At 44.6% G+C, this 72089-nt stretch overlaps 1 long non-coding RNA gene and 1 pseudogene across 1 annotated transcript; both read right to left on the reverse strand.

Moving 5' to 3' along the window:
* Window positions 1–45561: 45561 nt before the first annotated feature.
* Window positions 45562–46662, reverse strand: LOC123185470 (probable F-box protein At2g36090; annotated as a pseudogene).
* An 812-nt stretch (window positions 46663–47474) lies between these two features.
* Window positions 47475–49228, reverse strand: LOC123185471 (uncharacterized). The gene is made up of 2 exons (XR_006493406.1): window positions 48756–49228; window positions 47475–47789 (listed from the first exon to the last, which is right to left on the reverse strand). It is a non-coding gene; the product is annotated as an uncharacterized lncRNA (long non-coding RNA).
* Between the last annotated feature and the right edge of the window lie 22861 nt (window positions 49229–72089).

Raw genomic sequence — 72089 nt, forward strand, 5'->3', positions numbered from 1 at the left:
AGTAAAATCCCGATTTCACCCGGAACACTTCCGATATCCAAACATAGGCTTCCAATATATCAATCTTTATGTCTCGACCATTTCGAGACTCCTCGTCATGTCCGTGATCACATCCGGGACTCCGAACAACCTTCGGTACATCAAAACATATAAACTCATAATATAACTGTCATCGAAACCTTAAGCGTGCGGACCCTACGGGTTCGAGAACAATGTAGACATGACCGAGACACGTCTCCGGTCAATAACCAATAGCGGGACCTGGATGCCCATATTGGCTCCTACATATTCTACGAAGATCTTTATCGGTCAGACCGCATAACAACATACGTTGTTCCCTTTGTCATCGGTATGTTACTTGCCCGAGATTCGATCGTCGGTATCCAATACCTAGTTCAATCTCGTTACCGGCAAGTCTCTTTACTCGTTCCGTAATACATCATCCCGCAACTAACTCATTAGTTGCAATGCTTGCAAGGCTTAAGTGATGTGCATTACTGAGAGGGCCCAGAGATACCTCTTCGACGATCGGAGTGACAAATCCTAATCTCGAAATATGTCAACCCAACATGTACCTTTGGAGACACCTATAGAGCACCTTTATAATCACCCAGTTATGTTGTGACGTTTGGTAGAACACAAAGTGTTCCTCTGGCACACGGGAGTTACATAATCTCATAGTCATAGGAACATGTATAAGTCATGAAGAAAGCAATAGCAACATACTAAACGATCGGGTGCTAAGCTAATGGAATGGGTCATGTCAATCAGATCATTCAACTAATGATGTGATCCCGTTAATCAAATGACAACTCTTTGTCCGTGGTTAGGAAACATAACCATCTTTGATTAACGAGCTAGTCAAGTAGAGGCATACTAGTGACACTCTGTTTGTCTATGTATTCACACATGTATTATGTTTTCGGTTAATACAATTCTAGCATGAATAATAAACTTTTATCATGATATAAGGAAATAAATAATAACTTTATTATTGCCTCTAGGGCATATTTCCTTCAGTCTCCCACTTGCACTAGAGTCAATAATCTAGATTACACAGTAATGATTCTAACACCAATGGAGCTTTGGTGTTGATCATGTTTTGCTCGTGGAACAGGCTTAGTCAACGGGTCTGCTACATTCAGCTCCGTATGTATCTTGCAAATCTCTATGTCTCCCACCTGGACTAGATCCCGTATGGAATTGAAGCGTCTTTTGATGTGCTTGGTTCTTTTGTGAAATCTGGATTCCTTCGCCAAGGCAATTGCACCAGTATTGTCACCAAAGATTTTCATTAGACCCAATGCACTAGGTATGACACCTAGATCGGATATGAACTCCTTCATCCAGACTCCTTCGTTTGCTGCTTCCGAAGCAGCTATGTATTCCGCTTCACATGTAGATCCCGCCATGACGCTTTGTTTAGAACTGCACCAACTAACAGCTTCACCATTTAATGTAAACACGTATCCGGTTTGCGATTTAGAATCGTCCGGATCAGTGTCAAAGCTTGCATCAACGTAACCGTTTACGATGAGCTCTTTGTCACCTCCATATACGAGAAACATATCCTTAGTCCTTTTCAGGTACTTCAGGATGTTCTTGACCGCTATCCAGTGATCCACTCCTGGATTACTTTGGTACCTCCCTGCTAGACTTATAGCAAGGCACACATTAGGTCTAGTACACAGCATTGCATACATGATAGAGCCTATGGCTGAAGCATAGGGAACATCTTTCATTTTCTCTCTATCTTCTGCAGTGGTCGGGTATTGAGTCTGACTCAACTTCACACCTTGTAACACAGGCAAGAACCCTTTCTTTGCTTGATCCATTTTGAACTTCTTCAAAATCTTGTCAAGGTATGTGCTTTGTGAAAGTCCAATTAAGCGTCTTGATCTATCTCTATAGATTTTTATGCCTAATATGTAAGCATCTTCACCGAGGTCTTTCATTGAAAAACTCTTATTCAAGTATCCCTTTATGCTATCCAGAAATTCTATATCATTTCCAATCAGTAATATGTCATCCACATATAATATCAGAAATGCTACAGAGCTCCCACTCACTTTCTTGTAAATATAGGCTTCTCCAAAAGTCTGTATAAAACCAAATGCTTTGATCACACTATCAAAGCGTTTATTCCAACTCCGAGAGGCTTGCACCAGTCCATAAATGGATCGCTGGAGCTTGCACACTTTGTTAGCTCCCTTTGGATCGACAAAACCTTCCGGTTGCATCATATACAACTCTTCTTCCAGAAATCCATTCAGGAATGCAGTTTTGACATCCATCTGCCAAATTTCATAATCATAAAATGCGGCAATTGCTAACATGATTCGGACAGACTTAAGCATCGCTACGGGTGAGAAGGTCTCATCGTAGTCAACTCCTTGAACTTGTCGAAAACCTTTTGCGACAAGTCGAGCTTTGTAGACAGTAATATTACCGTCAGCGTCAGTCTTCTTCTTGAAGATCCATTTATTCTCAATTGCTTGCCGATCATCGGGCAAGTCAACCAAAGTCCATACTTTGTTCTCATACATGGATCCCATCTCAGATTTCATGGCTTCAAGCCATTTTACGGAATCTGGGCTCACCATCGCTTCTTCATAGTTCGTAGGTTCATCATGATCTAGTAGCATGATTTCCAGAACAGGATTACCGTACCACTCTGGCGCGGATCTTACTCTGGTTGATCTACGCGGTTTAGTAGTATCTTGTTCTGAAGTTTCATGATCATTATCATTAGCTTCCTCACTAATTGGTGTAGGTGTCGCAGAAACAAGTTTCTGTGATGTACTACTTTCCAATAAGGGAGCAGGTACAGTTACCTCGTCAAGTTCTACTTTCCTCCCACTCACTTCTTTTGAGAGAAACTCCTTCTCTAGAAAGGATCCATTCTTAGCAACGAATGTCTTGCCTTCAGATCTGAGGTAGAAGGTATACCCAATAGTTTCTTTAGGGTATCCTATGAAGATGCATTTTTCCGATTTGGGTTCGAGCTTTTCAGGTTGAAGTTTCTTCACATAAGCATCGCATCCCCAAACTTTAAGAAACGACAACTTTGGTTTCTTGCCAAACCATAGTTCATAAGGCGTCATCTCAACGGATTTTGATGGTGCCCTATTTAACGTGAATGCGGCCGTCTCTAAAGCATAACCCCAAAACGATAGCGGTAAATCAGTAAGAGACATCATAGATCGCACCATATCTAGTAAAGTACGATTACGATGTTCGAACACACCATTACGCTGTGGTGTTCCGGGTGGCGTGAGTTGCGAAACTATTCCGCATTGTTTCAAATGTACACCAAACTCGTAACTCAAATATTCTCCTCCACGATCAGATCGTAGAAACTTTATTTTCTTGTTACGATGATTTTCAACTTCACTCTGAAATTCTTTGAACTTTTCAAATGTTTCAGACTTATGTTTCATTAAGTACATATACCCATATCTGCTTAAGTCATCTGTGAAGGTGAGAAAATAACGATATCCGCCACGAGCCTCAATATTCATCAGACCACATACATCTGTATGTATGATTTCCAACAAATCTGTTGCTCTCTCCATAGTACCGGAGAACGGTGTTTTAGTCATCTTGCCCATGAGGCACGGTTCGCAAGTACCAAGTGATTCATAATCAAGTGGTTCCAAAAGTCCATCAGTATGGAGTTTCTTCATGCGCTTTATACCGATATGACCTAAATGACAGTGCCACAAATAAGTTGCACTATCATTATCAACTCTGCATCTTTTGGCTTCAACATTATGAATATGTGTGTTACTACTATCGAAATTTATCAAAAATAGACCACTCTTCAAAGGTGCATGACCATAAAAGATATTACTCATATAAATAGAACAACCATTATTCTCTGATTTAAATGAATAACCGTCTCGCATTAAACAAGATCCAGATATAATGTTCATGCTCAACGCTGGCACCAAATAACAATTATTTAGGTCTAATACTAATCCCGAAGGTAGATGTAGAGGTAGCGTGCCGACCGCGATCACATCGACTTTGGAACCATTTCCTACGCGCATTGTCACCTCGTCCTTTGCCAGTGTTCGCTTAATCCATAGTCCCTGTTTCGAGTTGCAAATATTAGCAACAGAACCAGTATCAAATACCCAGGTGCTACTGCGAGCTCTAGTAAGGTACACATCAATAACATGTATATCACATATACCTTTGTTCACCTTGCCATCCTTCTTATCCGCCAAATACTTGGGACAGTTCCGCTTCCAGTGACCAGTCTGCTTGCAGTAGAAGCACTCAGTTTCAGGCTTAGGTCCAGACTTGGGTTTCTTCTCTTGAGCAGCAACTTGCTTGCTGTTCTTCTTGAAGTTCCCCTTCTTCTTCCCTTTGCCCTTTTTCTTGAAACTAGTGGTCTTGTTGACCATCAACACTTGATGCTCCTTTTTGATTTCTACCTCCGCAGCTTTCAGCATTGCGAAGAGCTCGGGAATAGTCTTATTCATCCCTTGCATATTATAGTTCATCACGAAGCTCTTGTAGCTTGGTGGCACTGATTGGAGAATTCTGTCAATGACGCAATCATCTGGAAGATTAACTCCCATCTGAATCAAGTGATTATTATACCCAGACATTTTGAGTATATGCTCACTGACAGAACTGTTCTCCTCCATCTTGCAGCTATAGAACTTATTGGAGACTTCATATCTCTCAATCTGGGCATTTGCTTGAAATATTAACTTCAACTCCTGGAACATCTCATATGCTCCATGACGTTCAAAATGTCGTTGAAGTCCCGATTCTAAGCCGTAAAGCATGGCACACTGAACTATCGAGTAGTCATCAGCTTTGCTCTACCAGACGTTCATAACATCTGGTGTTGCTCCAGCAGCAGGCCTGGCACCCAGCGGTGCTTCCATGACGTAATTCTTCTGTGCAGCAATGAGGATAATCCTCAAGTTACGGACCCAGTCCGTGTAATTGCTACCATCATCTTTCAACTTTGCTTTCTCAAGGAACGCATTAAAATTCAACGGAATAATAGCACGGGCCATCTATCTACAATCAAACATACATAAGCAAGATACTATCAGGTACTAAGTTCATGATAAATTTAAGTTCAATTAATCAAATTACTTAAAGAACTCCCACTTAGATAGACATCCCTCTAATCCTCTAAGTGATCACGTGATCCAAATCAACTAAACCATAACCAATCATCACGTGAAATGGAGTAGTTTTCAATGGTGAACATCGTTATGTTGATCATATCTACTATATGATTCACGCTCAATCTTTCGATCTCAGTGTTCCGAGGCCATATCTGCATATGCTAGGCTCGTCAAGTTTAACCTGAGTATTCTACGTGTGCAAAACTGGATTGCACCCGTTGTAGATGGACGTAGAGCTTATCACACCCGATCATCACGTGGTGTCTGGGCACGACGAACTTTGGCAACGGTGCATACTCAGGGAGAACACTTTTATCTTGATAATTTAGTGAGAGATCATCTTATAATGCTACCGTCAATCAAAGCAAGATAAGATGCATAAAAGATAAACATCACATGCAATCAATATAAGTGATATGATATGGCCATCATCATCTTGTGCCTGTGATCTCCATCTCCGAAGCACCGTCATGATCACCATCGTCACTGGCGCGACACCTTGATCTCCATCGTAGCATCGTTGTTGTCTCGCCAATCTTATGCTTCCACGACTATCGCTACCGCTTAGTGATAAAGTAAAGCATTACAGCGCGATTGCATTGCATACAATAAAGCGACAACCATATGGCTCCTGCCAGTTGCCGATAACTCGGTTACAAAACATGATCATCTCATACAATAAAATTTAGCATCATGTCTTGACCATATCACATCACAACATGCCCTGCAAAAACAAGTTAGACGTCCTCTACTTTGTTGTTGCAAGTTTTACGTGGCTGCTACAGGCTTAAGCAAGAACCAATCTTACCTACGCATCAAAACAACAACGATAGTTTGTCAAGTTGGTGCTGTTTTAACCTTCGCAAGGACCGGGCGTAGCCACACTCGGTTCAACTAAAGTTGGAGAAACTGTCACCCGCAAGCCACCTATGTGCAAAGCACGTCAGGAGAACCGATCTCGCGTAAGCGTACGCGTAATGTCGGTCCGGGCCGCTTCGTCCAACAATACCGCCGAACCAAAGTATGACATGCTGGTAAGCAGTATGACTTATATCGCCCACAACACATAAAACCTAGGCTCGGATGCCACTGTTGGGGAACGTAGTAATTTCAAAAAAAATCCTACGCACACGTAAGATCATGGTGATGCATAGCAACGAGGGGAGAGTGTGATCTACGTACCCTTGTAGATCAACAACGGAAGCGTTTGGTTGATGTAGTCATACGTCTTCATGGCCCGACCGATCAAGCACCGAAACTACGGCACCTCCGAGTTTTAGCACACGTTCAGCTCGATGACGATCCCCGGACTCCGATCCAGCAAAGTGTCGGGGAAGAGTTCCGTTAGCACGACGGCGTGGTGACGATCTTGATGTACTACCGTCGCAGGGCTTCGCCTAAGCACCGCTACAATATTATCGAGGACTATGGTGGAAGGGGGCACCGCACACGGCTAAGAATATGATCACGTGGATCAACTTGTCTCTCTGGGGTTCCCCTGCCTCCGTATATAAAGGATCAAGGGGAGGGTGCGGCCGGCCTAGGAGAGGCGCGCCAGGAGGAGTCCTACTCCCTTTGGGAGTAGGATTCCCCCCCCCCAATCCTAGTTGGAATAGGATTCGCAGAGGGGGGAAAAGAGAGAGGGGGGTCGGCCCCCTCTCCTTGTCCTATTCGGACCAAGGGAGGGGAGGGGCGCGCGGCCCATCTTGGGCTGCCCCTTCTCTTTTCCACTAAGGTCCACTAAGGCCCATATAGCTCCCCGGGGGTTCCGGTAACCTCCCGGTACTCCGGTAAAATCCCGATTTCACCCGAAACACTTCCGATATCCAAACATAGGCTTCCAATATATCAATCTTTATGTCTCGACCATTTCGAGACTCCTCGTCATGTCCGTGATCACATCCGGGACTCCGAACAACCTTCGGTACATCAAAACGTATAAACTCATAATATAACTGTCATCGAAACCTTAAGCGTGCGGACCCTATGGGTTCGAGAACAATGTAGACATGACCGAGACACGTCTCCGGTCAATAACCAATAGCGGGACCTAGATGCCCATATTGGCTCCTACATATTCTACGAAGATCTTTATCGGTCAGACCGCATAACAACATACGTTGTTCCCTTTGTCATCGGTATGTTACTTGCCCGAGATTCGATCGTCGGTATCCAATACCTAGTTCAATCTCGTTACCGGCAAGTCTCTTTACTCGTTCCGTAATACATCATCCCGCAACTAACTCATTATTTGCAATGCTTGCAAGGCTTAAGTGATGTGCATTACTGAGAGGGCCCAGAGATACCTCTCCGACGATCGGAGTGACAAATCCTAATCTCGAAATACGTCAACCCAACATGTACCTTTGGAGACACCTGTAGAGCACCTTTATAATCACCCAGTTACGTTGTGACGTTTGGTAGCACACAAAGTGTTCCTCTGGCACATGGGAGTTACATAATCTCATAGTCATAGGAACATGTATAAGTCATGAAGAAAGCAATAGAAACATACTAAATGATCGGGTGCTAAGCTAATGGAATGGGTCATGTCAATCAGATCATTCAACTAATGATGTGATCCTGTTAATCAAATGACAACTCTTTGTCCATGGTTAGGAAACATAACCATCTTTGATTAACGAGCTAGTCAAGTAGAGGCATACTAGTGACACTCTGTTTGTCTATGTATTCACACATGTATTATGTTTCCGGTTAATACAATTCTAGCATGAATAATAAACTTTTATCATGATATAAGGAAATAAATAATAACTTTATTATTGCCTCTAGGGCATATTTCCTTCAGGGGGCACCCCATAGACACAACAATTGATCATTGACCTCTTAGCCGTGTGTGGTGCCCCCCTCCACCATAATCCTCGATAATATTGTAGCGGTGCTTAGGCGAAGCCCTGCGACGGTAGAACATCAAGATCGTCACCACGCCGTCGTGCTGACGGAACTCTTCCCCGACATTCTGCTGGATCGGAGTCCGGGGATCGTCATCGAGCCGAACATGTGCTAGAACTCGGAGGTGTCGTAGTTTCGGTGCTTGATCGGTCGGGCCGTGAAGACGTACGACTGCATCAACCGCGTTGTGCTAACGCTTCCGCTTTCGGTCTACGAGGGTACCTAGACAACACTCTCCTCTCTCGTTGCTATGCATCACCATGATCTTGCGTGTGCGTAGGAATTTTTTTGAAATTACTACGTTCCCCAACAGTGGCATCCGAGCCCAGGTTTTATGCGTTGATGTTGTGCACGAGTAGAACACAAGTGAGTTGTGGGCGATATAAGTCATACTGCTTACCAGCATGTCATACTTTGGTTCGGCAGTATTGTTGGATGAAGCGGCCCGGACCGACATTACGCGTACGCTTACGCGAGACTGGTTCTACCGACATGCTTTGCACACAGGTGGCTGGCGGGTGTCAGTTTCTCCAACTTTAGTTGAACCGAGTGTGGCTACGCCCGGTCCTTGCGAAGGTTAAAACAGCACCAACTTGACAAACTATCGTTGTGGTCTTGATGCGTAGGTAAGAATGGTTCTTGCTGAGCCCGTAGCAGCCACGTAAAACTTGCAACAACAAAGTAGAGGACGTCTAACTTGTTTTTGCAGGGCATGTTGTGATGTGATATGGTCAAGACGTGATGAGATATAAGTTGCTGTATGAGATGATCATGTTTTGTTGAAGTTATCGTCAACTGGCAAAAGCCTTATGGTTATCTCTCTATTTCATAAGATGCAAGTGCCAAATAATTGCTTTACTTTATCGCTATGCGATAGCAATAGTTGCAAGAGCAATTGTTGGCGAGACAACCATGTGACGACACATTGATATAGATCAAGATGATGGAGATCATGGTGTCATCCGGTGACGATGGAAATCATGACGATACTTTGGAGATGGAGATCAAAGGCACAAGATGATGATGGCCATATCATGTCACATATTTTGATTGCATGTGATGTTTATCTTTTATACATCTTATTTTGCTTAGTTCGACGGTAGCTTTATAAGATGATCTCTCACTAATTATCAAGGTACAAGTGTTCTCCCTGAGTATGCACCGTTGCAAAAGTTCTTCGTGCTGAGACACCACGTGATGATCGGGTGTGATAGGCTCTACGTTCAAATACAACGAGTGCAAAACAGTTGCACACGCGGAATACTCAGGTTAAACTTGACGAGCCTAGCATATAACAGATATGGCCTCGGAACACGAAGACCGAAAGGTCGAGCGTGAATCATATAGTAGATATGATCAACATAGTGATGTTCACCATTGAAACTACTCCATCTCACGTGATGATCGGACATGGTTTAGTTGATATGGATCATGTGATCACTTCAAAGATTAGAGGGATGTCTATCTAAGTGGGAGTTCTTAAGTAATATGATTAATTGAACTTTAATTTATCATGAACTTAGTCCTGGTAGTATTAGCATATCTATGTTGTAGATCAATAGCTCGCGTTTAGCTCCCCTGTTTTATTTTTGATATGTTCCTAGAGAAAACTAAGTTGAAAGATGTTAGTAGCAATGATGCGGATTGGATCCGTGATCTGAGGTTTATCCTCATTGCTGCACAGAAGAATTATGTCTTTAATGCACCGCTAGGTGACAAACCTATTGCAGGAGCAGATGCAGACATTATGAACGTTTGGCTAGCTCAGTATGATGACTACTTGATAGTTTAGCGCAACATGATTAAACGGCTTAGAATCGGGAATTCAAAGACGTTTTGAACGTCATGGACCATATGAGATGTTCCAGGAGTTGAAGTTAATATTTCAAGCAAATACCCGAGTTGAGAGATATGAAGTCTCCAACAAGTTCTATAGCTAAAAGATGGAGGAGAATAGCTCAAGCAGTGAGCATGTGCTCAGATTGTCTGGGTACTACAATCGCTTGAATCAAGTGGGAGTAATCTTCCAGATAAGATAGTGATTGACAGAATTCTCTAGTCACCATCACCAAGTTAGTAGAACTTCGTGATGAACTATGATATGCAAGGGATAATGGAAATGATTCCCAAGCTCTTCGTAATGCTGAAATCAACGAAGGTAGAAATCAAGAAAAATATCAAGTGTTGATGGTAGACAAGACCACTAGTTTCAAGAAAAGGGAAAAGGGAAGAAGGGGAACTTCAAGAAGAACAGCAAGCAAGTTGCTGCTCAAGTGAAGAAGCCCAAGTCTAGTCATTAGCCTGAGACTAAGTGCTTCTACTGCAAAGGGACTGGTCACTGGAAGCGGAACTGCCCCAAGTATTTGGCGGATAAGAGGGATGGCAAAGTGAACAAAGGTATATTTGATATACAGATTATTGATGTGTATTTTACTAGTGTTCGTAGCAACCCCTCGGTATTTGATACCGGTTCAGTTGCTAAGAGTAGTAACTCGAAACGGGAGTTGCAGAATGAACAGAGACTAGTTAAGGGTGAAGTGATGATGTGTGTTGGAAGTGGTTCCAAGATTGATATGATCATCATCGCACACTCCCTATACTTTCAGGATTAGTGTTGAACCTAAATAAGTGTTATTTGGTGTTTGCGTTGAGCATGAATATGATTTGATCATGTTTATTGTAATACGGTTATTTCATGTAAGTTAGAGAATAATTATTGTTCTGTTTACATGAATAAAACCTTCTATGGTCATACACCCAATGAAAATGGTTTGTTGGATCTCGGTCGTGGTGATACACATATTCATAATATTGAAGCCAAAAGATGCAAAGTTAATAATGATAGTGCAACTTATTTGTGGCACTGCCGTTTAGGTCATATTGGTGTAAAGCGCATGAAGAAAATCCATGCTGATGGGCTTTTGGGATCACTTGATTATGAATCAGTTGATGCTTGCGAACCATGCCTCATGGGCAAGATGACTAAGACTCCGTTCTCCGGAACAATGGAGCGAGCAACATATTTGTTGGAAATCATACATACTGATGTATGTGGTCCGATGAATATTAAGGCTCGCGGCAGGTATCATTATTTTCTGATCTTCACAATTGATTTGAGCAGATATGAGTATATCTACTTGATGAAACACAAGTCTGAAACATTTGAAAAAGTTCGAAGAATTTCAGAGTGAAGTGAAGAATCATCGTAACAAAAATAAAAGTATCTACGATATGATCGCAGAAGTAAAATATTTGAGTTACGAGTTTGGCCTTCAGTTAAAACAATGTGAAATAGTTTCACTACTCACGCCACCTGGAACACCACAGTGTAATGGTGTGTCCGAACGTCGTAACCATACTTTATTAGATATGGTGCGATCTATGATGTCTCTTATTGATTTACCACTATCGTTTTGGGGTTATGCATTAGAGACAACTACATTCACATTAAATAGGGCACCATCTAAATCCGTTGAGATGACACCGTATGAACTATGGTTTGGCAAGAAACCTAAGCTGTCGTTTCTTAAAGTTTGAGGTTGCAATGCTTATGTGAAAAAGTTTCAACCAGATAAGCTCAAACCCAAATCGGAGAAGTGCATCTTCATAGGATACCCAAAATAAAATGTTGGATACACCTTCTATCATAGATCCGAAGGCAAGATATTCATTGCTGAAAATGGATCCTTTCTAGAGAAGGAGTTTCTCTCGAAAGAAATGAGTGGGAGGAAAGTAGAACTTGATGAGGTAACTGTACCTGCTCCCTTATTGGAAAGTAGTTCATCACAGAAATCTGTTCCTGTGACTACTACACCAATTAGTGAGGAAGCTAATGATGATGATCATGTAACTTCAGATCAAGTTACTACCGAACCTCGTAGGTAAACCAGAGTGAGATCCGCACCAGAGTGGTACGGTAATCCTGTTCTGGAGGTCATGTTACTTGACCATGACGAGCCTATGAACTATGAGGAAGCGATGATGAGCCCAGATTCCGCGAAATGGCTTGAGGCCATGAAATATGAGATGAGATCCATGTATGAGAACAAAGTATGGACTTTGATTGACTTGCCCAATGATCGGCGAGCCATTGAGATTAAATGGATCTTCGAGAGGAAGACGGGCGCTGATAGTAGTGTTACTATCTACAAAGCTAGAATTGTCGCAAAAAGGTTTTCAACAAGTTCAAGGTGTTGACTACGATGAGAGTTTCTCACTCGTATCTATGCTTAAGTCTGTCCAAATCATGTTAGCAATTGTTGCATTTTATGAAATCTGGCAAATCGATAAACAAACTGCATTCCTTAATGGATTTATTAAAGAAGATTTGTATATTATGCAAGCAGAAAGGTTTTGTCAATCCTAAAGGTGCTAAGGAAATATGCAAGCTCCAGCGATCCATCTATGAACTGGTGCAAGCATCTCGGAGTTGGAATATACGCTTTGATAAGTTGATCAAAGCATATAGTTTTATACAGACTTGCGGTGAAGCCTGTATTTACAAGAAAGTGAGTGAGAGCACTACAGCATTTCTGATAAGTATATGTGAATGACATATTATTGATCGGAAATAATGTAGAATTATTCTGCAAAGCATAAAGGAGTGTTTGAAAAGAGTTTTTCAAAGAAAGACCTCAGTGAAGTTGCTTACATATTAAGCATCAAGATCTATAGAGATAGATCAAGACGCTTGATAAGTTTTCTCAATGAGTACATACCTTGACAAGATTTTGAAATAGTTCAAAATGGAATAGTCAAAGAAAGAGTTCTTCCCTGTGTTACAAGGTGTGAAATTGAGTAAGACTCAAAGCCCGACCACGGCAGAAGATAGAAAGAGAATGAAAGTCATTCCCTATGCCCCAGCCATAGGTTCTATAAAGTATGACATGTTGTGTGCCAGACCTATTGTATACCCTGCCCTCAGTTTGGCATTGGAGTACAATAGTCATCTAGGAGTAGATCACTGGACATTGGTTAAAATTATCCTTACTGGAGTAAGGATATGTTTCTCGATTATGGAGGTGAAAAAAGGTTCGTCGTAAAGGGCTACATCAATGCAAGTTTTGACACTGATCCAGATGACTCAAAGTCTCAATATGGATACATATTGAAAGTGGGAGCAATTAGCTAGAGTAGCTCCATGCAAAGCATTGTTGACATAGAAAATTGCAAAATACATACGGATCTGAATGTAGCAGACCCGTTGACTAAACTTCCCTCACAAGCAAAACATGATCACACCTTAGTACTCTTTGGGTATTAATCACATAGCAATGTGAACTAGATTATTGACTCTAGTAAACCCTTTGGGTGTTGGTCACATGACGATGTGAACTATGGGTGTTAATCACATAGTGATGTGAACTATTGATGTTAAATCACATGGCGATGTGAACTAGATTATTGACTCTAGTGCAAGTGGGAGACTGAAGGAAATATGCCCTAGAGGCAATAATAAAGTTATTATTTATTTCCTTATATCATGATAAATGTTTATTATTCATGCTAGAATTGTATTAACCGGAAACATAATACATGTGTGAATACATAGACAAACAGAGTGTCACTAGTATGCCTCTACTTGACTAGCTCGTTGATCAAAGATGGTTATGTTTCCTAACCATAGACATGAGGTGTCATTTGATTAGCGGGATCACATCATTAGGAGAATGATGTGATTGACTTGACCCATTCCGTTAGCTTAGCACTCGATCGTTTAGTATGTTGCTATTGCTTTCTTCATGAATTATACATGTTCCTATGACTATGAGATTATGCAACTCCCGTTTACCGGAGGAACACTTTGTGTGCTACCAAACGTCACAACGTAACTGGGTGATTATAAAGGTTCTCTACAGGTGTCTCCGAAGGTACTTGTTGGGTTGGCGTATTTCGAGATTACAATTTGTCACTCCGATTGTCGGAGAGGTATCTCTGGGCCCACTCGGTAATACACATCACTTAAGCCTTGCAAGCATTGCAACTAATGAGTTAGTTGTGGGATGAGGTATTACGGAACGAGTAAAGAGACTTGCCGGTAACGAGATTGAACTAGGTATTGAGATACCGACGATCGAATCTCGGGCAAGTAACATACCGATGACAAAGGGAACAACGTATGTTGTTATGCGGTTTGACCGATAAAGATCTTTGTAGAATATGTAGGAGCCAATATGAGCATCCAGGTTCCGCTATTGGTTATTGACCGGAGACGTGTCTCGGTCATGTCTACATAGTTCTCGAACCCGTAGGGTCCGCACGCTTAAAGTTCGATGAAGGTTATATTATGAGTTTATGTGTTTTGATGTACCGAACGAGTTCGGAGTCCCAGATGAGATCGGGGACATGACGAGGAGTCTCGAAATGGTCGAGACCTAAAGATCGATATATTGGATGACTATATTCGGACTTCGGAAAGGTTCCGAGTGATTCGGGTATTTTTCGGAGTACCAGAGAGTTATGGGAATTCGCCGGGGAGTATATGGGCCTTATTGGGCCATACGGGAATAGAGGAGAGAGGCCAAAAGGAAGGAGGCCTGCGCCCCCCCCCCTCTGGTTCAAATTGGACAAGGGGTGCAGCCCCCTTTTCCTTCTCCCTCTCCTCCTCTTTCCTTCTCTCCTACTCCAATAAGGAAAGGAGGAGTCCTACTCCCGGTAGGAGTAGGACTCCCCCCTTGGCGCGCCCTCCTCCTAGGCCGGCCGCCTCCCCCCTTGCTCCTTGATATACAGGGGCAGGGGGGCACCTCTAGACACACAAGTTGATCGTCTCTTAGCCGTGTGCGGTGCCCCCTCCACCATAGTCCACCTCGATAATACTGTAGCAGTGCTTAGGCGAAGCCCTACATCGGTAGAACATCAACATCGTCACCACGCCGTCGTGCTGACGAAACTCTCCCTCAACACTCGGCTGGATCGGAGTTCGAGGGACGTCATTGGGCTGAACGTGTGCTGAACTCAGAGGTGCCGTACGTTCGGTACTTGATCGGTCGGATCGTGAAGACGTACGACTACATCAACCGCGTTGTGCTAACGCTTCCGCTTATGGTCTATGAGTGTACGTGGACAACACTCTCCCCTCTCGTTGCTATACATCACCACGATCTTGCGTGTGCGTAGGATTTTTTTTTGAAATTACTACGTTCCCCAACACCGAGGAGTGTGAGGCTAGTTTCCAGGAGTTGAAGAAATGCTTGGTTACATCACCTATGTTGATTTTGCCAGATCAAACCAAGGATTATGAGGTGTATTGCGACGCTTCATGTCGAGGACTTGGAGCAGTGCTTATGCAAGAAGGAAGAGTTGTTTCATATGCCTCACGACAGCTTAAGCCTCATGAGTTAAATTATGCTACACATGATTTGGAGTTAGCAGCCGTAGTGCATGCATTGAAAACTTGGAGGCACTTTCTCATCAGAAACTATTGTGAGGTGTACATGGATCACAAGAGTTTGAAGTATATTTTCACGCAGAAAGAGTTGAATCTCAGGCAAAGAAGATGGTTGGAGCTCGTCAAGGATTATGATATGAGATTACATTATCACCCCGGAAAGGCTAACGTAGTAGCTGACGCGTTGAGCCGTAAAAGCCATGTCAACACCTTAATGACGGAAGATTTACCAAGGGAGTTAACTGAAAATCTTCGTGAGCTATGTTTGGAGATAGTTCCAAGAGGATATGTAGCAACATTGGAGATTCAGTCTACCTTGATGGATAAGATCAGAGAAGCTCAAAGGACTGACAAGGAGATTGCCTCTATTAAGGAGAAAATGAGCAAAGGAAAAGCCAAGGGATTTCGTGTGGATGAGCACGATACCCTATGGTTTGATTTCGGAGATCAAGAAGTTAATTCTGCAAGAGGCACATGATTCACCATATTCGATTCACCCAGGAAATACCAAGATGTATTTGGATTTGAAGGATACTTTCTGGTGGACCGGAATGAAGAAGGATATTGCGGAGTATGTAGCAGTTTGTGATGTATGTCAGAGAGTAAAGGCAGAGCATCAGAAGCCAGCAGGATTGCTACAACCATTGCCGATACCCGAATGGAAGTGGGATAAGTTAGGCATGGATTTTATTACGGGTTTACCCGGAACTCGTTCAGGCTATGACTCAATATGGGTTGTAGTCGATCGTTTGACAAAGGTAGCTCATTTCATTCCAGTGAAGACTACCTATACCAGTGCAAAGTTGGCAAAGATATACATGACCAGAATTGTATGTCTGCATGGAGTTCCAAGGAGCATTGTATCAAATAGAGGAACTCAATTCACCTCAAAGTTCTGGAATCAGTTGCATGAAACTTTGGGTACCAGACTAGAGTTTAGTACAGCTTTCCATCCGTAGACAGATGGACAGACCGAGCAAGTCAATCAGATTTTGGAGGATATGTTAAGAGCTTGTGCGCTAGATTACGGATCTAGTTGGGACGAGAATTTGCCATATGCAGAGTTCTCTTACAACAATAGTTATCAATCTAGTTTGAAGATGGCCCCTTTCGAAGCCTTGTACGGAAGGAGGTGCAGCCCATTGTCTTGGGATGAAGTTGGAGACCGTCAGTTGTTTGGACTGGATCTGATTAAGGAGTCTGAACAGAAGGTGAAATTGATTCACGATAGGCTCAAGGTAGCCCAGTCCAGGCAGAAGAGCTACGCAGATTCAAAACGCAAGGAGATAGTTTACGAAGTCGGAGACCGAGTTTATCTTCGAGTATCACCACTTCGAGGAGTCAAGCGCTTTGGAGTTAAGGGAAAGTTAGCGCCACGTTTTGTAGGACCATACAAAGTTTTGGAGCGTATGGGAGAAGTAGCCTACAAGTTGGAATTGCCCGAAGGATTGTGAGGAGTTCATGATGTCTTCCACGTTTCCCAGTTGAAGAAGTGCCACGCAGAAATGGCTGACATACCGCTAAGAGATACAGTGCCGCTGGAAGCAATACAGTTGGACAGTGATTTGACCTATGAGGAGAAACCAGTCAAGATTCTAGAATATGCCAGTCGAGTCACCCGCAGCAAGGTTATCAAGTTTTGCAAAGTTCAGTGGAGCCACCACACGGAGGATGAAGCCACCTGGGAGCGAGAGGAAGAATTGCTGAAGGACCACCCTCACCTATTTTCTAGCCAACCCGAATCTCGAGGGCGAGATTCATCTTAAGGGGGGTAGGTTTGTAACATCCCAAATTTTCAATTTGGAATGTTATACATTAGATCATCTTTGCATATCATATTTTATTGCTTTTGGTGGAACCTAGAAATTCTACGCAACTCAAGGACCCTCGAAGAGAGTTGGGGATTTCGTTATTTTCATATTTGAGTTTTTCTCAAATTTTGAAAATAGGATCATTTGATTTTATTTATTTTATCTTCAATTATTTCTATTATCAAAATATGAGAGAGGGAATAAAATGACTTTCCCAAAAATAAAGAAATATTGAGGATTTAATAAAAAAATCAAATAAGGTTTTATTTTGGTTTTATTTGCTATTTTATTTGAATTTAGGAAAAAATGCATGTTTTCAAAAATTGCATTTAGAGCCAAAAAATGTTCATCCTGTTCTAAATATTTTATTTAGACGGAGAAAATTTGTTTTGGCATTTTTAGATTTTTAATTGTTTTTCTAGAATTTTTTTTAGGCACATCGAAATTGTTTAAAAAAACCCACGCCCGACTGGGCCAAGGGCCCACCCGAGCCAGGCCGGCCCAAGCCGCCGCCGCCTTCGCCACTCGTGCAGCCGCCGGACTCGGGAGTCCGATCCCGAGCCGCCGCCGCCCGTCGCCCCCTTCCCCAAGCCATGCCCCCCCCCTTTATAACCCCACCGGAGCCCCCCTGGAGCCCCGAGCCGCTGCTGCCGCCACCCCATGCCGCCCCGCGCCGCCGCCCGAAGCCGCCGCCTCGCGCCACCTGCCGCCCCGCCGGAGCCTCGCCGGAGCGCCGCTGTCGAGGTAGCCGCCGACCGGTTTTTGAGAAAAAGCAGTTTTGTTTTTTTAGAAAACCCTAGTTTTCGTTTTTTATTTAAATAGATCGGTTTTTCTCTGGTTTATTTAATTAGCAAGCGCCCGCTCGTCCGTTCATTTTAACGAACGTGTTTTCATTTAGTTCCTGTTAATGAATGTTCGTTCATTAACCTGTTTGTCGTTTTTCTTTTTCTCGAATTTAAATCCGCGGTTTTTCTGATCGCGATCTCTGATCCGATGTTCGTTTTAGTTTAACTTTTCGCTCGTTTGTCGGAATCAGGCGATTCAAGCGCCTGGAGTTTCATCCTGAAACCCTCTTTCCGTTTAACCAACTCAAACAAGTTTTTGCCACTGTAAAAATTGCCCTAGGTCCAGGATAGTAAACGAAGCTTGTTTCTTTTGCTGTTTGTCTTTCGTTGCTTCGTTCGTTTTGATTCTTTTTGCCAACCGGAGTTCTTAAGTTGAACTTTCTGGTTAGATCTCTTACTCGTGTTTTACCTGTGCATTAGTTGAGTACTTATTGTGTGCTTGTTTGTTTGCGATAGAGTACCCGGACTGCGCCGCTTGCTACTTCGAATCACTAGGTTTCCCGGATCGTCAACAAGGCAAGTAACACTTTGATCATATCTCCTACTACCCAGTTTTATTGCATTAGATCAATCCTCACACATTGCATGATTAGGATCTAATTAAATTGTGGGTTTGGGGAGTAGTTGAGGTAGAACCTATTACCTGTTTATTATCAAACCTTTGGGAGTTACTCTATGTTAGCTTATTATTGCTATGCTATGCTAGTAGACGTGGATTGGATGAGTGTATCCATGACAGATGTGAGATTGTTAATTAATGGTTTATTTAAGGTGGCAACCTAAACACACATCTGGGTGGATTGAGGCACCTGGGTATTCCAGCGATTGCCTGTTTTCTTTTGGACCGCCACCCAGGCTCAAAGGGATCATGAGATTATTCATGCTAGAAACTTCGGTGTGCAGCCACAAGCTACTATGGGCTCTAGCATAGTTGACTAAGTCGTGCGAACTCTTACAGTGGTAGACTAGCAGATGTAGGGGATGTAGGTTGGTACGGTCTACCCATTCGTAAGTGTTGGGGAATGTAGCAGAAATTCAAAATTTTCCTACGTGTCACCAAGATCTATCTATGGAGAAACCATCAACGAGGGGAAGGAGAGTGCATCTACATACCCTTGTAGATCGCTAAGCGGAAGCGTTCAAGAGAACGGGGTTGAAGGAGTCGTACTCGTCGTGATCCAAATCACCGAAGATCCTAGTGCCGAACGGACGGCACCTCCGCGTTCAACACACGTACAGCCCGGTGACGTCTCCCATGCCTTGATCCAGCAAGGAGAGAGGGAGAGGTTGAGGAAGACTCCATCCAGCAGTAGCACAACGGCGTGGTGGTGGTGGAGGAGCATGGTGATCCAGCAGGGCTTCGCCAAGCACCGCAAGATATGAGGAGAAAGAGAGGTAGGGCTGCGCCAACAAGAGAAGAAACTTCGTCTGTGGGCTGCTCCTTTGCCTCCACTATATATAGGGGGGAGGGGGGCTGTGCCCCCACCTAGGGTTCCACCCTAGGGGCGGCGGCCAGCCCAGATCCCATCTGGTGGGGCGGCCAAGGGGAGGGGGAGAGGGAGGCGCACCAGGCATGGGCCCTAAGGCCCATCTGCCCTTAGGGTTTGCCCCCCTCCTCCCCTTAGGCACCTTGGGCCCTTGTGGGGGGCGCACCAGCCCACCTGGGGCTGGTCCCCTCCCACACTTGGCCCATGCAGCCCTCCGGGGCCGGTGGCCCCACTTGGTGGACCCCCGGGACCCTCCTAGTGGTCCCGGTACGTTACCGATAAAACCCGAAACTTTTCCGGTGACCAAAACAGGACTTCCCATATATAAATCTTTGCCTCCTGACCATTCCGGAACTCCTCGTGACGTCCGGGATCTCATCCGGGACTCCGAACAACATTCGGTAACCACATACAAACTTCCTTTATAACCCTAGCGTCATCGAACCTTAAGTGTGTAGACCCTACGGGTTCGGGAACCATGCAGACATGACCGAGACGTCCTCCGGTCAATAACCAACAGCGGGATCTGGATACCCATGTTGGTTCCCACATGTTCCACGATGATCTCCTCGGATGAACCACGATGTCGAGGATTCGATCAATCCCGTATACAATTCCCTTTGTCTAGCGGTATTGTACTTGCCCGAGATTTGATCGTCGGTATCCCGATACCTTGTTCAATCTCGTTACCGACAAGTCTCTTTACTCGTTCCGTAACACATCATCCCGTGATCAACTCCTTGATCACATTGTGCACATTATGATGATGTCCTACCGACTGGGCCCAGAGATACCTCTCCGTCACACGGAGTGACAAATCCCAGTCTCGATTCGTGCCAACCCAACAGACACTTTTAGAGATACCCGTAGTGCACCTTTATAGCCACCCAGTTACGTTGTGACGTTTGGCACACCCAAAGTATTCCTACGGTATTCGGGAGTTGCACAATCTCATGGTCTAAGGAAATGATACTTGACATTAGAAAAGCTTTAGCATGCAAACTATATGATCTTGTGCTATGCTTAGGATTGGGTCTTGTCCATCACATCATTCTTCTAATGATGTGATCCCGTTATCAGTGACATCCAATGTCCATGGTCAGGAAACTGTAACCATCTATTGATCAACGAGCTAGTCAACTAGAGGCTTACTAGGGACATGGTGTTGTCTATGTATCCACACATGTATCTGAGTTTCCTATCAATACAATTCTAGCATGGATAATAAACGATTATCATGAACAAGGAAATATAATAATAACTAATTTATTATTGCCTCTAGGGCATATTTCCAACAGTCTCCCACTTGCACTAGAGTCAATAATCCAGTTCACATTGCTATGTGATTAACACTCAAGGTCACATCCCCATGTGACTAACACCCAAAGAGTTTACTAGAGTCAATAATCTAGTTCACATTACCATGTGATTAACACTCGATGAGTTCTGGGTTTGATCATGTTATGCTTGTGAGAGATGTTATAGTCAACGGGTCTGAATCTTTCAGATCCGTGTGTGCTTTACAAATCTCTATGTCATCTCCCAGATGCAGCTACCACATTCTATTTGGAGCTATTCCAAATAACTATTCTACTATACGAATCCAGTTTACTACTCAAAATAATCTGGATTAGTGTCAAAGTTTGCATCGGTGTAACCCTTTACGACGAACTCTTTTACCACCTCCATAATCGAGAAAATTCCTTAGTCCACTAGTTACTAAGGATAACTTTGACCGCTGTCCCGTGATCCATTCTTGGATCACTCTTGTACCCCTTGACTGACTCATGGCAAGGCACACTTCAGGTGCGGTACACAGCATAGCATACTGTAGAGCCTACGTCTAAAGCATAGGGGACGACCTTCGTCCTTTCTCTCTATTCTGCCGCGGTCAGGTTTCGAGTCTTACTCAATGTTCACACCTTATAACACAGCCAAGAACTCCTTCTTTGCCGATCCATTTTGAACTCCTTCAAAATCTTGTCACGGTATGTATTCATTTGAAAGTACTATTAAGAGTTTTGATCTATCCTTATAGATCTTAATGCTCAATACTCAAGTAACCTAATCCAGGTTTTCCATTGAAAAACACTTTTCAAATAACTCTGCATGCTTTCCAGAAATTCTACATCATTTCCGATCAACAATATGTTAACAACATATACTCGTCGGAAATTCTATAGTGCTCCCACTCACTTCTTTGGAAATACAAGTTTCTCATAAACTTTGTATACACCCAAAACTTTGATCATCTCATCAAAGCATACATTCCAACTCCGAGATGCTTACTCCAGTCCTTAGAAGGATTGTTGGAGCTTTGCATACTTGTTAGCATCTTTCAGGATTGACAAAACCTTCCGGTTGTATCACATACAACCTTTCCTCAAGAAAATCGTCGAGGAAACATTGGTTTTTGACATCCTATATGCAAGATTTCATAAATAATGCAGTAATCGCTAATATAATTCCAACAAACTCTTAGCATCGCTACGAGTGAGAAAGTCTCATCGTAGTCAACTCCTTGAACTTGTCGGGAAACATCTTAACGACAAGTCGAGCTTTCTTAATGGTGACATTTTCCATCATTGTCCGTCTTCCTTTTAAAATCCATCTGTACTCAACAGCCTTACGACCATCGAGCCGTTCTGCCAAAGTCTACACTTTGTTTTCATACATGGATCCTCTCTCGGATTTTATGGCCTCGAGCCATTTGTCGGAATCTGGGCCCACCATCGCTTCTCCATAGCTCATAGGTTCACTGTTATCTAGCAACATGACTTCCAAGACAGGATTACGTACCACTCTGAAGTAGTACGCATCCTTGTCGTCCTACGAGGTTTGGTAGTGACTTGATCTGAAGTTTCATGATCACTATCATAAGCTTCCACTTCAATTGGTGTAGGTGGCACAGGAACAACTCCCTATGCCCTGCCACACACTAGTTGAAGAGATGGTTCAATAACCTCATCAAGTCTCCACCATCCTCCCACTCAATTCTTTCGAGAGAAACTTTTCCTCGAGAAAGGACCCAATTCTAGAAACAATCCCTTATTGCTTTCGAATCTGAGATAGGAGGTATACCCAACTGTTTTGGGTGTCCTATGAAGATGCATTTATCCGCTTTGGGTTCGAGCTTATCAGCCTGAAACTTTTTCACATCAGCGTCGCAGCCCCAAACTTTTAAGAAATGACATCTTAGGTTTCTCTAAACCATAGTTCATACGGTGTCATCTCATCGGAATTACGTGGTGCCCTATTTAAAGTGAATGTGGTTGTCTCTAATGCCTAACCCATAAACTATCGTGGTAATTCGATAAGAGACATCATGGTATGCATCATATCCAATAGGGTGCAGTTATGATGTTCGGACACACCATCACACTATGGTGTTCCAGGCTGTATTAGTTGTGAAACAATTTCCACAATGTCTTAATTCTGTGCCAAACTCGTAATTCAGATATTCATCTCTATGATCATATCATAGATATTTTATCCTCTTGTCACAACGATCTTTCAAGTTCTCCCTGAAATTACTTGAACCTTTCAATAATTCAGACTCGTGATTCATCAAGTAAATGTACTCAACATCTACTCAAATCATCCATGAAGTAAGAACATAACGATATCCACTACACGCCTCGGCACTCATTGGACTGCACACATCAAAATGTATTACTTCCAACAAGTTGCTTTCTAGTTCCATTTTATTGAAAATGAGGCTTTCAGTCATCTTGCCCATGTGGTATGATTTGCATGTCTCAAGTGATTCAAAATCAAGTGAGTCCAAACGGTCCATTTGCATGGAGTTTCTTCATGCATATACACCAATAGACATGGTTCGCATGTCTCAATTTTTTTTCAAAAACGAGTGAGCCCAAAGATCCATCAACATGGAGCTTCTTCATGCGTTTTATACCGATATGACTTACGTGGCAGTGCCACAAGTAGGTGGTACTATCATTACTATCTTATATCTTTTGGCATGAACATGTGTATCACTACGATCGAGATTCAAAAAAACCATTCATTTTAGGTGCAAGACCATTGAAGGTATTATTCAAATAAACAGAGTAACCATTATTCTCCTTAACTGAATAACCGTATTGCGATAGACATAATCCAATCATGTCTATGCTCAACGCAAACACCAATCTCGATGGTAGAGGGAGCGTGCGATGTTTGATCAACCTTGGAAATACTTCCAACACATATCATCATCTCACCTTTTAGCTAGTCTCCGTTTATTCCGTAGCCTTTTGTTTTGAGTTACTAACACTTAGCAACCGAACCGGTATCTAATACCCTGGTGCTACTAGGAGTACTAGTAAAGTACACATTATAATGCATATCCAATATACTTCTGTCGACCTTGCCAGCCTTCTCATCTACCAAGTATCTAGGGTGGTTCTGCTTTAGTGATTGTTCCCCTTATTACAGAAGCACTTAGTCTCGGGCTTGGGTTCAACTTTGGGTTTCTTCACTAGAACAGCAGCTGATTTGCCGTTTCATGAAGTATCCCTTCTTGCCCTTGCCCTTCTTGAAACTAGTGGTTTCACCAACCATCAACAATTGATGCTCCTTCTTGATTTCTACTTTTGTGGTGTCAAACATCGCGAATATCTCAAGGATCATCATATATGTCCCTGATATATTATAGTTCATCACGAAGCTCTAGCAGCTTGGTGGTAATGACTTTGGAGAACCATCACTATTTCATCTGGAAGATCAACTCCCACTCGATTCAAGCGATTGTTGTACTCAGACAATCTGAGCACAAGCTCAACAATTGAGCTTTTCTCCCTTAGTTTGTAGGCTAAGAAAATTGTCGGAGGTCTTATACCTCTTGACGTGGGCACGAGCCTGAAATCCCAATTTCAGCCCTCGAAACATCTTATATGTTTCGCGACGTTTTAAAACGTCTTTGGTGCGTAGTTATCAAAATGTGTATGTCAGATGTTCGCAACATCCACAGACGACGTTCGAGGTTCAGCACACTGAGCGGTGCATTAAGGACATAAGCCTTCTACTGTCTGCATAATTGCTACTATCAACTTTCAACTAATTTTTCTCTAGGAACATATCTAAACAGTAGAACTAAAGCGCGAGCTATGACATAATTTGCAAAATCCTTTTGACTATGTTCAGGATAAACAAGTTCATCTTATGAACTCCCACTCAGATAGACATCCCTCTAGTCATCTAAGTGATTAGATGATCCGAGTCAACTAAGCCGTGTCCGATCATCACGTGAGACGGACTAGTCATCATCGGTGAACATCTTCATGTTGATCGTATCTACCATACGACTCATGCTCGACCTTTCGGTCTTTTGTGTTCCGAGGCCATGTCTGTACATGCTAGGCTCGTCAAGTTAACCTAAGTGTTTCGCATGTGTTCCGAGGCCATGTTTGTACATGCTAGGCTCGTCAACACCCGTTGTATTCGAACGTAAGGATCTATCACACCCGATCATCACGTGGTGCTTCGAAACGACGAACTTTCGCAACGGTGCACAGTTAGGGGGAACACTTTCTTGAAATTTTAATGAGGGATCATCTTATTTACTACCGTCGTTCTAAGCAAATAAGATGCAAAAACATGATAAACATCACATGCAATCAAAAAGTGACATGATATGGCCAATATCATTTTGCTCCTTTTGATCTCCATCTTCGGGGCTCCATGATCATCGTTGTCACCGGCATGACACCATGATCTCCATCATCATGATCTCCATCATCGTGTCTTCATGAAGTTGTCTCGCCAACTATTACTTCTACTACTACAGCTAATGGTTAGCAATAAAGTAAAGTAATTACATGACGTTTATATTGACACGCAGGTCATAAATAAATTAAGACAACTCCTATGGCTCTTGTCGGTTGTCATACTCATCGACATGCAAGTCGTGATTCCTATTACAAGAACATGATCATCTCATACATCACATATACTAGTAGAACGCCCGTGCGTTGCTACGGGCTATAATGCATATATATATTTGAGTAACTCAACAACAATGTCATGTAAACCCCCGCTCTCTCCGCTCTTCCTCTCTCTATATATCTCCATCTCTCCCTTCCTCCGCTCACCCTTCATCTCACTCTCTCTTACTCCTTGTAGCCGCCAGAGGGGATAGACATGGATGTCCAGTGCGTTGCATGGGTAGAGTTGGGGGATACAAGAAGAATAGAGGACTCCATAAAGATTCCCCGCTAAATTTTTTTGTACTCAGCATCACCCTATTTTTTATTTTAACTGATATATCCAAATTTTCTATATTTTATAAAATGACATTAACAACGCTTCTTCATCTCAAAATGGACAGCAATTGCATCAGCATTATCAGCCATCACATCCAATCCCATCTCTGCCTCTCTCTGCCATGCGCCTGCGACTGCGCCCACCACCTCACCCCGCTACTCAATGCTATTATGTGTTCACAGTATGGTCAGACATAAACTAAGCATCGTGACTTGTAAAATACTCGCCCATTAAGAAATGAAATATGCCTACTAAATAGTTTTCCTTTAGTTTACATTAGTGAGGACTCACATGAATATTGCTTTGTATCAACGAAAACTCCATCATACAATAATTAAGGGAGGCAGGCTACATGCTTGTATTTCACCTCAGAAAGGATTAAAGAATCGTCTTCAACATAAATGCTACCTGCCAAATAAAAGACATGATACCCGCAAAATAAAAGACATGTTGAAGAGGAAGGTTGTAGTTACATATGATGCCATCTAATACTTGTATATGACCATGATGTAGTAAACGCTCTACAATGTTGAGCTCATTTTTGACGTTGAACTTGTTGATATCATCCCGCAGATGTTACACCATTCACAAATGCAAGAAAAGCTCAAGGCACTGAAATCAGCTGAGGTGATATAGAACCCATGAGTACAAATTAAATGACATAGATGTCGTATGAATCGGGTTTCTCACCTTGAGGCAATGGTTGAGCATAGAGGTGAGCTTGTTGATGACCTTCCTACAGATCTTGAGGGCAGAGCCACCGACAGCATCCTCTAACGACATCTATGCTCATCGAAGTCGGTAGCGTTCTTCGTGCGCTGCTCAAGGCGAGCGGCGGACTTGATAAGAACTTTCTTGTCCACAGGCTTCAATGTGGCTCGTGTTGCTACAAGAGGAGCAGGGGCAACAGATATATAAATATACATTACTCAAATAATTTACACTCCAATATAATAGAGCCATCGCCCTTACCTTAAATATTTGCCTGCATGAACCATATAATACTACAGAAATTAGGCAAGTCAACACCAAATCCACAACATGGCGACATTATTCAACACTCACAAATGTACATATACATAACTAAGTTCACCAAGGATGTATATGCCATAGTTTGTTTATCCAACAAATCGACATTTTAAACAACCTTTGTAGCATATAACCTTTCTCTTTCTCAAGATATTGTCAGTTCAATTGAGGCTTAGTGCTTTATTGAAAGCTGTCACGTAGACCATCACTTTAACAAGGTCATACTAAATATGTTGCTATTAATGACTTTTCACATGTTGTATGATCCCTGGTATCTTCTATATTTAAATAGCTACCCCCTCTAACTATTTCTCTCAACATGCAAGCATGCCGCATCATCACATAACATGCATGCGAAAAGGCCCACCCCCACTACTTAATTTCCAAAGTTACATACAATCATCAACGTGCGGGGTGTCACCTAGTATATTAAACATCAGAATGCTACCAACATACTTAATTTCCGAAGTTACATACAATTGATTTCTCAAATTTTCTCAGGGTACAATTCTTCTAAAGATCACAGAAAAATACACAAGCATTAAAAACCATAATACATGACTTCTATTAGTTTTTGTGCCAGAATTAGAAACAAATCACTTCCATTCTTGTGTATCATGGCAAATTGGCAATGGCTCACCTCAGCTCGATGTCGTCCTCCGTCTTTGTGATGTCACTCCTTTTGGGTGTTGCTTCTACAATCATCAACGTGGTAAGCAGCGCTGCTGACCACAGTCCTCACAAAAAAGAGCAGCGCCTGGCATTCATGAACCTAATAACGAATCAAATCTGACATTTGTCAATTTTATCAAAATGTGGAGCATGAAACTACAGGATAAAATTATAAAATTCTTTCCATGAACCAAAAAAATATGGGCCTGTAGCTGGAGATGAATATATTCCAATTATCATAGCTGTGACTGAGAATCTGAGATAGATGACGTACTGACGTATGTGCCGGCCGACCGGCACCTCCGTGGAGAGTGGCAGCACCAACATGAATGATATTAACGGAGATTGGTTGGTCGCAACCTGGATGGGTTGAACACTCTCCCTCCCTCCTCCGCCTTGTCATCCTTGCTACTCGCGTTTGCCGTGACAATCGCACGCCTCTGGATCTTGGAGCTGCGTACATGCATGGAACTGAAAGGCAGGAGGAAGGCAGCAAGACAATCACGTGAAAGGGAAAACATCCCTTGTTGAAGTCTTTGATGTAATTCAGGTCCGACAACAATAATGCAAACCTTCACATCAAAGTTAAGGTATTAACAATTATTATGTAGAAACGTGTTTACAACAAAGTACTTCAATAGTGGAGCAAGCTGAGCAAAGTATCCCACTTATGCGGGATATGGATCGTTTTGCAAGGACACACATACAAAATATGTGCAGAGAGGGCGATTGGGCTAAGAGAAAGGCAATGGCGGCTTACTGTGGGCTCGCATTTGCACGCGCGTTGCTCCTGCTGCATGGAGATGAACGACTCCTGCTTGGCTGAGACATGAAATCCTTTTCCTCTCTCCCCCTCTGCATCTGCAATTGTGCAATCTGTTTTCACCGAGAAAAATGCGCCAGGATCTGAACCTTGATCTAAATCCAAGGTGAATAGAATGTGACGAGATGGGTGGAGAGTAATTAGCACTAAATTATAGGGTAACCAACCAACTAATTTGTTTCTACTACAAGAAGATCAAGGGAGATGCAGGTATCAATAACATGCATAAAAGTATTTCTTAAAACTAATCATGCATAAAAAATCAGCTTTCAGTATTACATACTTCCACCTCCTTCATATGCTCTACAACTTTGCTTTTACTGCTAGATCAAAGTCTCAATTGTTTAAACCCAGTTTTGATTTTAAACATTTATATTCAGATTCTAGTTAGTAGTTCCATTAGCCAGAAACTAATTCTTCAATCCACACATCATTCACTGATCTCAGGAGTAGGTAGAAGTTTACCTCAAAGTGAAGACAAAAGATTCACATGACCTCATTAAATTCTTGGTCCAATATTCATCCTCCACTTCTTTTCTGTTTCTTCTCCATTTGTTATCGGCTAAGATGACGCAGTAACATATCGCGAGAATCTGCTCCTATGCTTCCCGATCCTCAATTCTTCTTTCCTTAGACCTTGCCTGATTTTTCATCTAACTGAGACGATCAAATAGCATCAGCTTTGCACAACTTGCAAATAAGATATGAACTACAGTACACCCATTTAATGAATGTGTTGATACAATAAACATGAGAACAGACATGGAGGAGCTCAGAACAGATCCCTGTGCTCGTTGAGCTCCTAGCTCTGGGAGTCGTCCAATGCAAATCAAGTGAAATTAGGAAGCAATGTTACTCGGATGTAAAAGAACAGTAGTAAAAAGTTCAGACGCCTTAGGTTGAAAAATAGAGATACTTCTAATCATAATTTAGCATGCAACCTAGAGTAGCCCATATGTTGAATATAAGTGCTTGCATTACCTCATAGCATTCTTTTTGATACTCATTCAGAAAGTTGGAGGCTATAACTGTCCAAAAAGATCCACTTCTCCTGAAATATTATACAAACATCACGCTGCTGGCACCCTGATTTTTACTGAAAAAATTTCTAAAACATCATTTTAAACAGGCCATCTCCAACATTTCCGCACAAATATATGGGCTATCATGTTGTAGGTCAGTGATTCGAGTTACCGAAAGAAAATACATCATGGTTTACAATTAAGAAAAATGTACTTGTAGCCATCCAAAAAATGTTAGCTATACATCTGTGCCATGTTAATTCTAAATCGATAGAACCCAATAGCAATTACCTTGAGTCTGTTTGGAAACGACAGCAGCTACCTTCACCAGCAGATAAAGAAAATACTTCTGTACTAACTGGAGGGCCGACTTCACGTACTATACTAAATGGTTTATAACTAAAACTAAAATGGAACTAATCTACTGGGGCAAATCACAGTACTTTGCTGTATGCATATTAGTATAGTATGTATATCCCAGTGCTGCTGCTACCTTGCAAGCAGAGGCTTGCTTGTCCCGGTTTCAGTACGCCTGCATGCACTGATCGATCAGGTCTAGAGTTCAGTACATCTGCATGCCCTGAGTGGCTGCGTCTCTCGTACGTCTGCATGCATTGATTCGGGTGCTGCAAGATGGGGCGGGGCGGAGTGGAGGTGTCCTGTTGGCGGCAGCCACTTCAGTATGGTGGAAGACGGCGACAGCGTGAGACGCGATCCGGGTGACGGCTGCGGCGGATGCACAAGCACGACGACGGAGAAGGAGATGGGCTCCGATGGCGGACGGCCGGTGAGGCGAGGTCCTCCTGTTCAATGTGTGATTGATGCACGATTGATACGTGATTGATGCCATTGATTGGCGAGGGTGTGGGCCGCTCTGCGGGGCGTCACTGGAAATCCGCGACGGCGGCGGCGGCGGCTCGTCTCTGATCTCAACGGTGGCGAAGAGGGCCGCGAAGGCGGCTGGGGCGTCCTTGTCGATCGACGTAGGAAACAGATCGAGAGGAATGTGTTGTACATGGAAAGGTTGAATTCTGATTTGTGATTTTTGAATCTGTTGGGAATGTGTTGGCCAAGGTAATGAAGCGAAGCGAAACCAAACAACAACTCCTTCATTAGGAGTAGAGATATACCCGTGGCTAACTCTCCTTATGCAAACAACCACTTAGAAAAGGCAAAGGTCGATGCATTAGGAGAATTAAGATTTGGAATTGATTGTCATAAAACTAAATTTTATTGATTGGTAACGTGCTATCAGTTCCTTCCCGTTTATAACGTGTCTAGTTAGGAAACTTTGGAAAGGTTAGGAAAGTTTTTATTGTGAAGGTAAAAAAACAACTTGATGAGATATGGTGGTGGGATGTGAGACGAAAATAAACCGGACGAAAATAAACCAGACGAAAATAAACCAGACAAAAGTAAACCGTGGACGCAATCCTACCAACTCAGACATTAGGAGTAGAGATCATTCATCACATCCTTTGGCCATATCACATCACAAAACACTTGCTGCAAAAACAAGTTAGACGTCCTCTAATTGTTGTTGCAAGTTTTTTACGTGGCTGCTATGGGTTTCTAGCAAGAACGTTTCTTACCTACGCAAAAACCACAACGTGATATGCCAATTGCTATTTACCCTTCATAAGGACCCTTTTCATCGAATCCGATCCGACTAAAGTGGGAGAGACAGACACCCGCTAGCCACCTTATGCAACTAGTGCATGTCGTGTAAGGTCGGTCCGGGCCGCTTCATCCCACAATGCCGCCGAATCAAGATTGGACTAGTAACGGTAAGCATATTGAACAAAATCAACACCCACAACTACTTTGTGTTCTACTCGTGCATAGAAACTACGCATAGACCTAGCTCATGATGCCACTGTTGGGGAACGTAGCAGAAATTCAAAATTTTCCTACGTGTCACCAAGATCTATCTATGGAGAAACCAGCAACGAGGGGAAGGAGAGTGCATCTACATACCCTTGTAGATCGCTAAGCGGAAGCGTTCAAGAGAACGGGGTTGAAGGAGTCGTACTCGTCGTGATCCAAATCACCGGAGATCCTAGTGCCGAACGGACGGCACCTTCGCGTTCAACACACGTACAGCCCGGTGGCGTCTCCCAAGCCTTGATCCAGCAAGGAGAAAGGGAGAGGTTGAGGAAGACTCCATCCAGCAGCAGCACAATGGCGTGGTGGTGGTGGAGGAGCATGGTGATCCAGCAGGGCTTCGCCAAGCACCGCGAGATATAAGGAGAAAGAGAGGTAGGGCTGCACCAACAAGAGAAGAAACTTCGTCTGTGGGCTGCTCCTTTGCCTCCACTATATATAGGGGGAGAGGGGGGGCTGCGCCCCGCCTAGGGTTCCACCCTAGGGGCGGCGGCCAACCCAGATCCCATCTGGTGGGGCGGCCAAGGGGAGGGGGAGAGGGAGGCGCACCAGGCATGGGCCCTAAGGCCCATCTGCCCTTAGGGTTTGCCCCCCTCCTCCCCTTAGGCGCCTTGGGCCCTTGTGGGGGGGGGGCGCACCAGCCCACCTGGGGCTGGTCCCCTCCCACACTTGGCCCATGCAGCCCTCCGGGGCCGGTGGCCCCACTTGGTGGACCCCCGGGACCCTTCTGGTGGTCCCGGTACGTTACTGATAAAACCCGAAACTTTTCCGGTGACCAAAGCAGGACTTCCCATATATAAATCTTTACCTCCGGACCATTCCGGAACTCCTTGTGATGTCCGGGATCTCATCCGGGACTCCGAAAAACATTCGGTAACCACATACAAACTTCCTTTATAACCCTAGCGTCATCGAACCTTAAGTGTGTAGACCCTACGGGTTCGGGAACCATGCAGACATGACCGAGACATCCTCCGGTCAATAACCAACAGCGGGATTTGGATACCCATGTTGGTTCCCACATGTTCCACGATGATCTCATCGGATGAACCACGATGTTGAGGATTCGATCAATCCCGTATACAATTCCCTTTGTCTAGCGGTATTGTACTTGCCCGAGATTCGATCGTCGGTATCCCGATACCTTGTTCAATCTCGTTACCGACAAGTCTCTTTACTCGTTCCGTAACACATCATCCCGTGATCAACTCCTTGATCACATTGTGCACATTATGATGATGTCCTACCGAGTGGGCCCAGAGATACCTCTCCGTCACACGGAGTGACAAATCCCAGTCTCGATTCGTGCCAACCCAACAGACACTTTCGGAGATACCCGTAGTGCACCTTTATAGCCACCCAGCTACGTTGTGACGTTTGGCACACCAAAAGTATTCCTACGGTATCCGGGAGTTGCACAATCTCATGGTCTAAGGAAATGATACTTGACATTAGAAAAGCTTTAGCATGCAAACTACACGATCTTGTGCTATGCTTAGGATTGGGTCTTGTCCATCACATCATTCTTCTAATGATGTGATCCCGTTATCAATGACATCCAATGTCCATGGTCAGGAAACCGTAACCATCTATTGATCAACGAGCTAGTCAACTAGAGGCTTACTAGGGACATGGTGTTGTCTATGTATCCACACATGTATCTGAGTTTCCTATCAATACAATTCTAGCATGGATAATAAACGATTATCATGAACAAGGAAATATAATAATAACTAATTTATTATTGCCTCTAGGGCATATTTCCAACAGTAAGGTGCTAGCGCTTCTGAAAGACTATGTCTCGGTCATCCGTTTCTCAAACACCTTGTAGTGCGATAAATCCAACAAAGGAGATCAGGTCTTGTGGGGAAAAGTGCGCAAACCTCTGCAGAGTGTATAAACTAATCATGGTTAGCCGTGTCCCCGGTTATGGACATCTTGAGTATCTAGTACCTGGATTATCATGTGAATCTCATCATGTTACTCTAATTAATTTTGTTGGGTTTTTAATGATGTTGCTTAATTGGGATTGAGAATGTTGTCAACCATTCTCAATGTTTAACAACTACCATGATAGTTAAATAAAATTTATTCCTTTGCAGTAGGGAAAAAATGGCTTTACGCAAAATTGTAACCATAGAGCTTTCCACCAGCCATATATGTATATAGAATAGCCATATTCTTTTATTACTCTCTATGTGTTACATTGCCAGCATATTCCATGTGCTGACCCGTTTCGGGCTGCAACGTTAATGTTGCAGACTTTTCAAATAACGATTAAGGTGCCTTAGGTCATGGTTCTATACTCAATGATGCCGTTGGAGTTGATGGACTCACTTATCTTCCAAGCCCTCCGCTGTTATCGTTATTAGATGCCCTTAAGCCATATTTATTGTAATAAGTTCTCTTTTAAGACACTCGATGTAATAAGTGTGTGACTGCTACTCTGTTATAAATCCTTCAAGTACTGTGTGGTGTCAGGATTACTGATCCAGGGATGACACCTGAGCACAGAGATTGGACTGTTTGAGATCTGGTCACTACATGCTTCAATTGGTATCTTTTGATTGCTTGATTGCTTGTATATCTCTTTGTTATGTCCTTGTGGCATATCATTCCTTTAGCAATCTTGGTGCCTCAATATAGTTGATCTTCCTCCAAGTATTACCTTTGGATATGTGTATGGCATTCCACTCTCTTGTTAAGAAATACACAACTTTTGGAGGAACACCTTTTTTATATTGGTCTTCTTAGTGTTTCGCCCATTTTGGCAATCAATGCCAATGGGGGAGAAGTTTCAGAGAGTTTTGTGCAGAAGTCTTCAGAGTCTTCTCCTTGCTTTGGTTTTGTTCCTAAGCTTTTGCATCTCATACGCATGCATTATTGGTTGTTGCCATTATTGGTTGTTGCATTGCATAGTGATGCATAATTCCTTGTATAAACTCTCTTGAAAGTGATTGTCATCAATTATCAAAATGGGGGAGATTGAAAGAACATGTGGTGCCCCCATGTTTGGTTTTGGTAATTGATGACAATCTCTATGGACTAATGGTTGCCTTGAGTTATATTTGAAGGTTTTGTCCATAGGCTTTTCTTGGAGTACATGTGTTGGTTTCAAGGAGAGTTTGTGTCGACCAAGGTGCTATTCAAGGAATTACCTAAAGATTGGTCTTGTGAGAGGTTGATCAAGACTAAGTCAAAGACTGAATCAAGTTGATCAACCCACAAAGCATAGAAGATGTACCAAGAGGGATCAAGTGATCCCATGGTATGGTAAGCATTGTCAATTACGCTTTGTGTACTAACCCATGGTCTTCGTGAGAGTTCTTTGTGGGGTTAGGTTGCGGTGTGCAAGTTCAGGTGGAGCATCAAGAAGAGATCAAATGCTTGAAGCTTGCTGTCCATTGTGGTAACAATGGATTTATGAAGATGTGCGGAAGAGTGGCTCACCCGTAGTGGAGTATGGGGAGCAATCAACTAGTCTTCATCGAGCCAAAGCAATCAAGAAAGATGGTCCAACTTGAGGGAGTCAAGATCGTCATCATCTAGCTCAAGTGGACCATGTGCAAGCCAAAGGTTTGCCCTTGATAGGTTTTCTATTTTTCCGGTCTCGTGGTGGTAGTTGGGAGACTGGGTTATAGGATCGATTGTCGTACTACCAAGGGGGGCTCTCGATGAGTAGCTTGATCGTATCGTTCGTAGAGAGCTCAAACCATTGCATCCTTGCATCATCTTTCTTGGTTCTTGTTTGGTTCTCTTTGTGAGTTTTGGAGCTTATGGTCATCTTGATGACAAGCTCGAGTTCATCGAAAACGAAGTTCACTTGCATCTTCTATGATGTTTTCGATGTTGGAGGTTATGCCCGTTCTTCTCTGTTGGAGGTTTCACTCCTCCATTTGTTAGGCATACCTCCCCAGCCTCTTCTTACTAACCAGTCGTTTTTTGATGCTACTCGTTGTCTTGTTTCCAACAAGCCTGAGTTTGCTCAATTCGGAGCTCATATGCAGAAGTTGTGGCAATTTAGGCTTTATTGCATCCTCTATTTTCTCTGTTGTGTTCCTGAAAGTCTCAAGCGGTAGTACTGCTCTCTAGAGCGGTAGTACCGCTTGTAAGCGGCAGTACCACGGCCCTGTGCCGCGCGTACTACCGCTGCTTCTGGGGATGCATCTTTTCGTGTCGGGTTTCACGGTAGTAGAGCGGTAGTACCTCTTATAAGCGGTAAGCGGTACTACCTCCACCCGAGCGGTAGTACCTCTTATATGCGGTAAGCAGTACTACCTCTCCTCCCGAGCGTTAGTACCGCTTATAAGTTGTAAGCGGTACTACCTCTCCCCAGAGCGGTACTACCTCTCTGGCATAACTACAACTCATGTTTTTCTCTCTCGTTGGGCTGTTTTGACCGTGCTAAGCGGTAGTACCGCTCCTCCAAGCGGTAGTATCGCTTGTGCACGACCTGAGCACATAACGGTTGGATTCGAGAGGTCCTATAAAAGGGGGTCTTCTTCCCCTTTGAACCTTATCTCTTGAGCTCGTTTTCTTCCCCCATTGTTGACCTTCTTCGAGCTTGGTAACTCTCAATCCCTCCATGGATTCTTGCTAGTTTTGGGAGGAAAGAGAGAGGAGATCTAGATCCACATTTCCACCAATAACTTTCTCCTCTATGTGAGGGGAACCCCTTGTATCTAGATCTTAGAGTCCTTGGTGTTCTCCTTCTTGTTCTTCCTCTCATTTTCCTCCCTAGCATTAGTTGCTTTGGTGGGATTTGGGGGAGAAGGACTTGGGCACTCCGTGAGCCCTTGCCATTGCATTTGGTGCATCGGTTTGAGTTCTCCATGGTGATACGTGGAAGTTACAAGTTGAGAAGCTTATTACTCTTGGGTGCTTGGTACCCTTGAGCTTGTTCCTCTTGGGTGCTTGGGCGCCCTAGATGGTTGGTGGTGTTCGGGGCTCAATCATTGTGGTGTAAAGCTCCGAGCAAGCGTCGGGGTCTCCAATTAGGTTGTGGAGATCGCCCCGAGCAATTTGACTGGTTCCGGTGACCGCCCCCAAGGGTTTCCAAAGTGTACGGGTTCGGTGACCGCCCCCAAGGGTTCCCATTTGTACGGGTTCGGTGACCGCCCTCAAGGGTCCCTTAGTGGAATCACGACATCTTGCATTGTGCGAGGGCGTGAGGAGATTACGGTGGTCCTAGTGGCTTCTTGGGGAGCATTGTGCCTCCACACCGCTCCAAACAGAGATTAGCATTCGCAAGGGTGTGAACTTCCGGATACATCATCGTCTCCGCGTGCCTCGGTTATCTCTTACCCGAGCCCTTTACTTATGCACTTTACTTTGTGATAGCCATATTGTTTCTTGTCATATATCTTGCTATCACCTAGTAGTTTGTATTGCTTAGCATAAGTTCTTGGTGCACATAGGTGAGCCTAGTTGTTGTAGGTTTGGTGCTTGACAAATTAACCGCTAGGTTTATTCCGCATTTGTTCAAGCCTAAACCGTAATTATTTTAAAGCGCCTATTCACCCCCGCCTCTAGGCGACATCCACGATCTTTCAGACATCTATTGATGGGCATCTCCCTAGCCCATTGGTTAGTCGCGTCGATGTGAGACTTTCTCCATTTTTGTCTTCTCCACATAACCCCCATCATCATATTCTATTCCACCCATAGTGTTATATCCATGGCTCACGCTCATCTATTGTGTGAAAGTTGAAAAAAGTTTGAGATTACTAAAGTGTGAAACAATTTCTTGGCTTGTTATCGGGGTTGTGCATGATGAGATCATTCTTGTGTGACGAAAATGGAGCATGACCAAACTATATGATTTTGTAGGGATGAACATTCTTTTGCCATGTTATTTTGAGAAGACATAATTGCTTAGTTAGTATGTTTGAAGTATTATTATTTTTATGTCAATATTAGACTTTTGTCTTGAATCTTTCGGATCTGAATATTCATGCCACAATAAAGTGAATTACATTGAGAATTATGCTAGGTAGTGTTGGAAATATGCCCTAGAGGCAATAATAAAATGGTTATTATTATATTTCCTTGTTCATGATAATTGTCTATTGTTCATGCTATAATTGTGTTATCAGGAAATCGTAATACATGTGTGAATACATAGACCACAACACGTCCCTAGTGAGCCTCTAGTTGACTAGATCGTTGATCAAAAGATAGTCATGGTTTCCTAACTATGGACATTAGATGTCATTGATAACGGGATCACATCATTAGGAGAATGATGTGATGGACAATACCCAATCCTAAGCATAGCACAAGATCGTGTAGTTCGTTTGCTAGAGCTTTTCCGAATGTCAAGTATCATTTCCTTAGACCATGAGATTGTGCAACTCCTGGATACCGTAGGAGTGCTTTGGGTGTGCCAAACGTCACAACGTAACTGGGTGACTATAAAGGTGCACTACGGGTATCTCCGAAAGTGTCTTTTGGGTTGGCACGAATCGAGACTGGGATTTGTCACTCCGTATGACGGAGAGGTATCTCTGGGCCCACTCGGTAATGCATCATCATAATGAGCTCAATGTGACCAAGTGGTTGATCACGGGATCATGCATTACGGTACGAGTAAAGTGACATGCCGGTAACGAGATTGAACGAGGTATTGGGATACCGACGATCGAATCTCGAGCGAGTAACGTACCGATTGACAAAGGGAATTGTATACAGGATTGATTGAATCCTAGACATCGTGGTTCATCCGATGAGACCATCGAGGAGCATGTGGGAGCCAACATGGGTATCCAGATCCCGCTGTTGGTTATTAACCGGAGAGTCGTCTCGGTCATGTCTGCGTGTCTCCCGAACCCGTAGGGTCTACACACTTAAGGTTCGGTGACGCTAGGGTTGTTGAGATATTAGTATGGAGTAACCTGAAAGTTGTTCGGAGTCCCAGATGAGATCTCAGACGTCACGAGGAGTTCCGAAATGGTCCGGAGGTGAAGAATGGTATATAGGAAGTCCAGTTTCCGCCACCGGGAAAGTTTCGGGGGTCGCCGGTATTGTACCGGGATCACCGGAAGGGTCCCGGGGGTCCACCGGATGGCGCCACCTATCCCGGAGGGCCCCATGGGCTGAAGTGGGAGGGGAACCAGCCCTTGGTGGGCTGGTGCACCCCCCTTGGGCCTCCCCCTACGCCTAGGGTTGGAAACCCTAGGGGTGGGGGCGCCCCACTTGGCTTGGGGGGCAAGCCACCCCCTTGGCCGCCGCCCCCTCATATAGATGGGATCTAGAGGGGCTGGCGCCCCCCTGGACCCCTATATAAAGGGGGAGGGCTGCGCACCCTGGCCCCTGGCGCCTCCCTCTCCCTCGCATGACACCTCTCCCTCTCGCTGAGCTTGGCGAAGCCCTGCCGAGATCACCACTACTTCCACCACCACGCCGTCGTGCTGCTGGATCTCCATCAACCTCTCCTTCCCCCTTGCTGGATCAAGAAGGAGGAGACGTCTTCCCCAACCGTACGTGTGTTGAACGCGGAGGTGCCGTCCGTTCAGCGCTCGATCATCGGTGATTTGGACCACGACGAGTACGACTCCATCAACCCCGTTCTCTTGAGCGCTTCCGCTTGCGATCTACAAGGGTATGTAGATGCACTCCCCTTTCCCTCGTTGCTAGATAATTCCCCAACAGTGGTATCAGAGCCAGGTCTATGCGTAGTTTCTATGCACGAGTAGAACACAAGTTGTTGTGGGCGTTGATTTTGTCAATTTACTTGTCGTTACTAGTCTTATCTTGATTCGGTGGCATCATGGGATGAAGCGGCCCGGACCGACCTTACACGTACGCTTACGTGAGACTGGTTCCACCGACTGACATGCACTAGTTGCATAAGGTGGCTAGCGGGTGTCTGTCTCTCCCACTTTAGTCGGATCAGATTCGATGAAAAGGGTCCTTATGAAGGGTAAATAGAAATTGGCATATCACGTTGTGGTTTTGGCGTAGGTAAGAAACGTTCTTGCTAAGAAACCTATAGCAGCCATGTAAAAATTTGCAACAACAATTAGAGGACGTCTAACTTGTTTTTGCAGCATGTGCCGTGTGATGTGATATGGCCAAAAGGATGTGATGAATGATATATGTGATGTATGAGATTGATCATGTTCTTGTAATAGGAATCACGACTTGCATGTCGATGAGTATGACAACCGGCAGGAGCCATAGGAGTTGTCTTAATTTATTTATGACCTGCGTGTCAACATATAACGTCATGTAATTACTTTACTTTATTGCTAAACCGTTAGCCATAGTAGTAGAAGTAATAGATGACGAGACAACTTCATGAAGACACGATGATGGAGATCATGATGATGGAGATCATGGTGTCATGCCGGTGACGACGATGATCATGGCGCCCCAAAGATGGAGATCATAAGGAGCAAAATGATATTGGCCATATCATGTCACTATTTGATTGCATGTGATGTTTATCATGTTTTACATCTTATTTGCTTAGAACGACGGTAGCTTAAATAAGATGATCCCTCGTAATAATTTCAAGAAAGTGTTCCCCCTAACTGTGCACCGTTGCGAAGGTTCGTTGTTTCGAAGCACCACGTGATGATCGGGTGTGATAGATTCTAACGTTCGAATACAATGGGTGTAAGCCAGATTTACACACGCAATACACTTAGGTTGACTTGACGAGCCTAGCATGTACAGACATGGCCTCGGAACACGGAAGACCGAAAGGTCGAGCATGAGTCGTATAGAAGATACGATCAACATGAAGATGTTCACCGATGTTGACTAGTCCGTCTCACGTGATGATCGGACACGGCCTAGTTGACTCGGATCATGTTTCACTTAGATGACTAGAGGGATGTCTATCTGAGTGGGAGTTCATTGAATAATTTGATTAGATGAACTTAATTATCATGAACTTAGTCTAAAATCTTTACAATATGTCTTGTAGATCAAATGGCCCACGCTAATGTTGCCCTCAACTTCAACGCGTTCCTAGAGAAAACCAAGCTGAAAGATGATGGCAGCAACTATACGGACTGGGTCCGGAACCTGAGGATCATCCTCATAGCTGCCAAGAAAGATTATGTCCTAGAAGCACCGCTAGGTGACGCACCCATCCCAGAGAACCAAGACGTTATGAACGCTTGGCAGCAGCGTGCTGATGATTACTCCCTCGTTCAGTGCGGCATGCTTTACAGCTTAGAACCGGGGCTCCAAAAGCGTTTTGAGCAACACGGAGCATATGAGATGTTCGAAGAGCTGAAAATGGTTTTCCAAGCTCATGCCCGGGTCGAGAGATATGAAGTCTCCGACAAGTTCTTCAGTTGTAAGATGGAGGAAAATAGTTCTGTCAGTGAGCACATACTCAAAATGTCTGGGTTGCACAACCGCTTGACTCAGCTGGGAGTTAATCTCCCGGATGACGCGGTCATTGACAGAATCCTTCAGTCGCTTCCACCGAGCTACAAGAGCTTTGTGATGAACTTCAATATGCAGGGGATGGAAAAGACCATTCCTGAGGTATATTCAATGCTGAAATCAGCGGAGGTGGAGATCAAAAAGGAACATCAAGTGTTGATGGTGAATAAAACCACTAAGTTTAAGAAAGGCAAGGGTAAGAAGAACTTCAAGAAGGACGGCAAGGGGGTTGCCGCGCCCGGTAAGCAAGCTGCCGGGAAGAAGCCAAAGAATGGACCCAAGCCCGAGACTGAGTGTTTTTATTGCAAGGGAAGTGGTCACTGGAAGCGGAACTGCCCCAAATACTTAGCGGACAAGAAGGCCGGCAACACTAAAGGTATATGTGATATACATGTAATTGATGTGTACCTTACCAGTACTCGTAGTAGCTCCTGGGTATTTGATACCGGTGCGGTTGCTCACATTTGTAACTCAAAGCAGGAGCTGCGGAATAAGCGGAGACTGGCGAAGGACGAGGTGACGATGCGCGTCGGGAATGGTTCCAAGGTCGATGTGATCGCCGTCGGCACGCTACCTCTACATTTACCTACGGGATTAGTTTTAAACCTCAATAATTGTTATTTAGTGCCAGCTTTGAGCATGAACATTGTATCAGGATCTCGTTTAATTCGAGATGGCTACTCATTTAAATCCGAGAATAATGGTTGTTCTATTTATATGAGAGATATGTTTTATGGTCATGCCCCGCTGGTGAATGGTTTATTCTTAATGAATCTCGAGCGTAATGTTACACATATTCATAGTGTGAATACCAAAAGATGTAAGGTTGATAATGATAGTCCCACATACTTGTGGCACTGCCGCCTTGGTCACATAGGTGTCAAACGCATGAAGAAGCTCCATGCAGATGGACTTTTGGAGTCTCTTGATTACGAATCATTTGACACGTGCGAACCATGCCTCATGGGTAAAATGACCAAGACTCCGTTCTCAGGAACAATGGAGCGAGCAACCAACTTATTGGAAATCATACATACTGATGTGTGCGGTCCAATGAGTGTTGAGGCTCGCGGTGGCTATCGTTATGTTCTCACCCTCACTGATGACTTGAGTAGATATGGGTATGTCTACTTAATGAAACACAAGTCTGAGACCTTTGAAAAGTTCAAGGAATTTCAGAGTGAGGTTGAGAATCAACGTGACAGGAAAATCAAGTTCTTGCGATCAGATCGTGGGGGAGAATACTTGAGTCACGAATTTGGCACGCACTTAAGGAAATGTGGAATAGTTTCACAACTCACGCCGCCTGGAACACCTCAGCGTAATGGTGTGTCTGAATGTCGTAATCGCACTCTATTGGATATGGTGCGATCTATGATGTCTCTTGCCGATCTACCGCTGTCATTTTGGGGCTATGCTTTAGAGACTGTCGCATTCACTTTAAATAGGGCTCCGTCAAAATCCGTTGAGACGACACCATATGAATTATGGTTTGGGAAGAAACCTAAGCTGTCGTTTCTAAAAGTTTGGGGATGCGATGCTTATGTGAAGAAACTTCAACCTGAAAAGCTCGAACCCAAATCGGAAAAATGCATCTTCATAGGATACCCTAAAGAAACTATTGGGTATACCTTCTACCTCAGATCTGAAGGCAAGATCTTTGTTGCCAAGAATGGATCCTTTCTAGAGAAAGAGTTTCTCTCGAAAGAAGTAAGTGGGAGGAAAGTAGAACTTGATGAAGTATTACCTCTTGAACCAGAAAGTGGCGCAACTCAGGAAAATGTTCCTGAGGTGCATGCACCGACTAGAGAGGAAGTTAATGATGATGATCATGAAACTACAGATCAAGTTGCTACCAAACTTCGTAGGTCCACAAGGACACGTTCCGCACCAGAGTAGTACGGCAACCCTGTATTGGAAATCATGTTGTTAGACAACGGTGAACCTTCGAACTATTAGGAAGCAATGGCGGGCCCAGATTCCGACAAATGGCTAGAAGCCATGAAATCCAAGATAGGATCCATGTATGAAAACGAAGTATGGACTTTGACTGACTTGCGCGGTGATCGGCGAGCCATAGAAAATAAATGGATCTTTAAGAAGAAGACAGACGCAGATGGTAAGTGACCATCTACAAGGCTCGACTCGTCGCTAAGGGTTATCGACAAGTTCAAGGGGTTGACTACGATGAGACTTTCTCACCCGTAGCGAAGCTGAAGTCCGTCCGTATCATGTTAGCAATTGTCGCATTCTATGATTATGAGATATGGCAAATGGACGTCAAAACGGCATTCCTTGACGGCTTTCTTAAGGAAGAATTGTATATGATGCAGCCGGAAGGTTTTGTCGATCCTAAGAATGCTAACAAGGTGTGCAAGCTCCAACGCTCAATCTATGGGCTGGTGCAAGCATCTCGGAGTTGGAGCATTCGATTTGATGAGATGATCAAAGCGTTTGGGTTTACACAGACTTATGGAGAAGTCTGTGTTTACAAGAAAGTGAGTGGGAGCTCCGTAGCATTTCTCATATTATATGTGGATGACATACTGTTGATGGGAAATGATATAGAATTCTTGGAAAGCATAAAGGCCTACTTGAACAAGTGTTTTCAATGAAGGACCTTGGAGAAGCTGCTTATATATTAGGCATCAAAATCTATAGAGATAGATCGAGACGCCTCATTGGTCTTTCACAAAGTACGTACCTTGACAAGATATTGAAGAAGTTCAATATGGATCAGTCCAAGAAGGGGTTCTTTCTTGTATTGCAAGGTGTGCAATTGAGCACGGCTCAATGCCCGACCACGACAGAAGATAGAAAAAAGATGAGTGTCGTCCCCTATGCCTCGGCCATAGGGTCTATTATGTATGCCATGCTGTGTACCAGACCTGATGTAAACCTTGCCATAAGTTTGGTAGGAAGGTACCAAAGTAATCCCGGCATGGAACACTGGACAGCGGTCAAGAATATCCTGAAGTACCTGAAGAGGACTAAGGATATGTTTCTCGTTTATGGAGGTGATGAAGAGCTCGTCGTAAAGGGTTACATCGATGCTAGCTTCGACACAGATCTGGATGACTCTAAGTCACAAACCGGATACATGTATATTTTTGAATGGTGGGGCAGTAAGCTGGTGCAGTTGCAAGCAAAGTGCTGTGGCGGGATATACATGTGAAGCGGAGTACATGGCAGCCTCGGAGGCAGCACAAGAAGCAATCTGGGTGAAGGAGTTCATTACCGACCTAGGAGTCATTCCCAATGCGTTGGGCCCGATGACTCTCTTCTGTGACAACACTGGAGCTATTGCCCTTGCCAAGGAGCCCAGGTTTCATAGGAAGACCAGGCATATCAAGCGTCACTTCAACTCCATTCGTGAAAGTGTTCAAAATGGAGACATAGATATTTGTAAAGTACATACGGACCTGAATGTAGCAGATCCGTTGACTAAACCTCTCCCTAGAGCAAAACATGATCAACACCAGAACTCTATGGGTGTTCGATTCATCACAATGTAACTAGATTATTGACTCTAGTGCAAGTGGGAGACTGTTGGAAATATGCCCTAGAGGCAATAAAAAAATGGTTATTATTATATTTCCTTGTTCATGATAATTGTCTATTGTTCATGCTATAATTGTGTTATCCGGAAATCTTAATACATGTGTGAATACATAGACCACAACACGTCCCTAGTGAGCCTCTAGTTGACTAGCTCGTTGATCAAAAGATAGTCATGGTTTCCTGACTATGGACATTAGATGTCATTGATAACGGGATCACATCATTAGGAGAATGATGTGATGGACAAGACCCAATCCTAAGCATAGCACAAGATCATGTAGTTCGTTTGCTAGAGCTTTTCCGAATGTCAAGTATCATTTCCTTAGACCATGAGATTATGCAACTCCCGGATACCGTAGGAGTGCTTTGGGTGTGCCAAACGTCACAACGTAACTGGGTGACTATAAAGTTGCACTACGGGTATCTCCGAAAGTGTCTGTTGGGTTGGCATGAATCGAGACTGGGATTTGTCACTCCGTATGACGGAGAGGTATCTCTGGGCCCACTCGGTAATGCATGAATCGAGACCGTGCAAATGTCTTCCGGTTTTTGCAACAGGTACTTAATGGGCGAGTTATATATGTCGACATTGCAAAGGCTAAACAGGACCGTGCCGCAGACGTAGTTCCAATAGCAAGAGTCCCTCCTAAGCCAGTCGGCAACACCTGAAAAAATGCGTGTTGTGCTGATGCTTGTAGCTTCAAAAATAATATAAATAAAGTAGATTGCGATGCTCTTAGAGAAAAGCCGATGTGTAATTATGCTGAATTTTATGTTTTGCAAGAACATAATTTTTTAATGTAATCGACGCGTAATATTGTGCTGAATTTTATGTTTTGCAAGAACAACACATCCAAGGGCATATCAGATGATGTTCCTGTTCTTTAAACCTCGTGGACATCGACAGGTTGCTGATGCAATCCTGTGCTAGAACAATGTTTTCCCCGTGGCTGCCCTGGAGCCAATGCTTTGCTGTTCCTACTTAGCAGGAATACTTCAAAGAAACTTCATTAATTGCTGTAGGTGGGGGAACAGTAGATTTTGATCGTACTTGCGTACTGTGGCTGCCAATGCACTCAGTGGTAGATACTTTTCCCCCCATACCTAAGGAGGGAGAACTGTGTCATTTGAATGTCACACATTGCATGGCAGGTTTTTCTGTCTCTCCACTTCTCTGTCATTTTCACCTAAATTTATTAGGAGGAAAAGTTTGTCACTAGAATGGATGTAACACTCTAGCTGCCAGGGAGAAGATGTAAATACACGTTAGTTCTTGTTCTTTTTTTTTGCGGGATACGTTAGTTCTTGCTTGATGCCGTCTTATTTGGAGCGCAGAAATGCCATATAGGAATCTTACACGAAACAATTCATTTCACGCATGATGCTTACTGTGCACCTACATCATCATGCATGAATGAACTCATTGCTGGATCCGCCCGTCGGTGGCAAAAAGAACTTGTTACCGGAGCACGACGGTGGCAAAGAAGGCCATCACGGCGACGGCGCTGGCGGCGGAGCAGCACAGGTCAACGAGCACCTCTCTTCGCGCCTTGCTCCCCTTCTTGCTCTTGACGAACACCTCGTACCTCGCCTTGGCCTCCTCCCGCTCTCTCTCGCCTCCCCTTCTCGGCCCCTCCATTGCCGAGGCCAGAAGCCGGAGGGCGCCCTCGCCGCTCACCGCCGCGCCGTCGGCGTTCTCCACGGCGAGGCTGACCTCGCTGACGTGCCCGGCCTCCTCGGATCAGGCCACGGTGGTCTCGAAGTTGCACCCGCCCAGCACCACCGCGAACCACACCAGCGTCTCGCCGGTGTACCAGTGCCGGCCCAGGGCCACCGCCCGCCTGCTCGACACGTTCACCGCCCGGCCGCGGGCGGGGTCGACGACCACCCAGCTCAGCTCGAGCTCCGCCGGAGAGAACGCCGCCGCCACCGGCGCCGGCTTCTTGCAGTCCACGGCGTCGACGCGGAACGGCGAGCTGAGGAACCACGGCGACGACGCGGGCGTCTCCGCCACGCGGGACAGCACGGGCGCGCCCCTGCAGTACACGTCCACCGCGGAGACGAGCCTCGCGGGGAGGCCGCCGGCGCCGGGCTCCCCGGCGTCCGGGCAAGGGAAAGGGGACGCGTCGGCGAAGAGGCGGCGCGGCGGCACCGCTGAGAGGAGCCAGTGCTGGGCCGCGAGGGACGGCCACTCGGCGAGGCAGAGCGCGCGCCACGTGTCCGGGTCCGCGGCGAGCGCGCGGAGCCCCGCCGTGGCGCAGCTCGCGGCGGCCAGCGAGCGCCCGTCCAGGCGGCGCAGCGCGCAGGCCAGCACGTCCGCGTGCAGGTCCTCGATCGTGGCCACCATGTCGTTTCGTTCGGTCCCTGAAGATCGGCGATGGAAGCTTTGAGTGTCTCGCTTGGCTGTGCGTGGCGGGCTATATAGATGGCGAGGATGCGCGCCCCGGTTTCCGGGGAAACGACGGCCCGACCAGTATAACTTCGCGATGTACAGTACAGTGGTGTGGCAGGGCGCGGTGGCAGGCGCGCAGGCTGCACGCGTCGGCGCTTGTACGGCTCAGGCCGTGCCGGCTGCACGCGTGGCACTTGGTCAATGGGGGTCCCGTAACTGAACGCGCAGCCTGCCATTCCTCTTTCACCCCCGAAGGATCGAAACTACTACGTAGACGATGGATGAGTGCACGACAGTGGTCCAGTTGGGCTGCGAGATCCATTGTGCAGTGGTCTGTATGCCTGCAGATACTATTCATTCAGAGACCCTGAGTATTTTTTGATGAGACAATATCAGGTGGAAACCACATATTCAGTGAAAGCATGAAAACTTGAGCATAGGCTGTTGGATCTTGTATCTATGGACTAGATTCAGCCATAACTGCTACATGCAGTTTTGCAGAAAAACGCCGGTTGCCAGCATTCTATTTTACACATAACCCCCTATTGATTCCAAGTATTACAACAAGTCTGCACATGTCCCCACGTACACCTGTGCTTCTCCATATATGATCCCTATATCAGAGCTAGCTTAATTCGATATTTGATATCCTAATGGCGTTTAGATTAGAATCATAATATAATATTGAAGTCTGCCCAGTTCCTTGCAAATCCAAGTAGAACAAACAACAGCCAAAACCATTGCCCAGATCATTTTCGTCAACCATAATCAAAACCATTGCCCAGCTCCAGAACACACCTGCACTTCGCACAGCACATTCCAACAATTGAAATCATTGTTTAAATAATAAACTTAAAGCAATCAGGTCAGTTGCACACAGTGTCATTATGCAGCATCAATCTTATTCAGTCACTTAAGATAATGCTTTACTACAGTACAAAGTTACAAAATAGAGCATCACTAACTGATGGCAAATCTGCAGCTTTATACATCGATCAGTCATAAAGCACATAGCTAGCTAATAACTTGCATAAGTCTAGCGCCAATAGCTAATGGCTCCAGTACACTAGATAAGAACATCACAATGCCATAGTATATTAGTCCTAATAATTTGCTGAAGCCAGTAGTGCCACCAAGCAACCTGGAACAAAAAAGTTCAATTGGTCAGGGCACTAGGAAAAATAGCAAGAAATTATACCTAATTTTTTGAAACGAATTTCAAAACAAATCTACAAATATAGATACATCAATGTGTTGTATTTATTAGCAAGCAAAATTTTAGAAGTATTCTCTAAACTAAGTCCAAATAAATGTACCGTAATCATGTTAGAAAGAACATTCAAATGTTAGGAATACCTAATCTCAGCTCACTTCCCCAATCAATTGCAATATAAATTAAAACTGATAGCTAACATCATTCATACAATTTTCCTATGCTCAAACAGTTTCAACTCCTTTCTTATATCCCAGCATATCACACAAAAGTCTATAAGAAGTAATGATTTCCTTCATTTAATAACTATACACTAATAAATATGCCTAGAACAACCATCATGTTCTACAGTATTGTCAACTTAGCATGATAGGACATACCTGTTGCTGCATTAATATAACAACTACATACCAGATGAATTAGACTTTACCAACTTCCTCAAGACGAAAATCTAAACTGAACTTGCTGGATCTTGGTTTGCGTGTACATTGATCTTGTGTGCCCAGTTTTTCAGTGTATAATTAGTTCTTTGATCATGGACTATGCATGCTGGAAATATGTGTTTTTTGCATTACATAAACTGAGAGTTCAAGTGTTCTACATTCCAGTTGGTGACAGATTTTTGTGATAAATGACTGTGTACGTGGTTGCTTTATGGCTATATCTAGTGTAAAAAGTTTTCTAGATATGCTTATTTTCAGATCTACAGAGAGGCTACTAAAACTGCTTCAGTTGAGGAAAAAGGCTTTGTAGATCCTGTTCAGAAGGCTAATCTTGAAAGAGACAACCAGAATCCACGACCTTGTCCTCTATATTTCCTTGGCAAATCTAGCCCAACTAGAAGAGAATATGGCACATCATAGAAGATGAACAATGTGATAGAAATCCTCATACCTTCGGACCTGGATCCAGTACCAATTCGATGGGGAGCGCTCAGAGGAGGATTGGCCCGGTGCGCCATACGTCGGAGAGAGAGAAGCCAGCTGCCGCAACGGAATTAGCCGCGCCGGTCGGTCGCCGGCCCTGCGGGAACGAGGTCGTCGTGGTGGGTTGGCGCAGTGGGCCACCGGCCGGAGAGGAGAGAAGGCAGCCGCTGGAGAGGAATTAGTCGCGCCGGTCGCCGGTCGCCGGCCGTGCGCGGAACGAGGGCGTCTTGTTGGTCGAAGCCACCATCTCCAGATCTCCTAACCCTAGTTGTTGATGGAAGAAAATTGAATCGGGATAGCTCCATGGATTAAGGCACGGGATGGCTCAGCTTCCGTTAGGATAATGTACCACCGTACATTAAGATTACGGGGTTGTTTTTGCAGTTTGTACATCTTATCATCTCACACCATACACTTCCTATCCAACGACACATGATGAAGTTTCCGTGCTTCCACTGAATATGTGGTTTCCACCAGATATGTACTCTTTTTTGATAAATCCGGCCCTTTTGCACGATTTGAGGCATGCCCGGCCCTTGGGCAAAACTAATTCGAAATCTGGCCCCTGGGTCAGCGCCATATAGCATGGAGCCGAAGTTGTATATGTCGGCGCCACACTACACGGAGCCGACATGTACAAGTTCGACGCCGTGCTACATGGAGCCGACTTCAGATGGACCCATAAAAACCCTAAGGGTCAGATTTGCTCGGCTCCACATAGTATGGCGGCAAACTTATACGTCTCGGCGCCATGTAGTGTGGCGTTGACATGTACAACTTCAACGCCGTGCTATGTGGCGTCGATCCCGGGGCCAGATTCCAAATTAGTTTTGTCTAAGGGCATGTGCCTCAAGTCGCTCAAAAGGGTCAAATTTGTCAAAAAATACAGACCCTGAAGAAGCAGAGACCTGCAAATGAGTCTCGGGATGTTGCTGCTCTGCTGCATCACGGGTCTGTTTAGCCGGCCCAACATTTTCCTCCCCGCGATGCACGATGGTGAGCGACGGCCGGTCGTGATAAGGATGGAAGGGTGGACTCCATCGTCGTTCATGTAAACGCAAGGGACGTGCTCTCGCGTCGCGTGGCGTACCATTCATGAGCGTATCTTTCATCTCATGAACATTACGACCGTGCGTGCTCGGATGATATTAGGTACTAGTGGCCGTCGGAGTTTCTTGAGCTAGTCCCGGTGTATGGGAAGGCTTTAATTCCGCAGACAGTGTGCTGGGGACTTGATTGCGTCAAAGCACATCCATCGTTCTTCTTGAGGAAAGGAGAGGCCATATGTCTATGCATCTTCTTCCTCGGGCGATCGATCGGCATCTGGGCCGCTGGCCAAGGGGCAGTTGGAGGAGATTAATGTCTTATCATATGAGGTCCTACTGGAGTACTGTACATAGGAGGCTCAAAAACCACGCGTATTTTCTCTCTTCTTTTCCAGACCACTGAAACAACGTGCCTTTTCTTCTTGAGATGTTCAGTCAGCTCGGAGATTTCATGTCAAAATGGGAGCGTTGACACGGGAGTTTATGATTCCGTGTCTAAGCCACATGATAAGCTTAGAGTAACTCTAGCAGACCCCGCAAAACGCCGGCCCGCAAAACGCGTTTACAGTTCGCGCAAAACAGTTTTTGCGAGCCGGCGCGGGCTGGCACAGATGCAGACTTTCTCAAACGGATCCGTAAAAAAATATATTCGTGAAATATGCTTTTTTACGGGTCGGCTATGCGGGTTCTGCTTTTTGCGCCGCTGCATCCTCGTATATCATCAGCCCGCAAATCTCAAATCCAACATAATACAACAATCGAAAACAAACTGAATTATTTAAATCAAACATAAAACAATAATCATCCGCATCACAAATAATTATTCAAATCACCGTAGCAAACTTAAAATAATGCAATACAAAACTTGTCATGAATACAAATACAAATGAATACAAAAATTAGTCACTGTCCAGCCCTTTGCCAATGGTGCTCAATGAGATCTTTCTGTAGCTGAAAGTGTGTGTCTGCATTTTCAATCTCCTTGTATGTCTGAAGAAAAGTTCTAATGCGGTTTGGGTCTCTAACTGGTTTGACACAGCTACCCACATTGTCGTAAAAGAATTCTAAGTTCATTCCTCTCTCATCTTCAAGAATCATATTGTGCAGGATAACACAGCAAGTCATGATGTTCTTCAGGGTTTTCTTATCCCAAAAACGAGCAGGACCACGGACAATGGCAAACCTAAATTGCAAAACACCGAATGTTCTTTCAATGTCTTTTCGGGCTGCCTCTTGCACCCTTGCAAATTCACATTGTTTTTTTAGTTTTGGGTTCTTTGATGCTCTTGACAAATATGCACCAAGGAGGATATATACCATCTGCAAGATAGTACCCCTTTGTGTATTCATGCTCATTGATAGTGTAGTTGCAAGCAGGAGCATCACCACTAGCAAGCCTAGCAAACAAATGAGAGCGTTGCAACATATTGATATCATTGAGTGTGCCGGGCATACCAAAAAAGCAATGCCAAATCCATAAATCCCCGGATGCTACAACCTCTAGCACAATTGTTGCATCACGAGACTTGCCACAATACATTCCTTGCCAAGCCTTGGGGCAATTTTTCCAATTCCAATGCATACAATCAATGCTACCTAGCATCCCAGGCCAACCTCTCCTCTCTTTAGCTGCCATCAATTTCTTTGTGTCATCTTCATTTGGTGCCCGAAGATACTCGGGACCAAAGACACGGACGATCACTTTCGCAAATCTACGCACAGACTCAATTGTGCTATCTTCACCAATGTGAAGATACTCATCGGCATAATCAGCCGGAACGCCATATGCAATCACCCGCATAGCTGCGGAGATTTTTTGATATGCATTAAATCCCTTTAAGCCCGCGGCATTCCTTCTTTGAGTGAAATACCGGCAATTTGCCTCGCAAGCTTCAACAATTTTCACAAAAAGGGATCAGCGCATTCGATACCTTCTGCGGAAGAGGTGTGCAGGATATGTAGGATTCTCCGAAAAATAATCTTGCATCAACATCTCGTTTCCAAGATGGCGATTCCGCAGAATGCATAGACGCCCGACAGCAGATCCTTGCCTCCTCTTCCGGTACTCGTCTTCATGCTCCTTCACGGCAAGCGCCATGACCAATGTTTGCTGCCTAAAGGTCGCAAGCATGGTCTCCACATCTGAGTCGTCCGAATCGGACGAATCAGATAGCAAGAACTTCTCGCACGGGGTCAACTCCATCTACACGCACATCGGCGCGTCAATCTACTACACAGCTCGCAAAAATCACAAAAAAGGGACTAACCAGTGGGGAGTTTGATGCGGTCGGCGGCGACGAGGGTGGTGCGCTCGGCGGTGGTCGATTCCAGCGGCGGCGGGCGACTAGGGGGCAGCTCTTCTCGCCGGATCCGGAGGGGCGGTGCAGCAGCTCGGCACGGGAGGGTGTGGGGCGGCCCCGCGGAGCGATTCTGCTCGCAGATATGGCCGGAATCGCCGGCGGCGGGCGGGCGGAAACAAGGGCGGGCGGCGGCGGGAGGAGGGGGAAAAGAGCGCGGGCTGAAATGTCCCTCCCGCGAACTGCTTCTCTGTGATGCAGGGCACCGCAGCCGCGAGGGGGATACCCGCGTTTTCCCGGGTTGGGGTCGTGAATTTGCCGCGCCCCCTAAAATTTTTTGCGGGCCGAGACGGGATGCGGGGTCTGGTCGGGTAGGCTTTTCGGCCCGTACCCGCATTTTGGCGGTTATTTTGCGGGTCGGGGGCGGATGCGGGGTCTGCTAGAGTTGCTCTTAACATGATCTTTGCTCCTCAATTTTCAACTTTCAGATTGACTGAGAGCCAATGACCAGAGATAAATAAATTAAGACACGAATTTGCTCTTCCTAAAGAATCTATCTATTTCCCTAACCAAATGCAGGTCGTTCTCGCAATAGGATCAGATTTGACATAAGATTGACTGAGCAAATAATTAAGACCCGAGTGGCTTTTATTATGGGTCCCTGTGACATCATTATCTAGGTATTGCAGTCCTAATCTCTTTATGGCAAGCATGGCTGGCCATCATGGCATGTGAACCTTGCTGCATCAAACTTGATGTCGCTGGTTCTTCCAGAATCACTCAATAGAGAGTGGGTTGCACAGACTTGGTATGTTTGTAACAGCTAGAATGATCATGCACGAGAACTCATCTTACAAGTTTGGTTTTCATCCACGCGACAACAATTTCAGTACTAGTTTGGTGCAATCTTCTGTGATACCTTCTTTTTTCTTTTATGTTTTGGTTAATCCCGATGTAATTGTATTATGTACTGTACCTAGCTCTCAGTACGATGTAACGTCAGATTGAGTAACAAGTTAGTATTAGCATCTTCATCCTTGCCCTCCAAAGCTAGAATCCGTCCGCAGCTCGTTGCTTGCCTCCTCGGCTCCTCCCCATCACTTACTGATGTCGCAGAGGGTCAGCTTGTAGATGAGCAGCCCCTCAAATCTGTGAGAGCTTCACCTTGCAACCTTCCCAATAAATAAAGGAAACATGCATAACATGTTAACTCAAAATGTTGCTTGTTCCAAAGAGCCCAGCATATTACAGCTAAACCCACAATCTAAATGTTACTCCTCTACAGTCTGCAGGTACTTTAGACCACTCACATGGAATATTGGGTAGATTAAGCATTCATGTTAATGTCTGCCCAAATAGCATTTCTTAGGGAATGTTTAGAAACAATCGGCTGATTACGGCCTTGTCTTCTCGTGATCACATCCATACGTTTCTTTCTTTTTCCTCGGGCACCCTCTCATCCCTCCTCTTCCCTCTTGTATCTCTCTGCCGCCCATCACTAGCTCTCATAGCTCACGACCGAGCTGTCACCGCTGCTGTAAGGGAGTAAGCACCGGACACAACAAGAAAGGGGGTGTCAGTGTTGCAAGCACAACAACATCCATGTTGCAAATTGGCATCGCCATTGCAAGCGGCTTCCTGGGGCGACACCTAGCTGCAACCTAGGCTCCGATGCCACACCCATGTCCACTGTTCATCTCGCTTTGCTACAGGTGAGACTACAAGGACGTTGATGGCACACCGGCAGCGATGCTACGTTGCAACGTATGGCCAGCTGTAGACATGCTGCCACGACTTGATGGCGATGCTGCATTGCAACATGTGGTCTGTTGCTCGAGGACTTCGATTATCTCCTTTTCCACTATAAGGAAGTTTTCAACATTCTCAATGTACTCATCGTGTTCGACAAGTAACTTCAAGAGAATACTAAAACAAGCAAGAGCCTCACCCGAAGAGTCTTGATAAAGGTCAACGAGGCATCCTCATCATCATTCACACGACCTTCACATTCATCCTCCAGATCGTCGTTACATGAAGCATACAAAGTACTAGAAGATTTGAGACTGAAATGGGGTGGGTTAGAGGAGGACTTTGCTAGTACCTCTTTAGCCATGAGGCACCGATAAGTGATGGGCTTGTTCTCATTGGGGCCATCGAAGAGGCCGGCGGTAGAGGGGGAGGAAGTGGATTTCACAATAACGGCAGGACCTGTACTCCTCATGAACAACTGTCTTGTCGTCCTTGCTCTTGGTGAACTTCTTCTTGAGAACGAGCTTCTCGATCTTGTCTTCTCTTCATTCATAGGGGCAACCCACAACATAGTGTTGTGGGCTATCACAATTGCAACACTTCTTACAAAGGACTTGCCTTTGAGATTCTTCCATTCGTTTGCATGGTGCACAAATATTTCTCGATCAAGAGAGTTAAGTCTTCCTAGAAGTCAATAATCGGGCAAGTAGTGCCATCGTAATCTTCTTTAGGACCTTCTTCTTCTTCTCTTGGTGCATGCACAAGCACCTTCTAGGCCATCAAAGCGAGATTTGAGCTCTTGGTCCTGCGAGCAATTGCAATGGCTTGGTTTAACTTAACCTTCAACGGATAATGGGTGGTGAAGGTTGCCACTACTTCATTGGGAGAAATGGTTTCAAAGTCCGGTCGTTGATGAATGAACATGAGCATACTATTATCGATCAAAACCATGGCCCCAAGAAACTTGTCAATGAAAAAAAATGATCAACCACTCAAGTACACCCAAAGTTCCTCAAATCGAAAACAGGAGTCTTCAACCTTTAATATATCTCTTTCGTGGTCTCACCATCACTCTTCGCAATCAAATTGGCCTCTTACTCTAGCAAATCCAACTTAGATCTTTGAATATGAACTTCACCTTGGAACATGTCATGAAGGCAATCCCAAATCTCCTTTGAGGTCTCGAGGAGAGCATTGGAGTCTTGATACTCACCAGTCACGGATGAAGTGTTGAGTGCGGTGACATTAAGTTGGTCATCCGAATTCCCTTGGAGTAAGACTTGCTGGGTTCTTAGGCTTGCAACCATTTATGGTCACCCACCAAAATTGCATTGAGGCACCGCGAATGTGAAACTCCATACCGACTTTCCACTTAGCAAAGTCTTTAGTATTCAAAGGAGGCAATGAACCATGAGAATTAATATGTGGACAAGGGATGGGTTGAGGTGCATAGGAATGCTTTGCGATATTGTTGAAGGAAATATGCCCTAGAGGCAATAATAAAGTTGTTATTTATATTTCCTTATATCATGATAAATGTTTATTATTCATGCTATAATTGTATTAACCAGAAACTTAGTACATGTGTGAATACATAGACAAACAGAGTGTCACTAGTATGCCTCTACTTGACTAGCTCGTTGATCAAAGATTGTTAAGTTTCCTAGCCATAGACAAAGAGCTGTCATTTGATAAACATGATCACATCATTAGAGAATGATGTGATTGACTTGACACATCCGTTAGCTTAGCACGATGATCGTTTAGTTTATTGTTACTGCTTTCTCCATAACTTATACATGTTCCTATGACTATGATATCATGCAATTCTCGAATACCGGAGGAACACTTAGTGTGCTATCAAACGTCACAACGTAATGACTATAAAGATGCTCTACAGGTGTCTCCGATGGTGTTTGTTGAGTTGGCATAGATCGAGATTAGGATTTGTCACTCTGGGTATCGAAGAGGTATCTCTGGGCCCTCTCGGTATGTACATCACTATAAGCCTTGCAAGCAATGTAACTAGTGGGTTAGTTACGGAATGTAGCATTATGGAACGAGTAAAGAGACTTGACAGCAACAAGATTGAACTAGGTATGATGATACCGACGATTGAATCTTGGGCAAGTAACATACCGATGACAAAGGGAACAATGTATGTTGTTATGCGGTTTGACCGATAAAGATCTCCGTAGAATATATAGGAACCAATATGAGCATCCAGGTTCCGCTATTGTTTATTGACCGGAGATGAGTCTCGCTCATGTCTACATAGTTCTCGAACCTGTAGGGTTCGCACGCTTAAAGTTCGGTGACGATCGGTATTAGGAGTTTATGTGTTTTGATGTACCGAAGGTAGTTTGGAGTCCCGGATATGATCACGGACACGATGAGGAGTCTCGAAATGGTCGAGACATAAAGATTGATATATTGAATAACTATGTTTGGACATCGGAATGGTTCCGGGTAAGTTTGGGCATTTACCAGAGTACCGGGAGGTTACCGGGACCCCTTGGGGAGTGTATGGGCCTTATTGGGCTTTAGTGGGAGAGAGGAGGAGGCGGCCTAGGAGGGGGCGCGCCCCCCAAGCCCAATCTAAATTGGGAGGGGGGGCCCCCTTTCCTTCCTTTCTCCCTCCTCCTTCCTTCCTCTCCTACTCCTACTTGGAAAGGGGGGAATCCTACTCCCGGTAAGAGTAGGACTCCCCTAGGGCGCTCCATAGAGGGTAGGCCCTCCCCCCTCATCCACTCCTTTATATGGAGGGGGGCACCCCATAGACACACCAGTTGATCATTGTCTTAGTCGTGTGCGGTGCCCCCCTCCACCATAATCTACCTCGGTCATATCGTAGTAGTGCTTAGGCAAAGCCATATTCCGGTAGCTTCATCATCACCATCATCACGTCGTTGTGCTGACGAAACTCTCCCTCGACACTCAGCTGGATCTAGAGTTCATGGGACGTCACCGATCTGAAGGTGTGCAGATCGCGGAGGTGCCGTACCTTCGGTGCTAGGATCGGTCGGATCGTGAGGACGTTCGACTACATCAACCGCGTTGTCATAACGCTTTCGCTTATGGTCTACGAGGGTACGTGGACAACACTCTCCCCTCTCATTGCTATGCATCACCTAGATGGATCTTGCGTGTGCGTAGGAATTTTTTTGAAATTACTGCGTTCCCCAATAGTGGCATCTGAGCCAGGTCTATGCATAGATGTTATATGCACGAGTAGAACACAAAGGAGTTGTGGGCGTGGGTATATACATATTGCTTGCCGTCACTAGTTGATTCTTGATTCAGCGGTATTGTTGGATGAAGCGGCCCAGACCGACATTACGTGTATGCTTACGCGAGACTGGTTCTATCGACGTGCTTTGCACACAGGTGGCTAGTGGGTGTATGTTTCTCCAGCTTTAGTTGAATCAGATTCAATGAACAGGGTTCTTTCTGAAGATCAAAAAGCAATCACTATACCGCGTTGTGGTATTTGATACGTAGGTAAGAACGGTTCTTGCTCAGCCCGTAGCAGCTGTCATGGATCTAAGACTGATAGTAGAATGGGTGGTAGGTATGCGGAGGCAAGATCCTAGCTATGGCGAAGTTGTACATGCAAGTTTTACGAGTTCAGGCCCTTCGCAGAGGAAGTAATAGCCCTACATCTCGGTGCCTGTAGGCGGTCGACTGGATTATGCGTGTATGTGTTACAGGGGGTGCGAACCCTTGTGCCGGAGGAGGAGGGTGGCTTATATAGAGTGCGCCAAGACCCCGACCATCCTCCGTTACCAAGAGTTCAATGTACATAAAGAGGTGACGTTACTGGTAACGCCAATCTTAAATGCCTTAATGGCCTTAAAGACTACGGAGTGGACGCTTGCCCGTTGCTGTTCTGGATGACTCCTGATCTTCTAACAAGTCGACTAGATTCTTGCATGGTCGAATGATCGAGTGGTCGAGTGACGTTTCCGAGTGACTGGTAGGTCGAGTGGATTGCACTCAACACCTTTGTTGGGCCCTCCCTATTGTCTCTTGAGCTTCTTTGCTTCTAAGACACTGACCTTGGATAGGACGTATAGGTCAGGTCTAATACCCTACCCTAGGTCTATGTCCTCATCATTAGCCCCCTAATGGATTGAGGTCCGAGTGAAAAGAAGGTTGAAGTTGATCTTGCTTTGACTCTTGTGTTTCTCAACTATTCATCTCTGAACAGAGGCCAGTGTTAGAACTTTAGCTTCGTTTCATTCGCCTTGATCGATTCAGAAATTGCCGATTGGTTTTATAACGTCACCCGTCGAGTGTTGTCTTTGATGCGAAATCTTTGGCGTGATAGGTTGCGACGGATCCCGGATTTCACGGGATTCGAAATTTCGGGGGAAGCGCGCTGGACGGAGTGCGCTGTGGCAAGCAGAGTGGATAAACATGAATGTTTTGATTTCCGCGCCACCTTTTTGCCACGTATCCCGCGTGCGACTGTTGAGGGATTTGACAGGATCACCCGGGCCCACGCGTCAGGCACTCGGAAGTGGGCCTTTAAAAGCGGCGAGGCCGAGGCGTCTGCACTGTGCGCGCCCATTCTCCTTCTTCCTCCTCTTGCTCCTCTACCGCATCCGGCTTCTCCACTCTCGACGCCGCCGTTTCGCCGCCATGGGGAAGGAAAAGACGGCAGCGTTGGAACACGCGAAGAAGGCAACGGGGGCGGCGAAGGGCAAGAAGACAAATCGGGGATCTTCGTCGCGCTCGGGGTTGCCGCCAGGTTGGATCCAGGGTGATTGGATCTGATCTTCAATTCGGTAGGAAGATTTGGATGAGCTGAACGAGTCAGGGCTGATCGTCCATAAAGCTGCCCGGTTGCCGGAGGGGGAGACGGAGCCGCAGCCGCGGCCGGGTGAGTGCGTTCTGCTCGCTACCCATGTCGACCGTGGTTTCTCGCTTCCTCCGCATCCTTTTTTCTGGGGTTTCTTGAATTTCTTCAGGGCCCAACTCCATCACTTTACTCCCAACACCATCACATATCTTGCTGCGTTCGTGTCCATGTGCGAGAATTTCTTGTGGTGTTGACCGCACTGGGGTCTTTTCAAGCACATTTCACCATCCGGTCCCAGACAGTGAAGAAAGCAAATTCGAATGACGAGAAAACCCACGTTATCCAGATGTGTGGGGGTTTGGGTATCCAGAAGAGGAAGAGGAGTTCTTTCCCTTCGATGACTCTTCCTGAGTCGGTCAGAGGCTAGTAGTCGACCTGGTTCTACTACCAGGATATCGCGACTCCAGGCCAGTCGACTGGATTTCCTCCTTTTTCTTTTGATCGTGTTTAGACTCCCTCTTCGTTGAAAGTGACCGCTGCGGAGAAGGCGGAGACAGGCATGCTGGTCGAGAGGGTGGTCCAGCTGATCAACCAAGGCGTCACCGGCATGGATTTGTTGGAGGTGTTCCTCAGTCGGCGCATTCAACTGCTCCAGGCCCGTGACCACTCCATGTGGATGTACTCCGGAGCCGACGACACCGCTCGGGTTCATCTAGAGGAGGTGCCAGCCAAAAAAGTGGCCCAATGGCTGAGGAGCATCATCGGAAACAAGGACAACCCCAGGGGCGCCAGGAGAGTCGACCCTTTCAGCAACAACAACCAGCTGGACAAGGTTCAGCCGCTATAACCGATTGCATTCGGATGCGTTTTCCGACTATTTGTTAATCCGACTGATTTCCACTTGACTTCTTGTCTTGTAGATTTACACAGAGATGTACTCAATGCCCAATGGTGAACAAGCTCTGGAGTAGGACCATGAGGACTAGGACAACACGGAGGAGAGTGGTGAATGGGAGTCACCAGACGACAACGATGAAGATGAGAGCGACGAGTCAGACGACCAGGAGGTAGTCGACTCACCGCCTCGTTCAGAACGTCGATTCAAGCAGCACCATGATCCCACGGGCGGGCGCGGTAAGGCTGTGGCCTCGAGCGCTCCATCTCAAAAGGGCACTCAGTCTTCGACCCCAGAGCTGGCTGAGAAAGTCACCAAGCAACCCAAGATCAATCCCTCGAAGGTCCGGAAGACCTTGCCTAAGATCAAAATGGATGTTCCTGTTGCTTCTGGGTAAATGCTCTTCCCGTGTTTTCTTGCTCCGGCTGATTCTCCTATCTTGACCGAGTGGATGATGAACTTTTCCAGCCCGGCCTCTGCCGTGACTGATATGGATATCGACAAGGTCCCAAACGACGAGGAAACCGATGATGCAGCTACCTCCAAAGCTAGTAAGTCTGCCCGACTCGAATTTATTCGGTCGACTGGATTGTTCGTCAGTTGTCTCTCTGATTTTTTCTGTTTGCTGCAGCTCCACGAGATGTTGTTGTGCTTCCGGACAATGAAGAAGAAGTGCCCCTGAAGGAAAGGAGGAGGAGGGACAAAGGACTGAGCGGGAAAGAGCCTGAGGTTCAGGTTCCTTAGTCGACACTGATGTCCAGAACGGCGGTCGAGCGATTTACAGATCTGACTCGCACCAACGTCACTTTCACTATCCCCCTGTCGACTGACTGTCCATCAGGGTCAGCTGCTCAGACCCCTGCTGCTCCAATACAACTCCACGCATCAGAGCCAGCAGCCGCTTCGACTGCCCTGCCATCATCGCTTTTCACTGCGTACCAGAATCCAGACGATCCACCGAGTGCCGCCAAGGAAGCTCTTCTTCAGTTGAATCTTGTGATGGGGCAAATGAAAGTGGTGCACAAGGTCAGTCAGGTGGCCTTCAACGCCGGCGCTGCTCTGCAAACCAATGTCCAAGTTAGTTGATTTCCGACTGATCTTATTTCCCATCCGATCACCCACTGGGGTTTGTCTGCCTTAAAGTTGTATAGGTCTTCCACTTGAGTCGACTTGAATTGAGTCGATTGAATTTTTGAGCTAGTGGGGGCACGCTAAGTGCACCCACTGGGTGTAGTCTCCGAGACTGTGGTCTGTGAAGCTGAATTTTCTCACGCAGCCTGGGCAGACCACGCCGAGTGTAAATCTGGACCAGTGGGGCACGCTAAGTGCACCCACTGGGTGTAGTCTCCGAGACCGTGGTGGACTGCGGGCAGTCGACCATGGTCTGAGAACAACTTTCTTCGCCTCTTTTTTTTGACTCGAGTTGGGCAGACCATGCCGAGTGTTGAATCAAACCAGTGGGGGCACGCTAAGTGCACCCACTGGGGTGTAGTCCCCGAGACTACCGTTGAATGTTTGATTCGGCGGTAGTCTTAGAGTAACTTTCATTGTGATGCTCTTTTGTTTCTGTCGACTGATATGTCTTATATATTGACTGCAGAAATCTTGTGATCTTGGGGCTCAACTTTCTACACCAAACAAGCAGCAAATCAGCCTCAACCTTGATCTGGAACTGGCCAGGAAGAATCTCAAGACTGCTCGTGACGAAGTAGCTGCCATGGGAGGTAACCAATCATCAACTGTCCATCTTACGACTGTCACTTTTCCTTTCCATTTTTGAACCGAGTGCATGCGATAAAAGAAATCAATGTGTTGAGTGGAAAGATGGATGGACTTATGAAATTATTTGCTACTAAGAGTGTTTCTTCTGATCCTAATGATATGCCTTTGTCCACTTTGATTGAGAATAACAATGAATCTATGGATGTGAATTTTATTGGTAGGAATAATTTTGGTAACAACGCTTATAGAGGGAATTTTAATCCTAGGCCATATCCTAGTAATCCTTCTAATAATTATGTGAATGCCTACAACAACTCTTATGGAAATTATAATAAGATGCCCTCTGAATTAGAGAATAGTGTTAAAGAATTTATGAATTCACAAAAGAATTTTTAATGCTTTGCTTGAAGGGAAATTTCTTAAAGTTGATGATTTGGCTAGGAACGTTGATAGAATTTCTCTTGAGGTTGATTCTTTAAAGCTTAGATCTATTCCTTCTAAGCACGATATCAATGAGTCTCTCAAAGCCATGAGAATTTCCATTGATGAGTGCAAGGAAAGAACCGCTAGGATGCATGCTTCCAAAGATGCCTTTATTAAAGCGTGTTCTTCCAATTCCTATGAAAATCAAGATAAAGATCTAAAAGTTATTGATGTGTCCCCTATTAAATCTTTGTTTTGCAATATGAATCTTGATGAAACTGAATATGATCTTCCTTTACCTAGAAGGCGTTCTAAAAATTCGGAGTATTTAGATCTTAATGATGAAATTGATGAAAGTGGGATTGAAAGAAATAAAAATCTAGATGTTGTTAAACCCACTATATTGGATTTCAGGGAATTTAATTATGAAAGTTGCTCTTTAATTGATTGTATTTCCTTCTTGCAATCCGTGCTAAATTCTCCACATGCTTATAGTCAAAATAAAGCCTTCACCGAACATATTATTGATGCCTTGATGCAATCTTATGAAGAAAAACTTGAGTTGAAGGTTTCTATCCCTAGAAAACTCTATGATGAGTGGGAACCAACTATTAAAATTAAAGATCATGAGTTTTATGCTTTGTGTGATTTGGGTGCTAGTGTCTCTACTATTCCCAAGACTTTGTGTGATTTACTAGATTTCCGTAATTTTGATGATTGCTCTCTAAACTTGCATCTTGCGGATTCCACTATTAAGAAACCTATGGGAAGGATTTATGATGTTCTTATTGTTGTAAATAGGAATTATGTGCCCATACATTTCATTGTTCTTGATATAGATTGCAATCCTTCTTGCCCTATTATTCTTGGTAGACCTTTCCTTAGAACGGTTGGTGCGATTATTGATATGAAGGAAGGGAATATTAGATTTCAATTTCCATTAAAAAGGGCATGGAACACTTTCCAAGAAAGAAAATAAAATTACCATATGAAACTATCATGAGATCCACTTATGGATTGCCTACCAAAGATGGCAATACCTAGATCTATCCTCGCTTTTATGCCTAGCTAGGGGCGTTAAACGATAGCGCTTGTTGGGAGGCAACCCAATTTTATTTTTATTCCTTGATTTTTTCTCCTGCTTAGTAATAAATAAATTATTTAGCCTCTGTTTTGGTTGTGTTTTTTGTGTTTAATTAGTGTTTGTGCCAAGTAGAACAGTTGGGAAGACTTGGGGAAAGTCTTGTTGAACTTGCTGTAAAAAACAGAAACCTTAGCGCTCACGAGAACTGCTGTCATTTTTATTTGAAGAGTGCTATTTAGTTAATTGTTTTTGCAGATTATTAATAGATAAATTCCTCACGTCCAGAAATTTATTTTAGAATTTTTGGGGTTCCAGATCTTGCTCTAGCTACAGATTACTACAGACTGTTCTGTTTTTGACAGATTCTGTTTTTCGTGTGTTGTTTGCTTATTTTGATGAATCTATGGTTAGTAAAATAGTTTATAATCCATAGAGAAGTTGGAATACAGTAGGTTTAACACCAATATAAATAAATAATGAGTTCATTACAGTACCTTGAAGTGGTCTTTTTTTTTCTTTCGCTAACGGAGCTGAGGAGTTTTCTATTTTGAGTTTTGTGTTGTGAAGTTTTCAAGTTTTGGGTGAATTCTTTTGATGGACCATGGAACAAGGAGTGGCAAGAGCCTAAGCTTGGGGATGACCATGGCACCCCCAAGATAATCCAAGGACACCAAAAAGTCAAAGCTTGGGGATGCCCCGGAAGGCATCCCCTCTTTCGTCCACTTCCATCGGTAATTTACTTGGAGCTATATTTTTATTCACCAACATGATATGTGTTTTGCTTGGAGCGTCTTGTATTATTTGTGTCTTTGTGTATTAGTATGCCACAATCATACTTGCTTTACACACCTTTTGAGAGAGCCATACATGAATTAAAATTTGATAGAATACTCTATGTGCTTCACTTATATCTTTTGAGCTAAGTAGTTTCGCTCTATGTGCTTCACTTATATCTTTTGAGCTAAGTAGTTTTGCTCTATGTGCTTCACTTATATATTTTGAGCGTTATAATTTTGCTCTATGTGCTTCACTTAGATCTTTTAGAGCACGGTGGTGGATTTGTTTTAAAGAAACTATTGATCTCTCATGCTTCACTTAAATTATTTTGAGAGTCTCTTAATAGCATGGTAATTTGCTTAATAATAATATGCTTGGTATTCAAGATTTGTGAAACTTTCTTTTGAGTGTGTTGAATACTAAGAAAAGATTGAAGCTTGATAATTGTTTTGAGATATGGAGGTGATAATATTAAAGTCATGCTAGTCGAGTAGTTGTGAATTTAAAGAATACTTGTGTTAAAGTTTGTGATTCCCGTAGCATGCACGTATGGTGAACCGTTATGTGATGAAGTCGGAGCATGATTTATTTATTGATTGTCTTCCTTATGAGTGGCGGTCGGGGACGAGCGATGGTCTTTTCCTACCAATCTATCCCCCTAGGAGCATGCGCGTAATACTTTGCTTTGATAACTTATAGATTTTTGCAATAAGTATATGAGTTCTTTATGACTAATGTTGAGTCCATGGATCATACGCACTCTCACCCTTCCACCTTTGCTAGCCTCTCTAATACCACACATCTTTCGCCGGTATCATACACCTACCATATACCTTCCTCAAAACAGCCACCATACCTACCTATTATGGCATTTCCATAGCCATTCCGAGATATATTGCCATGCAACTTTCCACCATCTAGTTCATCATGACACACTCCATCATTGTCATATTGCATATCCCGTTACACCGCCGGATGCATTCATATAGAGTCATATTTTGTTCTAAGTATCGAGTTGTAATTGTTGAGTTATAAGAAAAATAAAAGTGTGATGATCATCATTATTAGAGCATTGTCCCAAGTGAGGAAAGAATGATGGAGACTATGATTCCCCCATAAGTCGGGATGAGACTCCGGACGAAAAATAAATAAAAAGAGGCCATAAAATAAAAAAGGAGAAAAGTCCCAAATAAAAAAAATGAGAGAAAAAGAGAGAAGGGACAATGTTACTATCCTCTTACCACACTTGTGCTTCAAAGTAGCACCATGATCTTCATAGTAGAGAGTCTCTCATGTTATCACTTTCATATACTAGTGGGAATTTTACATTATAGAACTTGGCTTGTATATTCCAATGATGGGCTTCCTCAAATTGCCCTAGGTCTTCATGAGCAAGCAAGTTGGATGCACACCCACTTAGTTTCTTTTTGAGCTTTCATATACTTATAGCTCTAGCGCATCCGTTGCATGGCAATCCCTACTCACTCACATTGATATCTATTGATGGGCATCTCCATAGCCCGTTGATACGCCTAGTTGATGTGAGACTATCTTCTCCTTTTTGTCTTCTCCGCAACCACCATTCTATTCCAACTATAGTGCTATATCCATGGCTCATGCTCATGTATTGCGTGAAGATTGAAAAGGTTTTGAAAAAGTTAGAGTATGAAACAATTGCTTGGCTTGTCATCGGGGTTGTGCATGATTTAAATACTTTGTGTGGTGAATATGGAGCATAGCTAGACTATATGATTTTGTAGGGATAACTTTCTTTGGCCATGTTATTTTGAGAAGACATAATTGCTTTGTTAGTATGCTTGAAGTATTATTATTTTTTATGTCAATATAAACTTTTGTCTTGAATCTTTCTAATCTGAATATTCATACCACAATTAAGAAGATTTGCATTGAAATTATGCCAAGTAGCACTCCGCATCAAAAATTCTCTTTTTATCATTTACCTACTCGAGGACGAGCAGGAATTAAGCTTGGGGATGCCTGATACGTCTCCAACGTATCTATAATTTTTGATTGCTCCATGCTATATTATCTACTGTTTTGGACTATATTGGGCTTTATTTTCCACTTTTATATTATTTTTGGGACTAACCTATTAACCGGAGGCCCAACCCAGAATTGCTGTTTTTTGCCTATTTCAGTGTTTCGAACAAACGGAATATCAAACGGAGTCCAAACGGAATAAAATCTTCGGGAACGTGATTTTCTCACCGAACGTGATCCAGGAGACTTGGAATCTGCTCCAAGGAACAAAAGAGGCGGTCATGAGGGTGGGGGGCACGCCCCCTCCTAGGGCGCGCCCCCTGCCTTGTTGGCCCCTCGTGGCTCCTCCGGCGTACTTCTTCCTCCTATATATACGCATGTACCCCCAAACGACCAGAACATGAGCCAAAAACCTAATTCCACCGCCGCAACTTTCTGTATCCACGAGATCCCATCTTGGGGCCTGTTCCGGAGCTTCGCCGGAAGAGGGCCATCATTACGGAGGGCTTCTACGTCATCATAGCCTCTCCAATGAAGTGTGAGTAGTTTACCTCAGACCTTCGGGTCCATAATTAGTAGCTAGATGGCTTCTTCTCTCTCTTTGAATCTCAATACAAAGTTCTCCCCCTCTCTTGTGGAGATCTATTCGATGTAATCTTGTTTTTGCGGTGTGTTTGTTGAGACCGATGAATTGTGGGTTTATGATCAAGTCTATCTATGAATAATATTTGAATCTTCTCTGAATTCTTTTATGTATGATTGGGTATCTTTGCAAGTCTCTTCGAATTATCTGTTTGGTTTGGCCAACTAGATTGGTAGTTCTTGCCATGGGAGAAGTGCTTAGCTTTGGGTTCGATCTTGCGGTGTCCTTACCCAGTGACAGAAGGGGCAGCAAGGTACATATTGCATCGTTGCCATCGAGGATAACAAGATGGGGTTTATTTCATATTGCATGAATTTATCTCTCTACATCATGTCATCTTGCTTAAGGCGTTACTCTATTTTAACTTAATACTATAGATGCATGATGGATAGCGGTCAATGAGTGGAGTAATAGTAGTAGATGCAGAATCGTTTTGATCTACTTGTCACGGACGTGATGCCTATATACATGATCATGCCTAGATATTCTCATAACTATGCTCAATTTTGTCAATTGCTCAACAGTAATTTGTTCACCCACCGTAGAATACTTATGCTCTTGAGAGAAGACACTAGTGAAACCTATGGCCCCCGGGTCTATTCTCATCATATCAATCTCCATCACTTTAATCTTGCTTTGCTTTTTTACTTTGCTTTTACTTTTTACTTTGCATCTTTATACCAAAAATACCAAAAATATTATATCTATCAGATCTCACTCTCGTAAGTGACCGTGAAGGGATTGACAACCCCTAATCGCGTTGGTTGCGAGTAGCTATCGTTTTGTGCAGGTACGAGGGACTTGAGCATGGCCTCCTACTAGATTGATACCTTGGTTCTCAAAAACTGAGGGAAATACTTACGCTACTCTGCTGCATCATCCCTTCCGCTTCGGGGAAAACCAACACAAGCTCAAGACGTAGCACTCACCACTCGGTAGGATTTTTTAAACTTAGGCGAGTACTGGACTCCAGCTAAGCCCCCGAGTGAGAGGTTTGCTCACCACTCGCTAGGATTTTACAAACTTAGGTGAGTATTGGACTGCAGCTAAGCCCCTGAGTGAGAGGCTTGATCATCACTCGATATGATTTTTTAAACTTAGGCGAGTACTGGACTGCAGCTAAGCCCCCGAGTGAGAGGGTTGTTCACCACTTGGTAGGATTTTTAAAACTTAGGCGAGTACTGGACTGCAGCTAAGCCCTCGAGTGTGAGGGTTGCTCATCACTCGGTAGGATTTTTTAAACTTAGGCGAGTACTGCACTGTAGCTAAGCCCCCGAGTGAGAGGCTTGCTCATCATTCGGTAGGATTTTTTAAACTTAGGTGAGTACTGGACTACAGCTAAGCCCATGAGTGAGAGGCTTGCTCATCACTCGGTAGGATTTTTTAAACTTAGGCGAGTACTGGACTGCAGCTAAGCCCCCGAGTGAGAGGCTTGCTCATCACTTGGTAGGATTTTTAAACTTAGGCGAGTACTGGACTGCAGCTAAGCCCCCGAGTGAGAGGCTTGCTTATCACTCGGTAGGATTTTTTAAACTTAGGCGAGTACTAGACTGCAGCTAAGCCCCCGAGTGAGAAGGTTGCTCATCACTCGGTATGATTTTTTAAACTTAGGCGAGTACTGGACTGCAGCTAAGCCCCCGAGTGAGAGGGTTGCGCACCATTCGGTAGGATTTTTTAAACTTAGGCGAGTATTGTACTTCAGCTAAGCCCCCGAGTGTGAGGGTTTCTCATCACTCGGTAGGATTTTTTAAACTTAGGTGAGTACTAGACTACAGCTAAGCCCCTGAGTGAGAGGCTTGCTCACCACTCGATAGGATTTTTTAAACTTAGGCGAGTACTAGACTGCAGCTAAGCCCCCGAGTGAGAGGCTTGCTCACCATTCGGTAGGAATTTTTAAACTTAGGCGAGTACTGGACTGCAGCTAAGCCCCTGAGTGAGAGGCTTGCTCATCACTCGGTAGGATTTTTTAAACTTAGGCGAGTACTGGACTGCAGCTAAGCCCCCGAGTGAGAGGGTTGCTCACCACTTGGTAGGATTTTTTAAACTTAGGCGAGTACTGGACTGCAGCTAAGCCCCCGAGTGAGAGGCTTGCTCATCACTTGGTAGGATTTTTAAACTTAGGCGAGTACTGGATTGCAGCCAAGCCCCCGAGTGAGAAGCTTGCTCATCACTTGGTAGGATTTTTTAAACTTAGGCGAAACGGATTCGCAGCTAAGCCTCCGAGTGAGAGCCTTGCTCGCCACTCGGTAGGATTTTTCAAACTTAGGCGAAGCGGATTCGCAGCTAAGACACCCACTGGGGGATTTAGAACATATAAAAAGGAACAACAAACATTTAAGAGACTGTAAAACTGTGTCTTTGATAATCAAACTAAAGGGTATCTCTTATTACATCTCAATCAGTCTGTATGTTTAAGTGTAAAAGGGGCGGAGCAGCTCCGCATTCCAAGCGCGTGGCTCGTCTTTCTTGTGCTTGACATTGTATAAGTGGTATGCTCCGTTGTGGAGCACTCTGGTGATGATGAAGGGACCTTCCCAAGTAGGGGCGAGCTTGTGTGGCTTCTACTGATCCACTCGAAGAACCAAGTCTCCTTCTTGAAATGCTCGACCCCTCACGTTTCTGGCGTGGAATCGACGCAGGTCTTGCTGATAAATGGTCGACCGATCAGGGCCATCTCTCTTTCCTCTTCCAGGAGATCAACTGCATCTTGCCGAGCCTGTTCTGCTTCATCTTCTAAGAAAAGTTTGACTCTGGGTGCATTGTGAAGCAAGTCACTCGGAAGTACAACTTCAGCTCCATAGACCAAGAAGAATGGAGTTCGGCCAGTCGACTGATTAGGAGTTGTCCTCAAACCCCAAAGCACTGATGGAAGTTCATCGACCCAGGCACCTGCCACGTGCTTGAGATCACACATCAGTCGGGGTTTCAGTCATTTGAGAATCAATCCGTTTGCTCTTTCAGCTTGTCCATTCGACTGGGGATGGGCGACTGAAGCATAGTTGACTTGAGTGCCTTGGGAAGCGCATAAGGCTCTGAACTCATCAGAATCGAAGTTCGACCCATTGTCAGTGATGATGTTGTGCGGAACACCATATCTGAATGTTAACTCTCTGATGAAACTGACCGCAATACTGGCTTCAAGACTTTTGATAGGTTTGGCTTCAATCCATTTGGTGAACTTGTCGACTGCCATGAGTACATGAGTGAAGCCGCTCCTACCCGTTCTCAGAGGTCCAACCATGTCCAAACCCCAAATAGCGAAGGGCCAGATGAGTGGAATGGTCTTCAGGGCTGACGCAGGCTTGTGGGACATGTTGGAGTAAAACCGGCAACCTTCACATATGTCAACTATTTCTTGTGCCATCTCATTTGCCCATGGCCAATAAAATCCCGCTCGGTATGCTTTGGCCACAATGGTCCGAGAGGACGCATGATGACCACAGGTCCCCGAGTGGATGTCGTTGAGGATCACTCGACCTTCTTCTGGTGTTATGCATTTCTGGCTGACTCTAGTTACACTTTCTCTGAATAGCTGCCCTCTTATCACAGTAAAAGCTTTGGATTGGCGGATGATCTGTCGGGCCTCTTCTTCGTCCTCTGGAAGTTCTTTCCTAAGAATGTACGTGATATACGGCACCGTCCAGTCGGGAGTGATGACTAAAACCTCCATGATTAAGTCGACCACGGTCGGGACTTCGACTTCAGTCAGATCTGTGGCACTCTTTGGTTTTGGGGGCTCTTCAGTGAAGGGATCTTCTTGAACTGAATGTGTATGAATATGTTCTAGGAACACATTGCTGGGAATGGCCTCCCTCTTGGAACCTATATTTGCCAAATCATCAGCTGCTTGATTTTTCAGTCGGGGTATATGATGGAGCTCTAACCCCTCAAACTTCTTCTCTAACTTTCTCACTGCATTGCAATAGCCAGTCATAGCTGGGCTTCTGATGTCCCACTCCTTCATTACTTGATTCACCACCAAATCTGAATCGACGTAGACCATGAGGCGACGGACGCCGAGTGAAATGGCCGTACGCAACTCGTACAAAAGTGCCTCATATTCAACTTCATTGCTGGAGGAATCAAAATGAATCTGGAGAACATAGCGGAGCTTGTCACCTCGGGGGGATACCAATACTACCCCCGCACCAGAACCATTCAACATCTTAGATCCATCAAAGAACATGGTCCAATGGTCTGAGTGAATTTGAGTTGGCAGTTGCTGTTCGATCCACTCGGCGAGGAAATATGCTATTGCCTGGGACTTGATAGCTTTCTTTGCCTCAAACTTGATATCCAAGGGAAGGAGTTCAATCGCCCACTTTGCCACTCGACCGGTTGCATCTCTGTTGTTCAGAATTTCTGACAATGGTGCGTTGCTGACGACTGTAATAGAATGATCATAGAAATAATGTGCAACCTTCTTCGTGGTCATGTAAATCCCATAGACAAGCTTCTGATAATGTGGATATCTTTGCTTGGATGGAGTCAGAACTTCAGAAACATAGTATACTGGGCACTGAACTTTATAGGCTTTTCCTTCTTCTTCCCGCTCGACCATGAGTACTGTATTGACGACTTGTCCAGTGGCGCCAATATAAAGTAGTAAAGGCTCTTTGCTGATTGGGGCAGCGAGCACCGACTGGGTGGAAAGCAGGGCTTTGAGATCTGCAAATGCTGTGTTAGCTTCAGGAGTCCACTCAAACTTGTCAGATTTCTTCATCAGTCGGTAAAGAGGCAATGCCTTTTCACCGAGGCGAGAGGTGAATCGACTTGAGGCGGCCAAGCAACCAGTAAGCTTCTGGACATCATGCACACGCATAGGGCGCTTCATCCAGAGTATGGCACCAACTTTCTCTGGGTTCGCGTCTATCCCTCGTTCAGAAACGAAAAAACAGAGTAACTTTCCACCAGGAACTCCGAATGTGCATTTTGACGGATTAAGCTTGATATCATACCTTCTCAGGTTGGCAAAGGTTTCAGCAAGGTCAGTCAGCAGGTCAGAACCTTTGCGTGACTTGACCACAATGTCATCCATATACGCTTCCACATTCCGACTGATTTGTGTGAGCAGGCACTTTTGAATCATCCTCATGAATGTGGCACCAGCGTTCTTGAGACCGAATGGCATGGTGACATAGCAAAAACACCCGAATGGAGTGATGAAAGCTGTTTTTATCTCATCGGGAACATACAGACAGATCTGATGATACCCAGAATAGGCGTCTAAAAAAGACAAACGCTCACACCCCGCAGTCGAGTCGACAATCTGATCGATATGGGGGAGAGGGAAATGATCCTTCGGGCAGGCCCGATTGATATGCTTGAAGTCAATGCACATGCGAAGTGAGTCGTCCTTCTTGGGGACCATGACAACATTGGCAAGCCACTCGGAGTGGTAAATCTCGCGGATGAACTCAGCTGCCAGGAGCCGAGCCACTTCCTCACCACTTGCTTTTCTCTTCTGTACGGCGGACCATCGAAGATGTTCCTTGACTGGTTTTACTTTCGGGTCGACTCGCAAACGATGCTCAGCCAGTCCCCTGGGTACACCTGGCATGTCAGAAGGTTTCCATGCAAAGATGTCCCAGTTCTCACGGAGGAACTGGATGAGCGCTTCTTCCTATTTGCTGTCGAGTGATGTTGAGATATGAGTAGGAGCAGCATTAGGATCAGTCAGGTGAATATGAATCGGCTTGGTTTCACCGGACGACTGAAATGCAGAATGTGTGGCAGGCTTCTTGGAGCATAGCAAATCACTCGGATCTGCATTTTTCTGGTATTCTTGCATTTCGACTGCTGCCATTTGTGCATCAGTGATTTTTGAGCCCTTTTGGAAGCACTTTTCTGCCTTCTGCCGA

The sequence above is a fragment of the Triticum aestivum genome, chromosome 2A (genome assembly GCF_018294505.1).
Source record: "Triticum aestivum cultivar Chinese Spring chromosome 2A, IWGSC CS RefSeq v2.1, whole genome shotgun sequence".
Taxonomy (NCBI): domain Eukaryota; kingdom Viridiplantae; phylum Streptophyta; class Magnoliopsida; order Poales; family Poaceae; genus Triticum; species Triticum aestivum.